The sequence below is a fragment of the Euprymna scolopes genome, chromosome 45, assembly GCF_053919585.1.
Source record: "Euprymna scolopes isolate OS-2025 chromosome 45, ASM5391958v1, whole genome shotgun sequence".
Classification (NCBI taxonomy): Eukaryota; Metazoa; Mollusca; class Cephalopoda; order Sepiida; family Sepiolidae; genus Euprymna; species Euprymna scolopes.
The window spans coordinates 59,041,323-59,112,709 of record NC_136526.1 but is presented as its reverse complement, the minus strand read 5'-3'; the positions used below and the strand labels follow the sequence as shown (position 1 = coordinate 59,112,709).

General features: G+C 35.4%; 1 protein-coding gene and 1 long non-coding RNA gene across 2 annotated transcripts; both read left to right on the top strand.

Moving 5' to 3' along the window:
* Positions 1 to 13,501: 13,501 nt before the first annotated feature.
* LOC145269761 (uncharacterized) lies at positions 13,502 to 31,781 on the top strand. Its single transcript, XM_080125490.1, has 2 exons — positions 13,502 to 13,686; positions 26,635 to 31,781. Exon 2 carries the CDS (start codon positions 27,875 to 27,877, stop codon positions 28,838 to 28,840), a length of 966 nt encoding a protein of 321 aa, XP_079981616.1. The 5' UTR covers positions 13,502 to 13,686; positions 26,635 to 27,874; the 3' UTR covers positions 28,841 to 31,781.
* An 18,331-nt stretch (positions 31,782 to 50,112) lies between these two features.
* LOC145269766 (uncharacterized) lies at positions 50,113 to 68,677 on the top strand. Its single transcript, XR_013865226.1, has 5 exons — positions 50,113 to 50,662; positions 57,073 to 57,187; positions 58,973 to 59,086; positions 59,834 to 59,977; positions 62,455 to 68,677. It is a non-coding gene; the product is annotated as an uncharacterized LOC145269766 (long non-coding RNA).
* The last annotated feature ends 2,710 nt before the right edge of the window (positions 68,678 to 71,387 follow it).

Below are 71,387 nucleotides of genomic sequence, written 5' to 3'. Positions count from 1 at the left end.
TCCATGCACAACACAGCATGACATGGTGGCAAGCGGTATTATCATACAACACACAATCTTATAACGTCACAGACAATTAAAAATAAAAATAAAAGAAAGATAAAACAGCGAGTAAAACAAAACAAAATTATTTTTTTAATCTCTCGCACGTTGAACGAATTTTTTTTTCTAACCTCCCACGCCACACAAATTGTCTGTACCTTTTTTCTTCACACTTTCTTATCGTAATGGCGTTTGTAGACTGGAACTTGGAAAATACCAGCAGAGACCAAATGAAACAACAAACATCTTCATCAACAGATGTCGACTGTTGACAAAGAAATGTGATTTCAGTGCCAACGAATTAAACGAACGCCTCGTCGAGTTACTAATTGCCATCACACCAATACCCAAACTGCAAAAGAAACTGTTAAACAAACCGAAGGAAGCTATTAGATTAGCCCGTTCACACGAGGCTTTAGCGGTTTATGTCAGCCAGCTCCACCAGTTACAGGAATCACCACAGATAGCCGCAATAAGCCGTGGTACACACCAGTGGCAAGGGATTGAGTGAAAATGCGGACAAACCTGCAAAAATTGTGGACGCAGTCACCGTTTTGGCAAAGAACACTGCCCTGCCAAAAATGATATATGCCACACATGTGGCAAAACAAGTCACTGGGCTACAGTTTGCATCTCAGGGAAGCACAAAACCAAGAGACAACAAGGAAGGCCCTGGCATAACAGTCATAACCAACAACGGGAGTTTAGCAAGAAAAGTAACAGTGTCGCGTAACACGATGACTAAGCCATGACTGACATAGGCACGGCAATGGAGAACCTCACCTTTAGTTCCATCACAACTAACAGCGGAAAGTCAGCAAACATGAAAGATCCTCGAAATGAGGCATTTGTTGATCTAAACATCAAGCTAAAGGACCACCCAGGCACTCATACCTTCAACCTGAAAGTAGACACAGGGGCACAAGCAAATACATTGTCTATCCGCATATTCTTCAACATGTACGCTAGCAGTATAGACGAAGCTGGAAACCCATTGCCCGGATCACTCACCTCAACACAATGTCTGTTAACAGCTTACAACAATACCAGGATAAGCTGTTATGGCACCACAACTTTTAGGTGCAAGTATAAAAACTCCCCATGGCTAGATACCCATTTCTATGTGGTTGATGTACCAGGAGCAGCCATATTGGGCATGCCAACATCAGTGGCTCTTCGGGTAGTGACAATGAACTGTGCCATCTCAGCCCAGCACCAACACATCAATAGTGTAGCTGACCTAATGCATCCATACCCTGAGAGATTTGACCGTATTGGTGAATTTCGGAACACTCACAAGCTTGTTGGCAACCCCTATGTACCATGCCACATAGACCCACCGAGAAGGACACCTATAGCCATACGCGGAAAAATCAAATCGGAACTCGACAAGATGGAATCGCAAGGAGTCATATTCGCTGCATCAACGAACCCACAAACTGGGTAAGCTCTCTCACTTATGTCACCAAACGTGACAACACAATTAGGGTTTGCTTAGACTCACGAGCGCTAAACAAAGCCCTCATACGGCCATACCACCAAATTCCAACTGTCGATGAGCTCAACTACCGATTTGCAGGAACAAAATTCTTCTCAAAGTTGGACGCTAAGTCTGGGTACTGGTCTATAAAGATCGACCCTGAAAGTCAGCAACTAAAAATTTTCCAAACACCATTTGGAAGGTATTGTTTTGAATGACTGCCATTCGGTTTGTGTGTCAGTCAGGACATCTACCAACTCGAGATGGACAGAATACTCGAGAAATGCACTCGTGCTTGTGGTATAGCTAACGATATCACATATGGGTCGACAGGGCAGGAACATGACGGAAACCTAAGACGTTTTATGGAGGTCGCTACCGAAGAAGGCCTTACCTTGAACTCGGAGAAGTGCAAGATCAAATGCCGTGAAATATCCTTTTTTGGAAACCTGTACACACACACCAGACTAAAACCAGACCCGGTGAAGGTACGTGACCTACAGAAAATACCTGAACCACATAACAAGACGGAACTACAACAATTGTTGGGTATGATGACATACCTGTCTCGTTTTGTCAAGGACTTCACTTCCAAGACAGCAGTGTTTCGTGACCTATTACGCATGGACTCTGCTTTCCAGTGGGAACCACACCACCAGGAAGCTTTCGAAAAGATAAAAAGTGAAGTATCTGAAACGTCCCTGCTCCACTATTTTGACCCTAAAAACAGATATACATGCACTGTGATGCGAGTTTACATGGAATCGGTGCAGACTGCAGCTCTGCTACAACCAGACGAGGATGGCAATCTATCGCCTGTCACATATGCTAGCAAAAGCCTCACACAGACAGAACAGAGATACGCATGTATCGAACGTGAGCTACTGGCCATCGTATTTGGCACACAGAGGTTCCACACATACCTCTATGGCCACCATTTCTAAGTCATCACTAACCACAAACCCCTCACTATGATCATCGACAAACCACTCACCTCAGCCCCGGCATGTCTGCAAAGAATGCCCAAGGATACAACTTCAGGCTCACATATAATAAGGGATCTGACAACATCTTGGCTTATGGATTATCGTGCCTACCACCACCTTGTAATGCGGACCCTATCGAACTTGATGTCCGGGTTGATACAGTTCGTTTTTCCACTAATTACATCAAACAGCTAAGACAGTGTACGACAGCAGATCCTCTGCTTAACCAGCTGAGAGAGACCATCATCACAGGATGGCCAGAGACAATCAAGCCGCTGCCCACTGACATTAGAGTGTTCTGGGCCTAAGAGATCACCTCTCAATGGATGATGGGCTTATCCTCAAAAGACAACAAATCGTCATCCCCCAGACACTTCAAAAAGACATATTAGAACAACTACAGACTGCTCATTTAGGACAAGAGAAAACAAAACTCCTTGCTAAGGACACTGTTCATTGGGTAAACATAAACAAAGACATTGAACAGTTCAAAAAGTCATGCAGTATCTGTCAACAGCATCAGCCCTCCCAAATGCAAGAGCCGCTAATGCAACATGACATCCCAACAAAACCATGGGATGTAGTTGGCACAGACCTGTTTGATCTCCACTGAAGTCAATGGTTGATCATAGCTGACTATTACTCAAAGTATCCTATAGTCAAACGCCTACCTGATCATTCACCAAGCAGTGTCATAGTGAACATCACACACCAAATCTTCTCAGAGTTTGGCATACCATCAAAGATAGTTATCGATAACGGACCACACTTTTCAAGTCATCTCTACCGCGAATTCGCCAAAGAATTGGGCTTCCATCATGAGACCACGTCATCTCGGAGACCACAAGGGAATAGCTTCATAGAACGTCAAATAAGGACTATCAAGAACATTCTCAAGAAAGCCAAACAGTCGGAAACAACTCCTGAGATCGCACTGCTGCATCCCAATTTCAAGTGTCATACCAAGCCCTGCACAACTACTCATGGGTAGACGAATCCAATCTCCACTGATCACCAAAATCAGAAACGACAACCATGATCAGGATCAGATATACAGCACATTCCAACAACGCCAGCAAAACCAAAAGAGGTATTTTAACCGACATGCACTTAAGGAATATTTACCACCCCTATACCATGGTCAATGAGTAAGGGTACAGAATCCTGTGTCTGGAAGCTGGGACCCAGCGACTGTATTATCCCAGGTAGATGGTCACTGCGGCTATCTCATGGAGAAGGTCAATGGGCATGTGCTGCGAAGAAACCGACAACACATAAGAGGTATTCCAGTGACGCCTACCCCATAAATGTCGCAAGACCTCCCCAAAACAGCTCTACAAAAATGTGCGACGTCTGTGGATCCACTTGTGTGTGCATCCCCAAACATACCAAATGACACTCAAAAACGTACCCGTAGTGGTAGGGTGGTACAACCACCATCAACCTCCCAGCAAGCATCTAATGGGGCAGAATAATCCCCTGCTTCGATCTAGCTGTTCAGACAGTTTACCTTGAACCAGCTTTTCCATTTTCTTTGTTTTGTTTTACATAACTAAGTCATCTTTGTTTTCAGAGAAAGGGAGATGTAATGATAGCGCTGCTCTTTCGTTTCAGTAACCTTTATATAGACTCTTTCGTTCCAGTTTCGTGATCTAACTTTTGTATGCACTCACGCATGCGCATAGCAATTAATCAATAAAGCGGGGCGCCATTATTCAGTTCCCTTCTTGCCAACCAAACACACGTGTTCCAATCTTATTTTTACACATCCATGCACAACACAGCATGAAAGTAGATATGTTGTCCTTCGTTCACCAACTGTTTGGTGTTCATGAAGAAATTGTCTTAGCTTCCTCCAGTGGCAGCTTCTGGGTTTGAGTCTATCCCGATGCCGAGCTTTGTCTAGACTGAAAAAGAAAACATTATACAAAAGCGCGCCAAGTCAATCAATTTAACCAATGACAGCCGACTACTAATGCGTGGGCGGACAAACAAGAAAAGATGGCTTCCGTATATGGAATTTCTCACAAATGCTCTCTTCTTCTGATGTTAAGAATGGCGAACGCCAGTGATACTTATTAAGTAATACATTGGAAAAATGTTTTGATATCCAGAAAACTATTTGTCTGCTCCAAATTTAAATGTGATATTGGTTTTCAGCATATCGCAAAATTCTTAAAGGTCGTCATTTTAAAAGTAAATTTTAAGGTGAAAATAAAGTAAAAATTTACAAAAAAAAAAAAAAAGAAGTTTTCTTCAAAGAAATTCAACGAAAATCGAAGAATGAAAAATTGAATTTCAAGTGAATTTTAACGTTTATTGTTGATGAAATAAGCGTCAAGGGATATAACTTGGATTTAACCATGAATTTATATGAAGCGAAGAACAAACTTTATAAAAAGTGTTTTTTTTTTTTCATATTCGATATGAATATATTTATACTTTTTTTGCATACAGAACGCCCCCCCCTCTCCCGCCTCTTCATTTTGGTCAATCTCACCGTTTAAATAAAAAAAGCCCCACTTGACCGTAATAGTCGTGTATGGGAGAGGAAGAGGAAGAATGTAGAAAAACAAACAAACAAGCAAACAAACAAACAAACAAACAAAAAACAAAAGCATAAAACCCCGAATTTTGAATTGGTTTAACTCTTCAACTTTTTTTGTTTTGAATTGTGATTATCTTTCACATTAGCAGAAGAAAAAAATATTAGAGTATTTTTATGAAAAACTCAAAAATTAAAATAAAGTAAATTTCATAGTTTTCTTTTGGTAGGAACGTCCAAAGAAAAATAGCCGATGCCCAGAATGTGGAAACATTTTGCCCCCCCCCCCACACTTTACTAAAAAAATAACAAAAAATAAGAAAATTAGGTAACATTCTTCAGAGCGTATTGTGGTTCTATGAGAAAATAAAGCTGTGTGCGCATTATAAATGTTTCTTTTCTGTGTCTTATGTTATATATTAGTACATTAGGGTCATTTCGAGTTAAAAGTTTATTTACTGCACCCATCTGAACTAGAGAAAATCATAGATAAAATGTGTATGTCTTGTGTAAATAACTAACGATAATATTTAATAGGGCCGACGTTCAGAAGACGAAACGGGTGATCAAAATGTCACATCGGGTACCAGAAAACGAAAGGAAACCAAATTAACAACTCGGAAATTCTAAAATGAAAAAACTTTAATGGTTAATGTTTTTAAAATAAATAATTTAAGAAAGTTGTTATTTTGGTTGATGTACACGCATTGGTTCCGATATTGTACGCAGTTCGTTTGAGGGAGCATTCATTAATCCGAAAAGGAATGAAGTTTGGCGTGTGTGGCCTTTTTTATTTTATTTATTTATTTATTTATAGATATTACCGAAAATTAATCGATTTTAATGAGATTTTCATTATTTATCAAATAATGATCACGAAATATAATTAACCCATTATTTTTTTTTTTAATTTTATTGGAAATGTATTATTTTGTTCCAAACTGTTTTGTTATGGCTTTACGTAATAAAACAAAAATGAATGAATTTATTTTCGCTGTTTTTATGAAAATGAAGAATAGCAAAATGTTAAAATAATAATAGTGTTATGTCAGGTTTCTATTAATAATAACAGAACAAGGATATGTGACCGTCCAGACCAACATGGCCGACTGACCAAGTCTCGTTTATTCACGTTTACGTCCGAGAGTTTACATGATACACATTGGACAAAGGGGGACAACTCCCACCGATCCAAGGAACATAACATCTCCTTTTTTTTAATAATGTTTAATGTTCTTTTACTATATGGTCTCTCTCTCTCTCTCTCTCTCTCTCTCTCTCTCTCTCTCTCTCTCTCTCTCTCTCTCTCACACACACACACACACACACACACTTGATATATCTATTAAAAAAAGAGTTATTTTATATATATATATATATATATATATATATATATATATATATATACATATATATATATATATATTTGTATATACATATATTATAGGTCTAGTTTAATAGGTGGTCTTGACTGACGCCCAGATCTGGTTGTTGTATACTCTTGAGAGGTGAGAGTGAGGCATGCTGTTTTGACTGTTTCTTCCCTAGGTAGATGACTGTCTTCATGGATCTCCGATGTGTGAGCCTCGACCATTTCTGGTGGTTTGGGTACAATGTGTCGTCGATTGCATCGGATTATTGCCCCTTCTTCTTTGGTTCATAGAATGTAGGAACATGGTGTATTTGCCATTCCAACAATGATGCCTTCCTGGTTTGGGGGGTTGGAGCTTCTGACCAATACCGGTGTGCCATTTTCGAGTGGTTGTAGCTTTTTAGCTTTTTTTGATAGGCGGTGTGCGAGTTACTGTTGAGCCTTCTGGTTCCTTTCCCTCTGTCTAAAATTCTCAAGATCGGGCCAACTGGGGTTTAGTAGATCCGGGTGAGTCGGGACGTTTGTCCTCAGACGTCGGCCCATTAACAGTTCGCTGGGGCTAAACCCACAGTTCATTGGTGTCGCTCTGTGTGCAAGCAAAGAAAGATATGGGTCTTTTGCCTTCTTTAACATTCTCTTCATTGTTTTCACACAGGCTTCTGCAGCTCCGTTGCTTTGGGAATAGTGGGGACTGTTTGTAACGTGCTAGAAACCCCAGTCATTTGCGAACTTGGCAAAGTCCTTCGAAGTGTACTGGCTTCTTGGGTCTGTTCTTAGGATGACAGGTACCCCATGTCTGGCAAAAATAGCTTTAAAACTCTGTATCATTGCGCTGGAAGTCATTGATGTAAGCATGGCGATTTCTGCATATCGAGAGAAGTAGTCGACAAGTATGATATAGCTGCTGCCTTTCAACTCAAACAGATCAGAGGCTACAGTGTGCCATGGTCTTGTTGGAAGCTCAGTTGTCATGAGGGGTTCAGGCGGTTGGTGTCTTAGCTCGGTGCATCTTGGACAGTTTTCTACAGTTCTTTTGATTTGTTCAGATAGTCCTGGCCACCATACGGACTGGCGAGCTCTTTGTCTGCACCTGGTAATTCCCTGATGACGAGAGTGGATTTTGGCAATAATAGTCGGTCTCAGTAGCGATGGGATCATGATCCGTGTTCCATACATCAGTAATCCATTCTCACACGTGATGCTGCCACAGTAGGCCCAATAGGGTTTAATTGATGCTGGAACATGATCCTTTGATGGCCAGCCATTTCTTACATATTGTAATATGCAGTTGCTGATTTCATCAGTTTTAGTGGCTTCCTCCAGCTCTTTCAGACGTTTTTCTGTGGCAGGTAAAGATTCCATCATGGTGTGGACGAACGCTGTTGCTAACTCGAGGTCCTTGTCTTGTTTGGTGGGTCCGTTGTCAGATACCGCTCTTGACAGAACATCAGCTGTGTATAGTTCATTACCAGGGACATAGCAAATTGTGTATGCATACCTCATTAAACGTATTCGAAACCTCTGTATCCTTGCTGGAAGCTCACTGAGGTCCTTAGTACCTAATAGTGGCACCAGTGGTTTGTGATCTGTCTCCACTGTGAAGTGTAGTCCAACAAGATTGTCTGAAAAGCGTTCACAAGCCCATGTTATGGCTAGGGCCTCCTTTTCTATCTGTGCATAACGAGTTTCAGTTTCTGACATGGCTCGTGAAGCGTAGGCGATGGGATGTAATTTTGTGTCATCCTGTCGTTGTAATAATACTGCTCCCAGCCCATTAGATGAAGCGTCGCTAGAAACCACAGTCTCACTTGATTGATTGTACAGGCATAGCACAGGTGCTAAACACAATGCTTTCTTGGTGGAGGACAATGTCTCCTGCTGTGCATTGTCCAAAACAAACGCATATTTATGACTCAATAAATCCCTTAATGTTTAAGTAATGTCTGCTAGGTTTGGAATGGATTTTCCTAATTGATTCACCATCCCTAAGAACCGGCAGGTTTCTGTCATGTTCGTTGGAGTGTGGAATTTCGAGATACCAGTGAGCCTTTCTAGATCAGGTCGCAGGCCGTCAGCACTGAGTATATGTCCAAGAAATTTTACTGACGACTTGGATATTTCGCATTTTCCCGAATTGAGCGTAATACAAGCAGCCTGAATTTTTTTCAGTGTGCTCTTCAGCCGGGCATCATGTTCTTGTTGTTTTTTTTTTCATATACTAAAACATTATCTTGCATGCATATGGCTCCAATTTCGGCCTATAGTACTTGTGACATGCGTCTCTGGTAGATCTCAGTCGCTGATGAAATACCAAACGGGAGGCGGTTGAATTGGTATCGTCCGAATGGAGTTATGAAGGTCGTCAGCGAACAGTGCATAGGGAGGGCAACACGAAGTTGCTGGATGAATGAAGAGGTGTCTGTGGAATATTTAAATCACATCATCAAGCACACCAGATGCTCACCAGGAAAGAAAATCCTCTTAATCCTCGACAACCATGACACACACATTTCTTTGAATGTTGTGAACACAGCAAGATCTCATGGCGTTGTCTTACTGACCATTCCACCACACACTTCCCATCGTCTCCAGCCGCTCGACCGGTCAGTGTATGGACCCTTCAAAACAGTGTACAACAGAGCCATGGATGGGTGGCTACGATCCAATCCAGGGAGAACAGTAACACTATATGAAATCCTAGCTCTAGTGAACCAAGCCCAGATGATTGCCATGACACCATTGAACATTGCTGCTGGATTCCAAGCCTCGGGCATTCATCCATTTAACCGGGACATCTTTAGTGAAATTGACTTTTCCCCTTCTCTTCCAACTGACCGTGAGCAAAATGTGGCTGCAGAAAGCCTTGAGGCAAATTCTACTGTGGAAGATGCAGGACCATCAGGTGAGGTTCCTGGAGCAGTCTTGCCCGTGCACAGTGATGATGTCCGACCACAAAAACAGCAAGAAGATGATCTTATGCAACCATCCGCATCTGGGTCTTGTGTTTCATCTAGCTCACATGATGTCATGCATCGTCCATACATTTCACCATCTGTAATTCAGCCATTTCCGAAAGCAGCACCAAGAAAGGCAAGAAGAGGTGGTCACAGAAAGGGCAGCTCAAAGATTTTGACTGACAGCCCTGAACGACAGAAGCTGATAGCCCTTTCTGAAAATAGAAAGAGGAACCTATTAACAAAAACAAAGCAGTGTTTGTTCAATGCTGGTGGGAAAAAGTCATGTCCCCCGAGATCTAAAACTCCATGTTCAAGTGACACTGATGATTCAGATTTTGAATTTGATGATGTGTCATCAGATAGTGATGGTGATATTGATCTGGATAGCCCAATAATCGAAGGTGACTTTGTGGTTGTCAAATGTGCTGGCAAATCACGAACTGTGAACTATATTGCCCGGGTTGACACTCTCAACGGGGAGGACTTTGAGTTTGAAGGTGTTTTCCTTCAAAAAGTTGCTGGGAAGGTAGGAACGGACAAGCCTGTGTTTGTTCCAAACCCAAAAGACGAAGCGAGTTTCAATGCAGAAGATGTTGTTTACAAGTTGCCACAGCCAAATAGTGTTGGCAGTTCTGTCCGTTGTTCTAGCCAGCTCGTTTTCAGCTGTGACTTGTCACAGTGGCAACTTCATTAACTTACTTTCAGATATATGTTTCAAATTTTGTGCTGGTTCATTCGCTGTAATTAAAATTTCTACTTCATTATTATTATTTGTTTTATAACCACAGCAACAGTTTGGGCTTGTTCTTTCTTTTTTTGCAACACATTTTTGCGTGGCACAACTTACCCCTGCGTGGCACAACTTACCCCAGAGGTTGGATCAACTTGCTCCATGGTCGGGGCAAGTTGAGCCATTTGATATGCATTTTTGTAAAGCACATGGTCGGTTTAGATGTACTAGCAGAAAACTGCAACTTATTTCAAAATGTTCCCAAATAAAAGAATTTTATAATAATACACTTATCTTTGCAAAATAATAAGTCGTTTGGGTTCTGAAGAGCCAAAATGGAAAATTGGCTCAACTTACCCCGACTTCCCCTACTTATATATTTTTGGAATCGCGCTAAAATAATGTTATTATTTCGAAAGCCATTCTTAACATCGGTAGGGTAGGAAATCGTTTACATGTAATTATGGGGACACTTGTGCAGTGTGCAGACGGCGGCTATTGTTAGAGGGTGATAACTCCAATTTCTTCTAGTTCAAATAACGCAGCAAATAAGTAACAAAGAAGATTTTTTTTCCGAACAGAAAAATATTTGAAAACCCAAACATTTATTGTATGAAAATGTATCAATATATAATTGTAAAAATATTTATTTAAAAGTCTGCGTAAGAAAATATAATTTTAATAAAACAATTTGGGGTATTTCACGGGGAACGTGGACCCTACGTAAACCGTGTTTTTATTTAATTTTTTTTTATTTTCTCCACTAAATATTATTGTTTTGTTAAATTATTTGGTAATCGTGAAGAAAGAGAGAGCCTGTTTCCTCAGTTTGACTATAGGTGGCGTTAATGTCTGTCCACCCAGTTACGGAAGCACAAAATGTATGTAATGGCACCGTTGAAATAAAAATAAATGTTTAATTTTAAACGTTTCTTTTTGTTTTTTTGTTTTTTTGCAAATATATTTAAGTTTTTTTTTCAAACATATTTACGTTTTTTTTTTGTTTTTTTTTTTTGTTTTTTTTGCAAACATATTTAAATTTTATTTTTCCAAACATTTACGTTTTGTTGCTGGTTTATTTTCAAACATTTACGTTTTTTGTTTTTTTTACGTTTGTTTGTTTTTTTTTTTTTTGGTTTTTGAAATATTTTTCTTTTAGAAAAGTTTGCACTTGTACTTACAAACAACGAAAACTTTTTGCACTTGCACTTACAAACAACGAAAACTTAGAAAAATCAATTAATTTTTTTTTAAAACAGTAAAAAAATATTATGGAATGTGCATTATTACCTAAAAATATACAAATTTATTTTCTTTTGGAAGGAGGGGGGCTCGTTTTAAAACTATTTTTTTTTTATAGTAGTTTCAAGTAAGATTCAGGTGTTACAATATCCCTTTTCAAATATATATATAAATACTCGTGGAAAAGGTAAAATAAGTCCAGAAAAATTAAGAAAAAAGAGGGGGGGTCCATAAAAGAAAGATAAAAGAAAAAACGTTTACTTTTTTTATTATAAGAACGTAAAAAATACTCGTGGAAAAACGGTTGTACCCATAGATATGTTTAAAAGAAAAATATAGCAAAAACATTTAATTTATGCTTGCAAAAAAAAAAAAAAAAATTAAAATTAAAACAAAAAAAAACGTAAATGTTTTAAAATAAACCAGCAACAAAACGTAAATGTTTGGAAAAATAAAACTTAAATATGTTTGCGAAAACAAAACAAAAAAAAAACGTAAGTATGTTTGAAAAAAAAAAACAAAAAAACTTAAATATGTTTGCAACCCCTCCCCCCTAAAAAAAAACATGTTTAAAATTAAAATATAATAAAACATTTATTTTTATTTCCAGGGGGCCATTATATACATTTTGTGCTTCCGTAACTGGGTGGTAAGACAGTAACGCCCCCTATAGGCAAACAGAGGAAACAGGCTCTCTCTTTCTTCATGATTACCAATTATTTTTTCATACATATTCAAATAATGCTTTTGACCCCCTCCCTTTTTTAGTCTCAAATAGTACCTTCAGAAAGTTTTCATGATTAAATAAACCAAAGAAAACCTTTTGCGAATGTGCTTTGTAGGAGCAATCATTAAATAAAAACACAGTTTATGCAGGATCCAAATCCACGTTTCCCATGAAGTACCAATTTTTCTAAATAAAATATTTGTTTTATTATTTGATAAAACAAAAAGTGGTTTCTTTTTATTTGGTTGTTTCGCAATAACACAAGAAATGTTAAAAACTGAAGTATTTTTTAAATAAATATATGGTTTCGTTTTTCGTGTCTTCCGTTCAGTTTCGTTACAAAATCAACCGTGTCCACTTCTGGTAGCTTGATTTTTTTCCGAGCAGTGATCTTGGACATTACTTAAAAATATGCAATTTATTTTCTTTTGGGGGAGCGGGGATGCTCGTTTTAAAACTATATCTACCTCAGATTTATCTACCTCAGTAATTTCTTTAATTTTCGGACATTTTTTGTTCAAAATTATATACTAAATAATGTCGAGTGCGACATTACTTGTTATTTCGTTTTAACTAAATAAACGCTATAAAATAAGTTTAAACACCAAAAACTTACAAACAACGAAAACTTAGAAAAATCAATTAATTTTTTTTTAAAACAGTAAAAAATATTATGGAATGTGCATTATTACCTAAAAATATACAAATTTATTTTCTTTTGGAAGGAGGGGGGCTCGTTTTAAAACTATATCTACCTCAGTATTTTCTTTAATTTTCTATTTTTGAGCAATTATCGAGACTCCTCAGACGTTATCCTCTTATGTCGGATATTTTTTGTTCATAAGTAACATTCGACATTACTTTTTTTTTTCAAAGCTAGGTAGTAAACAAAAACTTAGAAAAATTAATTTAATTTTTTTAAAACAACAGTAAACAAGTAATTTTTTTTCTTTTTTTTAAATATTATGGGATGTGTATTCTCTTTTAAAGAGAATATTTTCTTCAAGAACCGTCATAAAATGTGTTTTCAATCGATATTTATTCAATAAGGAACCAGTTTTCCTACCTAGCAAAAGGGGACGAGTTCTCCGGGGTCGAGTTTTCTGGGTACGAGTTTTCCGGGGACGAGTTTTCCTAAATTCAAAAAATATATCAGAAACCAGTTTTATTTTAGTTTTCAAAAACATTTTTTTTTTTAATATCTTAGTTTTATTTAATGATTTTCGACAAAAAATTGTACTTTATTTGTTTTTTTTTTCTTTTTTTAAACTTCTGTTAAAATTTTTAAAAAACTTTTGTTAAAAATTATAGAAATAAAATATTATTCTGCTTTTAACATGATAATTTCATAACGAACTGGATTATATGAAAATGTAGTTTGAGGATAAAATTACCTCCCTTGATTGTCGCTCTTGCTTTTGTTTTTTTTTAGTTATTCCGACGACGTGACTTGTTTGAAAAAGCTGGTTAACAAAAAAGATATTATTTTTGTTAACGTTAAATTTAATCAATTTCTTTCTTTAAATCAATTATTTTTTTATCGAAATTTTCTTTCATTCTTTAAATCAAATCATTGAAAAAAAGAAGAAAAAACTGAACAAAAAAGTAAGTAATTTTATGACTTTTTACGATATTATTTGTAATGTAAAAAGAATTGATAAAAAAATCGCATTCTCTTAAATTTGAATATTTTATTTTATAATACAAAAATTATATTGGTACTCATGCATGCAGAGAGTGAGTCACTCATGCTGATCCATTCTTAACATGGGGAGGGGAGGGTGTTTTGTACCTATACTATACTTTAGCCTTATAATTGAATAATAATAAAAAAAACATCATAAAACTTTAATTAAACGTGTAAATACGATTTTTAAAAAAAATAGCGCGGATTCTCTGCATTAGCACCATTATATTATATAAAAAATATGTTTAAATGGAGTTTGGACATTGTTTTACGGAGTTCAAATTAAAACAAAAAAACATTTGAATAAATTCTATAATAGAGATAAACAAAAGCGTCGGTATTCTTTTGTTATGGTTGTCTATGCTGCTACTAAGCCACGCATTTTTTTCTTTGAATGTATGGTGGACCAGTAGTGTAATAAATCCATACTTTATAAAATTCCGGTTTAGAAAGTTGAGCCTTTATTTACTTCTTTTTTTTTTTTTTTTTTTTTTTGGGCTAGTGCACTTACTGATCCGCGCTATTTTTGAAATCGTATTTCCAAGTTTAATTAAAATTTTATGATATGTTTTTTTTTTATTATTATTCAATTGTAAGGTTAAAGTATAGAATAGGTACAAAACACCCTCCCCATGTTAAGAATGGCTCTTTAAATAATAACGTTATTATTTCAGCACGGATTATTAAGTGCACTAGTACCCCTTTTTTTTAAATATATTAATATTTATTTTCAATGACATCTTTAAACTCTAAATAAAAAAATGATTTTTTAAATCAATTTACGACCGGTTTTATATTAATGTTTTTGTCTTTAAATCAATACAGATGTGTATGTGTGGTCATTCACAATCGCTAACATTTTATTTTGTTTTTATTAGCCGCCACTCCACCGCCCCCTAATGTAAACAGAACTTTTGTGAAATATCAAACTGCAGAAGTACCTGTTAGCAACTATACAAGTTCTATAATGAAAAAAGAACGCAAAACAAAAGTGTTTTTGTAAACTTACTGTAGAGTTGAATGTAATAATCAAAGAAGAAAGTGCCCGCGTGTGTGTGTATTGAGCGGTTATACAACTTACCTTCGGATGGGATCTGATAGAAAGAGAAATTAAAGATGGCAGCCATGGAGTTATAAGGTGTAGTCTTGTGGAATCTCACAAGATCTCATCTTCCACTTCACACGTATGCAAATGGAATGGGGTCAGTTTTCTAATAAAATGCCTGTTGGCAGAGGTAGGGGGAGAACACGTGCTGGAAGTTGAGAGAAAAAGTTGGCAGTGACGAATTCTAGCTGAACTTTTGCTTTTTGTATTTATTTTGTTTTGATGTTTATCAGCCCATTTAACTGCAAAAGGTTAGCTACAAACACTGTCAACTATACAAGTTCTATAATGAAAAAAAGAACGAAACTTACTGACAGCATAATTAGCGTCCTAAATTATAAGATGAAAAAAACGGAACTCTTAGTAAAAAAAAAAAAAAAAAAAAACAACGCTGGTTTTCGGGTGTGCTGAAAACGAATATCACTGTTAAATTTGTTTATGATATGAAGAAATTACTAAGTGGCCAGGCAGTGGGTGCTCATTTTACGTTAAATTTATATCGGAAAGTTATCCCCCATTTTTTTTAAAAGTAATTTCTTCATATCATGAAAACTACTTATTTGCCCCAAATTTAAATGTGATATTCGTTTTCTGCACCACCGAAAACTTATAAAAATCGTCATTTTAAAGTTGTCGTAGGAGTTGGAAAGAAACTTGACCTTGACCCAATGAACGTTTTTTTTTAGAAGTTTTATTTAAACAGTTTTTATATGAACTTAATGGACTTTTTTTAGATTTATTAACTGTTTTTCCCCAATAATATGTTTATGCACGTTTACCTTACTTTTATAATAAAAGTTATGTAAATGTCGATATCGAAATTTTGAAATTAAAGTTAGTTTTATTACAAAAAACGAGGTGTTTTTTTAATACATTATAAACTTTATTTGAACTTTTCAACAAAGTTTTATATACATAAAACATAGACTTTATAGATATTTTATAATAAATTTTAAAAAATATATTTAACGAAAAGTTGTTTTTTTTTACATTTCTCATATATTTAATCAAACATCATAAAAAATCGTATCCAATACATGATGTTCCCCAAATAATTGTCTTTGTTAATTTGAACTTTTTAACAAATTTTTGCATAAAAAATAGAATTTCTTGGTCTTTTATAACATAAGATTTTAACATTTCTTTAAAGAAAAAGATTTTGTTTTTTTTCATTGTTCATGCATTTTAATCAAACATCATAAAAAAATTGATTCCAATACATGATATTTCCAAAATAATTGTCTTTGATTCGCCACCGATAGAAGGATTCCTGTAGATGACTGCAGGAGTACCTGAGGGGTCTATCCTTGGACCTTTATTATTCTTGATATTCATAAATGAGCTACCTGATAAAATTGTTTCTGAGATGGGTATATTTGCCTATGACACCACTCTCTATAACAGACATGAGGGGAAAACAAGTGAATACATATCTAAGGACATGCAAAAACACTAGAGGATGACCTCCAATCTGTAGTGGAATGGGGACAAAAATGGATGTTCACATTCAATGCTGCCAAGACTAAGCTTGTTTCCTTCAATTACTATAAGAAACCTTCTCTACCAACAATACCAATGGCCAAGAACACATTACCTAAAGTACATTTTTTAAACTCCTCAGCCTAATGTTTACACGGAACATGAACTGGAATAGATACATTGAGAGCACTGCAAGGAAAGTGGGCTATCTCTACCATGCTAGACCTGAAAGTATCCTGTACCTCTATAAGGCCACCATTCGCCCATGTATGGAGTACTGTTGTAACATTTGGGCTGGTGCATTTGCTGTTTGTCTCTCACTCCGGGACAGGGTTCAAAAGAGAGTTGCTAACCTGATAGGTCCTAAACTGTCATCTAGGCTTCAGCCTCTGTCCCATCGACGAAACGTAGCATCCCTCTGCCTGTTCTACAAATACTTTAATGCTCTGACGAACTAAATGCACTTGTACCTCCTCGACGTGACTACCTCCGACAAACCCGACAAGCAACTAAGTCCCACCCCTTTACAGTAGAGATCCCTAGGTGTAAGAAAGCCTTTTACTCCAATAGTTTCTTCCCCAGAACTGCAAGTCTTTAGAACTCCCTTCCGGGATTCTGCTTTCCCAACTGTACTGATATGCAGAAGGTCAAGTGCAATGTGAACAACCATCTTGCTGCTCATCTCACTTCATAGTGCCCCTGCAAATTATGTCCCCGATAGTAGCCCCCTACTTCAATGTGGCACTGTGCCTTGTTTGGGGTGAAAATTGAATTAAAACAAATGAAAAAAACTCGTCATTCTTTTTTTATTTTAAATAAAAGTAACTTTAATTTTAAAATTTCGATGTTTGGAAAACAGTCCATCATATATATTTCATTAGAAAAGTTCTATTTTTATTTGATAAAATAATAAAACAGTTAATAAATATAAAAAAACAGCTCATTAAGTTCAAATAAAGACCGTTTGAATAAAATTTATATAGAATAAAAAGGTTAATTCTAAACGGTTTTGGTCATCCGTAGCTAAAAATATGTCAGACGTCACTCCCGCCAAATTTCTTGGTAAACAAAGGAAGGCGAATCTTCAAGATTATCAACATTTTCCTTTAAAATGACGACTTTTGTATGTTTTCAAGTATGCTGAAAATGAATATCGGATTTAAATAAAATTTTGTGCGAGCATCCATTCAATTTTTCAGAGCGCAAAAAAATTGTATATGTCTATGTACAAAAACAAAGATGGTGACCAATGAAAGTAATACTGAATATATTGGATAATATTATTGTCCTCAAATTAATAAATGAAAAGTTTTTAAGGATGTGCCTGAGTGGTTCCAATTTGGAGGTTTGATTTACTAGAATGTTGTAGTAGAAACCGAGCACCCTTACAAATATTGAATTGTCATTGGTGGTAGAGAAGGTTTCTTGTAATTATTGAAGGAAACAAGTTTAGTCTTGGCAGCCTTGAATGTGACCATCCATTTTTGTCCCAATTTTACTACAGATTGGAGGTCATCCTCTAGTGTTTCTTCCATTTCTTTAGATATGTGTTCATTTGTTTTCTTGTTGTGTCTGTTATAGAGCGTGGTGTCATCAGCATATATACCCATCTCACAAACAATTTTGTCAGGGAGGTCCTTTATGAATATTAGGAATAATAGAAGTCCAAGGATATACCCTTGAGGCACTCCCGCATTTAAATCATATTGTTTAGATGTACAACCGTCGAGGACAACCTAGATTTTTCTTTTATCTAAGAAGGATTTAATTATGTTAAGTATTCTACCAGTGATACCGTATGATCTGATTTTCCTGAGACCTTCATTCCATACCCTGTCAAAAGCCTTAGATATATCTAGAGCTACCACTCTGTCCTCCCCGTCTTTGTCCAGTGAATGTTATATACATTCAGCGATTATAGGTAGGATGTCTGCTGTGGAACAGGTTTGCCTTAATCCATATAATAGTCAGAAGTTTAGCATCTGTAAGGCGATAGACTAGAGCTTGGTTAATTATGGACTCAAATATTTTGGCGAAAATTGGGAAGTGGCTAATGGGGTGATAATTTACTGGGTCAGTTTTTTCGCCAGAGTTCTTGAAAACTGGTACCACAGAAGCAGTTTTCCAGCAGATAGGAAAGCCAGATTCGTTAAGGTATTTGTTGTAAAGTTTGGAGAGAACTGGATCTACTTCCGCAGAGCACTTTTTTAATAACAGAGCTAGGATGAGATAAGGTCCACATACTTTTGAAGTGTCAAGATTTTTTATGAGAGCATGCATCTGAGAAGGGGTGATTTTCAGATCGTCTAAGGTGGCGTCTGTCTGATTTTTTACTACAATGTTGTAGATATTCCAGAAGTCCCGGATTCCTATTTTCTGTGCTTCAATGCGTTTTTTGGGGGTTTCTGTAAATTCTTAGCTGTCTCTATTTCTTTCTTACAGTTACTTCTGGCTTCTATATACTTCTGTCTGTTTTAACTGGACCTCTGTTGGTTAAATCTGCAGTACACATGCTGCCTTTGCGCAATGGCAGCTGCACAAGTAGAAGTAAACCATTGGGGAGAGTGGGGCCGGCTATAACTTTTCTGTGTGGGAACATGTGCTTCAATTGCCATTTTGAACCATTTAGTGGTCTCATTTGTGCACTGTTCAGCAGGAAGTGAAAAGATATTTCGCCATGGTGTGTCTCTGATGAGATCCCTGATGGCTTCCCAGTCAACTTTTTATAATATCTTGTTGTTTTGAGCAATGCCTCTTCAGTTTTTGCTCTAGAGTTTAGGGCGATTTCAACCAGTATCACTGCATGATCAACGTTCCCAAGTGGGCTGTAGGCATTTGTCACACAATCATCGGGGACTGTGGTAAGAAACCGATCGAGAAGTGATGCATTTTGTTCTTGCTGGTCTGGGAAACGGGTTGAAAGCATAACCATCTTGATAGGGAATGAGATGTAGGGAAGCTATGTGTTGTGCTACCATCTGTGTCAGTGTAAGTAGAACATCAAAGCCAGTTGCTGTGGTGGACATTGAAGTCACCAAATACATGTACTTGTGCGCTAGTGTTGAGGGAAAGTGCTGTATCTATACTGTCAGAGACTTTGTTTATTAGGGTACAGTCCTGGTTCGAGGGAGAGCAGTAGAGAAAATAAAAGTAACTAATGTTATGTTGCGTATTAAGTCTAAAGCACATAAAGCCTTGATTGTCCAATTCTAGTTTTGTTTCTCTAGTCAAGGGGAGGGTGTTTCGAATATAGGTTCTAAGCCCATGCATATGTCTGTCGAGAGTCCTTATGTTAGAGGGAATGGAGAAATGTAGGATAGTCTCCCTTAATGCGAAGATATCCGGGGTGTTTGTAAGGAGAAATGATTCAACATCATTTAAATTAGTTGTAAGCCTACGGATGTTTGTAAATGCAAGCCTCAAGGGAGGAAGCAAGTTGGTTTTGAGTTTTGTCCTGATTTAAGTGTAATTTTAGATTGTACTGTCATTTTTTTTAAAGAGTTTCAGTTTAGGTAAGGGGTGTTGAATAAGTGGCTATGCAGAATACAAGACATGCAACACAAGTAGACCATCAGTTGACCTTCCATCTACTAGGATTTTGGTCTTAGGAAAGTTCACTGAGGATGAGAGCAGGGCCTCTTTCCATGCCCGACATGGCACTAAAAACATCCCAATATTATTCAACTGTTGATGAAGCAGCCACTCTAAGCGCTACCAAAGAGTTAGGGCACCTGCCAGGAACTGTCAAGCCAGTATCCTCAATCCATCAGACGATGGTCAATCCAATCTACTTGCACTGGCATTATAGCATTCAAGCATTCACAAGTGACCAGTTTAGAGGGAGGGGATATATCGGGCGTGGGGAAAACAGCGTTCATTGCCTTAGTCAGGAAACAAGATCGACCACTGAGTGTTTCTGTCGAATCCCTGTGATTCGACCTTTATCCCTAGCTAATAGGCAAAGAAAAAGTATGGAAGCCGGGAGATAATCAGTGCCTATCTACTCCTTAAGCAGTTTAGGTTTGCAGCCCGGTAAGTTGTTTGAGTCACCAGCTCTAGGAAGGTTGTCATCCAAGATTGGATAGGCATCCTTTCCCTTAGAGTTAGCTTCAGAGTTTTCCTTTTAGAGAGATGACCTGGGAAGATCTACGGGTCCATCAGCACCAAGAGGGTTTGCCCTGCACCTGGGTCCCAATCCAGGTAGTTCTGCAACCCCGCGTGGGAAGTTAATGTTACTGGGTTAGTTTGTAAAGGTTATATATTTACTGAAAAATTATCCTCCTCAAAGTGATTAAGGGGCATTGCTATTTCATTGTTACTGGAGGAGGGGTGAGTAAAAGTTGATGTAGTGGAAGCAGCTATATTTGAAACATGTTTGTTGGAAGGAGTTAATATATGGTTTAATATTTTCCCTTTAAATTCATAATTAAATTTTTTTATGTTGGCTTAGGAATAGGATAACACGTTACAGAGTGGCTTGATATTAAGAATTAACAAAAAATTTTGTTGCCCAAGCTCTGGATATTTAAGATGACATGAAGTTTAAGATGTATAATTGGAAGAAAATTATAAGCTATGGCGTATTCAGTTTTTTATATGAAGTACAATACAGTGAAGGTATAATTGGAGCTATTGCATATTCAGTATGTATAATAAAGTAAATAGATATATGGGCAGATTTCCAGTAGATGCGAATATATGAAAGTTGTAGGCTAGTTTACTTGGAATATAGTACGAGTGAACAGCGTTTTGCCCGTACGAAGGAGAGGGTTGACGAATTTCAACTTAGGACAAGAGAAAGTTTGCAAAACAAGAAAAATAAAGACACACTAAATAAATATAAATAAAGCAAGACAAGAGAAAAACAAAACCAAACGAGGCAGCATGTATACATTTTGTTAGGATTGAGATGAATGTTAAAAATTAGCACTTATCGTTTCTTTTAGGCACTATGGTTTCCAGCCCGTTTTGCTTGGTCAAAAGAGAATTTGACCATATTTTTTAGAGGTGGAAAGGTAATTTTTATTAACCGGATATTGTGTGCATATGTATCTATTTATAGAAGAATATTTTTCGTTATGCTGTTACTTTTTACTTTGGGGAGGAGGTAGACAAAGTCCTATATTCTTCTAATGTAGGAAAAAATAAATCCAGGTTTGTAATAAATTCTGGAATTTACTTTACCTAGGCTTTTTTTGATAGTTGGAATATAGTAAGAGTGAACAGTGTTTTGCCTGTACGAGGGGGCTTCATCACTAGTGGAAAGGTACTAGTGTACAGAAGTCTCTACAAGCCGAGATGCCATTTTTCAACTTGCCTCAGATTTCCAACGTCCCTCTGGATAATTTAGTAAATTACCTCCTGTCATTTGCATTACCTTCTGTTTTGGTGAATTGCCTGCTAGCAGTGGTCGAACTTACTTGTCTGCGAATGTCTTGTATTCCTTGGGTTCTGACGGTTAAGATTATCATTTGAAATTGACTACCCTACTTGGAGAATGTGAGAGGAAGTTTAAGGATGTGGTACTCGACGTGGCTTTGGGGTCTGGCCTTACTAGGCATGTTCTGGTGCTGGTTGTAGAATCATTGGATCTATCTCTACATTTGAAACATTGGCACCTGCCTTTGGAAAAGTTCAAATGGATCAGATATAGTCTGACTGGATGATTTGAGTCGGGCACAGATTTGGTGTCTATAGAGGGAATTATGGGACTTGATCTAGTACAAAATTTTGGTCCCTTAGCGTTGGTGCATTTTTTGTGGGGTTGAGATTTCTCTGTCTCTGCTGGTCTCATCACCTTTGGTGAGGTTGACTCTTTTTTTTCAACAGACACTGCCTCTGTTCCAGAGCATTCTCCTTTTTTTACTTCAGTAATAGAGAAAACTCCCCACGTGAAATCAGCTCATGTTTGCTTTGTTCTGGAAGCTAATTCTACTTATGTAGACCTCTCAGTGAATGTCTTCCCTTTCAGCAATTTCGAGAGAGGATTAGAAAAGATGTTCAGCATTGAATCATTAGTCATTCAGAGAAGATGTTTTAAGTTATGAACAGGATCAGAACCAGTGGTTTCAAAAATCTATAATAAATTCAAGAATGGAAAATATGTTCAGTTGTCGTTACATGCAGATAAACTTGCTCAAGAAGCTTCAAATCATGTAATTGCCTTCCACATTTTGAGTTGAGTAGTCAAGAGCTTAGAGAAACAAGGTTTGTATGAGAAGTAAATGAATGTGCTTCTTCAGCAGAAGAATGATTGAGGAAATGTTGCTCCTCAAAAGTTTTGTATGAGAAGTATATGAATGTGTTCCTTCAGCAGAAGAATGATTGAGGAAATGTTGCTCCTTAAAAGTTTTGGGATTATATCTGGATACAGTATAGACCCATTTTTAAGGCAGATCCAGCAGCAACTACTAAGATCAGTCCAATATTTAATTGTAACATGAAGACTGGTTGCTTGGCTTCATTAAACGGGGTTGTTTACTCTTGGGTGAACATGACAGGGACATATTGGATTTACTGATGCCATTCAGAGCCAACAAAGTTTGCAGATATCAGGAAAGCATTCTTGATGGTTCACATTGCCCTGGAAAAGGACAAGAACAGATTTCGCTTTTTTGTTAAGGATGGTGATCGCTTTAGATGTTCTTGCTATTAAACTGATTTTTAGGTTCACCTCCCACCCCTTTATATTGACGAGTATCCTGAGGCTTCTTTATACTGTACTCTTGATGCAACCCCTGCAAGTTTATTTGCATGCTAGGACAACTGACCATGATATTTTCTATCCTTGAAGGTTTGGGATTTTTTTAACTGCTGGAAAAAAAGTCTACTTAATTGAAATGAATGCAATAGACAAGAAATGACCTCGAGTTCATTTGAATTTCTCCAACGATAAATACTAAATTTAAAAATAAATCCAATGAGTTGGCAACTTGCACCAGAACATGCATTGTAAGATTACCAGAGGAGAAGGAGCAGACAATCTGCTGCCAGGAATTAGCAAATGATTGATTGCTTCATTGGTGTCTCGCAAAAAGACAAAGACAGAATTCTAGTTCCACATAATTGAATCAACTCTCCCTTCAAATATCTTAAAACTTACAAAAATTTTGGCTATCAATTGAGCCGCTGCCGAATCATCCTCAGAGAAGTCACAATCAAGTGAGCTGGCCAATTCCTCCAAGATAGAATCAGTCCTGCTGATGAAACCCCAAATATCCGCATAAGAAGCATCCCTTTTTGGTGATAATTCAATGATATCTCGACATATCTTGCCACTGATATCATTAGAATCTCAATCTCATTGCTTTTACACTGAGACTTTGCCAATTCCTCCAAGATATAATCAGTCCTGCTGATGAAACCCCGAAGATCCGCATAAGAAGCATCCATTTTTCAGTGAGAATTTTATATCTTGAAATCTCAATCTCTTAGTTTTACACTGAGAGTGCCTGTTGATAATTCACACTAACACAACTCAAATGATTAATCAAAAGCAGAGGTCAACAATACAGGAACTTAACATGGGTCCTGTGATCTAAACCTGAGGAAGTCTTACTGCAAATTATAGAAACTCAAAAACTGAAAACGACGAAGGAACTCTATTCATAGTAGGTCAAGACATATAGGGAACAGAAGGTTACCTCAAATACTCATTGAAATCTGACAGTTCCGATATAATTGAAAATTTTGAGTTTATATAAATGTCATTTCCGATATAATTGAAAATGTTGAGTTTATATAAATGTCATTTCCGGTATAATTGAAAATGTTGAGTTTATATAAATGTTATTTCTAATATAATGGAAAATAGTCAAACACCTTAACAGAAATAACCTTCTTAGTGACACACAATATGGTTTCCGTTCTGCAAGATCTACCGTGGATGTGCTAATGGCTATATCTCATAGGATTAGTGAATCTCTTGACAAAGGCTTCCTTTCTAGGGCAATATCAAAGGCCTTCGACAAGGTATGGCATAAGGGCCTACTTCACAAGATTTCCAGCTACGGTATAACTGGAAATGTTTTCTCAATCATTAAATCATTTCTCTCCGATACGTTCATAAGAGTAGTGATCGATGGAAAAAAAATCAGAAGCCTGCAGTAGTAATGCTGGAGTCCCTCAAGGGTCAATCCTGGGACAAACGCTCTTCTAGATATACACTAATGATCTCCATAAACACACACTTAAATAATTCGTTGACATCTATGCTGATGACACGACCATCTATGGCAACACACCAAAGGCTGTAAATGACAAAGTTCTCTCTGATTCTCTCTCCTCTGATCTCGAGCGCATGGTTCAGTGGGGGAAGACGTGGCTGGTTACCTTCAATGCATCTAAAACCAAGCTCCTATCTTTACATCATCAACGCTCTGATCCCCATCTGGCAATTGAAATGGATGGCTCTTGTCTCGGAGAAGCCCCATGTTTTGACAAGCTTCTGGGTGTGTCCTTTACTCCTGATCTGAAATGGAACATGTACATCAATCTGTTGCCAAGGTCGCTGGAAAAATGGTGGGATCCTCCTACCGCTCCAGATGATATATCACAACTGATGCAATTCTCTATCTATATAAAAGCCAAGTACGCCCAAGGATGGAATACTGCTGCCATATCTGGGCAGGAGCTGCTAAAAACAGCCTATCCTGCCTTGACAGAGTACAAAATAGACTTTGTGGCTTAGTGGTGGATGACCTTTTCTCTTCCCTGCAACCTCTATCCTACAGAAGAGAGATTGCGAGCCTGTCTTTGTTTTATCGTTACTTCCTTGACAGGTGCTCATCTGAACTCCAATCTCTGGTCACCCTCGTCAATTTTTCATGAAAAACACCTGTCTAGCTGAATCCACTGTCAAAAATTTCCCCCGCTATTTATCTGTGCCTAAATCAAAACATAGATTCCATGAACAAAGCTTCTTTCTTAGAACTGCACGCCTGTGGAACTCTGTTCCCTCTGCCTACTTCCCACCTGACTACAACCTGGATTTTTTCAAGTCCCACTTAAACAAATTCCTGATGAACCACCCCCTTAAGTAAACACTTCATTAAATCTCCACACTAACGTACTGTACTTGCATATAAATGTCATTTCCGATATAATTAAAATTGTTGAGTTCATATGTCATTTCTAATATAATTGAACATGTTGAGTTTATATAAATGTCATTTCTGATATAATTGAAAATGTTGAGTTTATATAAGTGTCATTTCCGATATAATTGAAAATGTTGAGTTTATGTAAATGTCATTTCTGATATAATTTATAATGTTGAGTTTATATAAATGTCATTTCAAATATAATTGAGAATGTTGAGCTTATATAAATATAATTTCCGATAGAATTAAAAATGTTGAGTTGATATAAATGTCATTTCAAATATAATTAAAAATGTTGAGCTTATATAAGTGTCATTTCCGATATAATTGAAAATGTTGAGTTTATATAAATGTCATTTCAGATATAATTGAAAATGTTGAGTTTATATAAATGTCATTTCAGATATAATTGAAAATGTTGAGTTTATATAAATGTCATTTTCAATATAATTAAAAATGTGGAGTTTATATAAATGTCATTTCCGATATAATTAAAAATGTTGAGTTCATATAAATGTCATTTCTGATATAATTAAAAATGTTGAGTTTATACAAATTTCAGTTCCGATATGATTGAAAATTTTTATTTAAAAAAAGAAAAAGTAAAATATGCCGTATATATGTAAAAAAAGATATAACAAAATACAATAAAAAATTTTTAGAAATGAATGTATGTGGAATATCTTTGTTTTGAGATCTTGGACGCTCTTATGGAAAAGAAAGGAAAAATCAGATAAACTCACCATCATAGTTAAGCATTCAGTATGTAAGTAGGATTTGACAGAAAAGGTTGTTATTAAGTAAAGGGTGACGTTTTGTGATGTCTTTGTCGAATTTGAAGAATCCCAGCGAGGAAATCGCAGTGAATCAGTATGAAAAAAAGGTATACTTTGATAATTAGAAGCCGACCACAAAGATGTAAGTAAATGAGTTTTGATGTATGTCCCGAAAGAAATAGTATGAAAATGAACCAAAGCACTAATTAGTAGAACAAACATGTGAAAGGAAGGATCTGGACACAAATGATGAAGAGTCGTCCGGTTGGTAAACAGGTAAAATGGGACCTCAGTTTCTAGAATAAGGCTAGCTGAATTAAACAGCTATTTATTATTTGTTTGTGGCTTGATTGATTACATATTTTTTACGTAAAATTTGTATAATTTTATTGTTTTTCTTAACAGGTAAGAGTTACAGTGGACAATAAACTCATATAATAAACGTGAACGGCAATTTTATTCTTCTGAACTCAGATTATCACTGATTTCCTTTTAAAGAATAAAGATGAATCAATTTGCAGAAATAAAACAGAAACTAGAGAACGTATGTTGATGAACACACAGTAGAAAAAATAACTTGTCAGAAAATGTGTTGCATTTTGATATAAAAACATGTTTGGAGACATTGAAAATAAATGTTATTCTTGAATACATCTTAGCTTAAAATTTTCAGTAAGAAGTTTAGAAATAAACACTACTGCAAAAGCTTATCTTTTGCAAATATTTTTAAATGACATTTTGCTATAAAAATATAATATTGGAGGAGCATCTTCCAGCAATTTGAAATCATAACAGACTAGAAAAATAAAGATTTGTGAAGTGTGTGGGAAAACATGTTCTACCAGTTAAAGTTTAAAGACTAACACGCTGACACATAACACATGTGAAGTGTGTGGTATGGCATCTTCAAAATATTCTGAAACTAAGGAGCACCTGTAAACTCTGCCAAAAGAGCAAGTTTGTTTGTAAAGAGGGTGGCAAAGCATTTGCAAACAATCGTGATGTACCATCAAACATGCGAACAAACTGGAGAGAAAAATTGAATACCTACTGGAGAGAAATTGAATGTCTACTGGAGAGAATTGAATGCCTACTAGACACTGTCCTCGAGTGTCTAAGTCTCTCTGTACAGGGGGTTGTCAGAACAACTGGGCATGAGGATACTTTTTCCATAGAAGTAAACCATGACGAAATATTCAACATCACATAGTATTTGCTGCCCAAACAAGATCTCTCTATAGCTAACCCACATTAGCTTTTATGAAGAATGGTGCACCTTCTCCAAGTGATGTTACCTCAAGTAATAGCACGCAGCTGGATACTCCACCAGACTAGATAAATACTTGTCCTGGAATCCAGTATGACCAAGAGACTAAAATGAAACATATACTACAACCTATGAATATTGTTAATTGGGGAGAGGAAAATTATGTTCTCAATCTCTTTACTAATTCCGTGTTTGAGAGATAAAGAATTTAAATTAAACATTTTAATATCTATGAATATCATATAAACTTTAAGTGTTAGCCCCAGGTTGTGGGCCCCTAGATATCTGAGAACTTCGACTTAAATAAAATAAACCAAAAAAAAAAGAAAAAACCTTTTTGTTGTAAAGTGTCTGGTAAAAACTTTGCCCATAAAAATAATGCACCAAGACATGCAAACACACACTGGAGAGAAACCTTTTTCTTGGAAAGTGTGTGATAAAGAATTTTCATGTCAAAATCATGTAACGAAACACATGCAAACACACACTGGAGAGAAACCTTTTTCTTGTAAAGTGTGTGGTAAAGAATTTGCCAGTCAAAGTCATGTAACGAGACACATGCGAACACACACTGGAGAGAAACCTTTTTCTTGTAAGGTATGCGGCAAAGCATTTACGCATACAAATCATGTAACAGAACACATGCGAACACACACTGGAGAAAAACCTTTTTCTTGTAAAGTGTGTGGTAAAGCATTTGCACAACAAAATGATGTAACGAGACACATGCGAACACACACTGGAGAGAAACCTTTTTATTGTGAAATTTGTGGTAAAGCATTTGCACAACAAAATAATTTAACAGGACACATGCGAACACACACTGGAGAGAAACCTTTTACTTGTAAAGTGTGTGGTAAAGCATTTGCACATCAAAATCATGTAACAGGACACATGCGAACACACACTGGAGAGAAACCTTTTTCTTGTGAAGTGTGTGGTAAAGCATTTGCACAACAAAATGATGTAAGGAGACACATGAAAACACACACTGGAGAGAAACCTTTTACTTGTAAAGTGTGCGGTAAAGCATTTTCACATCAGAATCATGTAACAGGACACATGCGAACACACACTGGAGAGAAACCTTTTTCTTGTGAAGTGTGCGGTAAAGCATTTGCACAACAAAATGATGTAATGAGACACATGCGAACACACACTGGAAAGAAACCTTTTTCTTGTAAAGTGTGTGGTAAAGCATTTGCACAACAAACAAATGCAACAGTGCACATGCGAACACACACTGGAGAGAAACCTTTTTCTTGTGAAGTTTGTGGTAAAGCATTTAAACATCAAACGAATGTGACGAGACACATGCAAACACACGGAAGAGAGAGAATTTGAATGCTTAAGGTGAGAACTTTAATGGTTAATTGGGGAGGAAAGCTTTGTTTTCAATTTCTTTACTAACTGTTTCAGAGAAAAAAATTTAATGGAAAATTCGAATATTGAAGTGTCTCATATGGAGTTCAAATGTTAACTCCAACTAACGCATAAATAACAAGAAAGGAATACTACAACATATTTAAATTGTCAACTGGGGAGACAGAAAATTATTTTCCTTACTTTTAATAAGTTTGTAATATATGGCAAAGTATTTGTCCAATAATCCAATGCTAAATTACATATGAAGACACAAGAATTATTATGAAATGTGTGGTAAAACAATTACATTTAAATAAATATTGATGCAACATAGGAAAACATATTGGAGAACGCAGTCTGCATAGAAATTGATTGCCCACTTAACAATCTACTAACAAAATTTGTAATATATGTAACAAAACAATTGTAGTCAAATCAAATGCTTAACTACACATGAGAACACTCTAACAAGAGTTGTTATTCATATGAATTGTGTGGTAAAACAATTACATTTAAATATATATTGATACAAAAATATGAAAACATTGCAGAGCATACTCTTCAAAGAACTTGAATGGTAACTTGACACTGTCCTCAAGAGTCTAAGTTTGTGAGAAGATATCTTCCATCTTTTCTGAGGCTAATTTAGCAGAAAGGCCTGTTAGAATTACGTTCGTATTCTTATCATATATGTGGCAAAGCATTTGCAGTCAAATCCAATGCTACACATGAAGACATTCGAATCTTAATTAAAAATATGAGAACAGCTAACCCTAACGTTAACATGCTGATTTAGCAGAAAAGACTGTTTTTCTTTGTGCCTTTACTAAAGCGTGGTTCCAGTTGGCAAATATACCCATCTTGGACACAATGTTATTAGGAAGTCGTTATTGAAGATAAGAAATAATAATGACAAAAGGATTAACCCCTGAGGCAGTCCTACATTAATATTACACTGTTTTGATGTACGTCTATTAAGATCAACCTGGATGGCCCTCTTGTCTAAGAAGGATCTAATTATATTTAATATCCGTCCAGTTATACCATGTGATTTACTTTTTATTAGAAGACCTTATGACAGGCTTTGTCAAAGTGATTGGATTTATCAACGGCTACCACCCTGGGTCGCCCACCTTATCATTTAACTACATTGACGACAACATAAACTAAAAGACTTATAAAACGAGATAATGCGTTATTTTCGAAAAACCATAAATAAATGCATTTCATTTAAACTGAAAAGTCGAATTTTTGGGGTGTGATTTTCTCAGAGACAACGTGTAGTTCTGAGTGTTAAAAATCTAACAAGACTATTTAATAAAAATAACGATTAGGTTTCAAATCTTCTGTGATTCTATGTGTTTCCTGGTTATTTCAACATGCTTCCTCTTGACTGGTTATTTCACTCTTACAAGGACTTCTAGCATCTATAATTTACTGTTTGTAATTGTCTTATGACTAGGGCTGTGACAACAGCATATTCTTTTTATTATTTTGACTCCTGAGTGTATATCCGTTAATATCTTATATATTTTTATTTAGACGGATGTGGTTCTCGGTTGATTAATTGTATATAACTTTGTCGGCTATATACCCGAGAGTCTAAAGAATGAAAAGAATATTAAATTCTTTAAAGAAATGAAGTAATAAACGAAAAGAAACAAAAACATGTTCATGTGAGTTTTGTGTGTTTTTTTTAAAGTTACTTTCTTGTAATTAAAAAAATACTCGAGCTGAGATCGAAACCAAAACGTAAATACAGTGAGTCAAGTACGATAACCATGAGTCCAGCTAAATGTGTTTTAAAACCTACATATACTTCACATTAAGACGCTTTCATGTTTCTCAACCGTGCATGCACACTCATAAAACAGTTGACAAACACAAAACATCCGATGACTCCCACGTCCCAATTTGCTAATTTTTTTTATCTTTTTACAGTCCTTTTCTCTGGAAGAAAATCGATTAAAAATGTTCCCATATCTGAATATCCTATATACAAAATTTCAAGTATGTAAATAAAAAATTTATTGAGTATATAGATTCACTTTTATAGATATTTGTTTATTGTTGTGTAGAAATGTATGCAAATACGCTTCACATAAAGTTTTATATTTTACACGTCAGATCATCATTTTGGGGTTTCTGGTCCGCACTGAAGACTTAATCGATTACCATTTGCCTTCTTTGATATTTTGATGGATCGTATTTTGTTGACTTTATAAAAATTATACTGCATTTGTTTAATCTTTATTTTTTATTTTACGAGCAGTTCAACCCGGCTTAGCTTGGGGCCTATGTACTGTTCATAACTTCATGTGCATATGTATATATTAAAAAGTGTGTATATGTACAGTAATGCCTTTGTATATAATAAACTTTCTTAACTACTATAGAGAAAAGTTAGTAGAGACTGCAGAGGTAAATATTTTTAAACTTTGACCCCAATTTTGACCCTTCGACATTTATTGTTTTGGGCTAAAATCAAATTAAAATGTTTGAGCCATGTCCAGCTGACTTACATGTAAAATTTCAAGTGTTTAGGTCCAAAATTGGCGAAGGAGTTTGGTAGAGTTTGCAAAGGTCAACTATTTTAACCTTGACCTCTTGGCAGCGGAAGGTTCGCCCAAAAACTGATTAAAAAGCTTGCTGTATGCGTGAGCACCCTTTATGTAAAATTACAAATGTTTAGACTAAAAATTGATTAATAGTTTGCAAGAGACCGAAAATGAAAAATCTTCTGAACTTGATACTTTGGCAGCTAAATTTTTGGCCAAAAACCAGTTACAAAACTTTCCCTATGCCTGAATACACTTTATGTAAAATTTCAAATATTAAGACCAAAAATTAGCTGAGTAATTTGGAAGAGACAACAGAGGTCATTTTTTTTTAACTTTGACTCCTTAGCACTTATTGTTTTGGGCTCTTTTTTTTTTTTTTTTTTTTTTTTTTACAAAGGCATCACCACATTATCAAGGCCCAGAGGCCACTCAAGGATAAGGGTTAAAGAGTGTACAGTAGAAGTTGGTCAATATAGTAATCATTAGTAATGAAAATTTGGTAAATTTAATAACTTATATGGAACGGCTCATCAAGAACTTATTTACTTTAGACTTGAACAAAACCATATTGTAGTCAGCCGGAAAGCAGGAAAACGGAAGACAATTCCACAGGCGTGCAGTTCTAAGAAAGAAGCTTTGTTCATGGAATCTACGTTTAGGTTTAGGCACAGATAAAGAGTGGGGGAAATTATTGATAGTGTTTACAGCTAGACGAGTGTTTCTTGTGAAAGTTTGGCGAGGGGGGACCATAGATTGAAGCTCAGTTGAACACTTTCCATGAAAATAACGATACATCAGAGACAAACTCGCAACATCTCTTCTGTGAGATAGAGGTTGCAAGGAGGAGAAAAGGACATCTCCTACCAGGCTACGAAGTCTATTTTGAACTCTATCAAGGCAGGACAAGTTCTTTCTAGCAGCTCCTGCCCAGATGTGGCAACAGTATTCCATCCTTGGACGTACCTGGCTCTTATATAGATAGAGAATAGCATCAGCAGTGAGATATCTACTGGATCGATAGAAAGATCCCACCATTTTTCCAGCGGCCTTGGCAACAGATTTGATATACGTGTTCCATTTAAGATCAGGAGTAATGGTCAAGCCCAGAAGCTTGTCAAAACTTGAGGCCTCCTGAAGACGAGAGCCATTCATTTCAATTGATGACAAATGTGGATTAGAATGTTGATGATGTAAAGAGAGAAGCTTGGTTTTAGATGCATTAAAAGTAACCAGCCACTCCTTTCCCCATTGTACTACGTGCTCAAGATCAGAGGAGAGAGAATTGGAGAGAACTTGCTCGTTTACTGTCTTAGATGTGGTACCATAAATGGTAGTGTCGTCAGCATAAATGTCTACAAATGATGTAAGGATATGATTTGGAAGATCATTAATGTAGATCAGGAAAAGAGTTGGGCCCAGGATGGATCCCTGAGGGACACCGGCATTAATATTGTGAGCTTCTGATTTTTGCCCCTCAACTACTACTCTTATGAATCTATCAGAAAGAAATGATTTAATAATTTAATAATTGAGAAGACTTTTCCAGCTATACCATAGCTAGCGATCTTATGAAGTAAACCTTTATGCCATACCCTATCAAAGGCTTTAGATATGTCAAGAGCAATTGCCCTAGAAAGATTGCCACCGTCGAGAGATTTGCTAATCCTATGCGATATAACTGTAAGGACATCTGCTGTAGATCTAGCAGAACGGAAACCATATTGAGTGTCACTAAGAAGGTTATTTTTGTTGAGATGTTTGATTACTTCTGTATTTAATACAGATTCTAGCAACTTACTCATGACGCACAGGAGACTTATTGGCCTGTACTGAGAGGGGGATGAGCGATCACCTGAATTCTTAAATACAGGGCATACTGATGAGATTTTCCAGGGAGATGGGAAACTATTCTCCTTAAGACAACGTTTAAACAGTTTTGTAAGTATGGGCGCTAGTTCAGGTTGAAGTTTTTTGAGTACTATAATTGGAATACCATCAGGGCCAGTTGCTTTACTGGAATCAAGGTTTTTGATTAGCTTGGCAACATCACGTACAGATATACGTATATCACATAGCGTGTTTTCTGATACAAGAGGAAATATTGGGGGTTGGCGGTCTTGGTCGCAAAAGGTAGAATTAGCTGCAAAGTTCTTGACAAAGAGTTTGGCTTTGTCTGATGCTGACGAGATTACCTCAGATCCATTGATAATAGTTGGGATGGAGCACACGCTTCTGTTCAGGATTCTGTTTGCTATTTGCCAAAACTGGTGGGAACCAAGCCGCTGCTCAGCTACTTTGGACTTAACAGATTGAGCATACAACTCTCTTGCGTTCCTTATTACTTTCTTACAATGGTTGCTGGCAGTCCTGAAAACGGCTTTAGTTTCCATACATCTATTACGTTTGAAGCAGTGGAAAAAGTGATTTCTGTGCGCAATGGCAGCAGCACATTCTGGAGAGAACCATGGCTGGCTGTTAGGTTTTTGCTGAAATTTTTTAGAGGGTATGAAATGGTCAATACCTACAATTAACCATTCAGTTAGGTCTAATACTATAGAGGACACATCCTTTTTAAACATGGAATGCAGAGGTAGATCAGATATAAATGTACGGAAGCTATCCCAGTCAGCCTTAGTGTATCGATATACTGTACGATGAAGAGGTACGTCTGGGGACTTATTACATTTCATTTTTATCTTAATTGATACAACAGAGTGGTCGGAAGATCCAAGAGGCGACAGAACAGAAACTGAACATAGTTCAGGGCAAGTTGTGAGAAAAAGGTCTAGTAGGCTCGCATACTGGCCGTCATTATCGGGCACACGGGTAGGTTCCTGAACAATCTGAGTGAGGTCATAGGCAATGGAGAAATCATGACAGAACCTCCCCTCATCATCGGTCTTGTTTGAGTGGGTCAACCATTCGACGTTGTGAACATTGAAGTCTCCACATACGTGAATGTTAGCTGAAGGATAAGTAGAAAGGACTTGGTCAATTTTCTCAGATATGCTTTGAAAGATAGTAACTCCGCTGTTGTGGGGGCGATAGAGAGTAAATATAAATGCAGTAGTGTGAGCTAAAGCAACCCGGAAGCACATATAAGGTAAGTTAGGATCTTCCCTGGAGATGTCCCTCCCACATGGAAAGCTATCTTTAATATAGGCACATATTCCATGCCCATGGCGATCTTGGGGGTCAGATTTAGAAGTTAAGTTAGAGTATCCTGTAATTGCAAACTCATCAAGGGAAATAGCCTGTCCAATGCCAGTTTCACTTAAAAATAAAAGGTCTGGTTTAGTCTCCTGTAATTGGGTTTCAACCTCTGGAAGGTTAGAACGTAGACCCCTGATGTTGGAGAAGGAGACATGGTAGTAGGGGTCTACGTTGGAAGTTGGAGAACCGGGTTTAATCGTGTATTTTTTCTTGAAACTTGTCATGATGAAATTTTGGAATTTGTGGACTAGGTCGACAGATTTACTTAGAGCAGGACAGAGAGGGGAAACTAAGAGAGAAAAAGAAACGAAGAATTTTTTTTTTTTTGTACCACATGATAAGGTAAAGCCGTAACAATTACCCACTAGTATGGCATCGAGAGGCCCCACCAGAAGCTACTGCATGGTCCAGATTCCATTCACCAAATGGCAATACAGCAGCCCCAGTACTTTGCACCTGCTGATAGGACAGCCTCCTTAGTGGTTAATCCAAGGTTCGGGTCCCTGACTATCAGGCGGATAACGTCAGCCCAGACAAAACGTTTACCTCCAGCACCCTTACTAGTGACATGGCTACAAGGATAGACATAGAAACAGAAAATTTCCACCAACTCTGCCAACTGTTCGCGCAAAAATACTGCCAACCTAGAAAGCTCAAATTAAATTATAAAGTTTGATCCATGTCCAAAGAACCTATATCTAAAATTTCAAGTGTTTAGACCCGAAATTGGCGGAGGAGTTTGGTAGAGTTTTTAAAAGTCAAATCGTTGAACTTTGATCCCTTGACAGTTCAATTTATGGCCAAAAACCGATCAAAATATTTTTCCATATCTCAATACTCCTTATGTTAAATTTCGAGTCTGTAGACCGGAAAATGATACAGTTATTGTATAGGGAAATGGACACACACAGACATACACAGAGACATTTTCATTTATATATATATATATATAGATTATTCTATATTATTTTGTTTATATATTCCTTCCCCACATTTTTTCTAAATATTTGTATATTTCTTCTATCTTTTTTCTTTGTTTTTGATTGAAAATCAATAATATATACGTATTGTATATTTTTTTTATTTTATGACAGTTTTTATCTATATATAACCGTGCTCTTATATTATGATTAAAAGAATTAAGCTTTGTAATACCATGGCTCAAATAATTTTTTTTATTTAATAACACATATTCAAACGTTATTTATATACATATATACACGCATATTTACTGAACCGTAAATTTTGCCTTTTTAATGCATTTTTATTTATATTTATTTGTTAGTTTTCTCCTTACACATAAGAACAATTACTTACATTACTACTCGAACCAAAATGATAGATAAAAACTGGCATGTTCATTGGCTTTTTCTTACATGCCTTTAGAATATGTAGTTTCCAATACCTTGATGATGGAATTCAACATATCACAAACTAAAAACATTACTTATTTTATTTCTCATGTGAAGAATAAACCCACAAAAATATATTCTTACATAAGCAAACAGAAACATGAAACAACAGACACATTCCTGTAACACACTCTCTCGTGAAGTTACGTAAGGACCCCTGATCTTCGAAAACTTCAGCTCATGTTATCTGGTTCTTCTAGAGGCCGTCTCATTGAATCTGATATTATGAAAACGTGTTAAGTTTTGAGACATTGTCTTAAACAAAGATGGCGGCGTAGTTCAGATCAGTAACCAAGGTGGCGACCAAGAATCAAATGTGGTCCGTGGCGTAGCAAACGGCGAACTGATTAAATCCAAAATTCGACAATTTTTATAATAATTTTGCGACGTTTTCATTGGTTGTTTAGCACAGCCGTTGGTTATAAAAATGATTGGCGAATCCATTCATCTCATACCCCAATTACTGGACAGCATTTAAATATATACCCCCATCACAAGTCAAAAACATTTTACACGCACCCTTTTTTGATATAATGGAAAAATCCTTTCGGATTCAATTTTGGTTTCACTTGAGAAAAGGAAAGAAAAATAAATAAAAATAAATGAAAAAAGAAAAATCAACCAATAAAATAATTGTTTTTTTTTGTATTTTTTTTCTGGTTTTATGGGAATTTGTCTTTATTCTCATCGGTCAAAAAGAATTAATATATTGGTATAATGTGTGCAAAAAGAAGCCATTTTTTGGGGATACATATAAAAATAAACACTTTTTAAATATATATAAACATACAAATAGAATACTTTTCAAATACATATAAACATATGCACAAAAATTCACAAATATACATTTTTGTTTTGTTATAACAAATGTTGGCCCCCAAAAAAAAGAGATACAAAAAGAACTATTTTACAAATAGGAAGTTTACAAAAGGGTTTTAGCAAGTGGCTTTTTTTGTAACAAAAACTGGAAACAATGTGTTAGGTATCAATTGGTTAATTTGGTTAGTAAGGTAGAAATCGTCGCAGTTTAACGTCATGCCCGGGACAATTTACATTTTTTGTGTGTGATTTCAACTGTTCATGCTTCTCCGTTTAGGTTTCCGAAAAGAGATTTATTCATAATTAGATTCCAAAACTTCGGTTATAAAATGTCTTAATTTTATTCTTTTTATAGGTTTAGTGACAATGTCAGCTATATTATTCTCAGACGTCACATAAGTAAGAGTAATAGATTTTTTTCTTTTTTCATCCCTTATAAAATGATATCTGATATCAATATGCTTCGACCTTTGATGAATCATAGAATTATTTGCTAATAGATACTGCTCTGATTATCACAATGAATTACTATAGTTTTTTATTTAGATCTGGTTTTAAGTAGATTTTAGAAGGGTGTTCAGAAAAATTGCCTCCTGCGCAGAATGAGTAAGAGCCACATATTCTGCTTCACAAGTAAAAAGTGCAACAATTTGTTGCTTTTTAGTTTTCCAAGAGATCATAGGTCCAGTCTTTGACAGTCTAAACCAATACCCCGCTATACTCTTTCTATCCTTAGAGTTAGCCCAATCCGAATCCGAAAAGCCTTCTAAATTTAGAGGATATGTGGATTTCTTAAATCTTAAAGATTGTTCCTTGGTTCCTTTTAGGTAACGAAGGATTTGTTTTGCATGATTAAGGTCTTTAATTGTCGGTTTCGATAAGTTTTGAGACAGCTTTGTTACAGTGTAACATATGTCAGGCCTTGTTGCGGTCATCAAGTAGATGAGGCTTCTTACCATTTCCCTGTATATTCGGTTATCTATGCATTTTGTTTCTGTCCCTATATTTTTATTTATTTCCATTTCGACGGGAGTTGAAAGCGGCTTACAATCTTGCAACTTCCGAACTCGAGCAGAATTTTTTAAATGTATCGTGATTGGTTCATAGTCATAGTTTCATTTTCCCTTGTGCACACCCATCACAATTTGGGAGATTGTCTGAAGGTATTATTTTCATGGCTTCAACTACATTTGGTAATTTTTTAATATCAGCTGTATTGCAGTGTCCTAGAATTTTATGTTAGGTTTCCAAGTCGTGACAGGCAGTGTTTGAGGGAACCATACTTTTTAAATAATATAGTCGGCCATTTTCTTTAATGGCAAATACAGTTCCATTAGGGTATGTCAATTTTGATGTATTTTGGCCAAATTGTATATTTGCGCCTTGTTTAATTGCAGCCTGCACGGAAAATATGTCTTGCTTAAATGTAGGTATGAATAGAGCATTTTTTAGAATACAGTTACAGATTTCGCCTTTATTATTTTTTTTAGGTATATTTAAGCATCGCCTCTTTTCAAGACTATCATTTATTTGACTACCGTCGGCAAGCCCGACAAAATGATTTTGAGGATAAAGTTTGAATCCAAATTAATAAAATCAGATTCCTTGGTGATAACGCGCGCTGTAGTACCACAGTCTACAGGAGATTTTTACCGTTTGTGGTATTGTCGAAGTTACATGTAAATAGAAATGTATGTTCTTTCTCAAAGTTCTCAACGTTTTTTACAGAATCCATTTTAGAGCGTTTATATCGACATTGGAAACTTTTGTGGTTGGGTCGTCCACAATTATAGCAGATAATTTTATTCTTTTTCTCTGGAAAATTACTTTTGGAGAATACGTTGCAGTGAGTTGTGTAATTTGGTGGTGTCTGCTTTCGAGAAGCATTTTTGAACTTCATAATATTGCTGGAGTTATTATTGTCCACGAGCATACAATTAGTCTCTTTGTAACTGCGCAATGCCACTTTAAATTTGCTGAAATTTATGGAGTTGTCTTTCTGAGTTATAACAATTGTAAATGGTTTAAAATCGGCTGAACGTCCCTTGAGGGTCAATGATATCAACACCTGAGAGTTTTAAGGCATTGGCGGTTATTTCTGCCCTTATAACGTAGGCGGTAATCGTTTTATCCTCGTTACGTTTCAAAGAGGTTAATTCTTTATATAGGGATATTATTTTTGGTTTCCCTTTTGATAAATAATGTTCTCGTAATATGTCCAATGCTTTTCTCCCATCATCCAATGCATCTCTTATAATCAGAGACAGACTTCTGTCGTCTAAACATTGAATCAGTTCTGCAAAAACAGTCGCGTTTTTTTTTTCGAGAAATTCGGGGTCGTTTGGATTCTCTGTTGTAGATTGTATGACTTTGTGTAGTTTTCGAATCCTTAGATATCCCAGAAATTTTACCTGCCATAATTCGAATTTAGATTCCGATCCGTCAAAGAAAAGACGGTGGCTGGGCGCATAACCTGTTAAGTTTTGAGACATTATGTTGAACAAAGATGGCAGCATAGTTCAGATCAGTAACCAAGATGACGACCAAGAATAAAATGCGGTCCGTGGCGGAGCAAATGGCGAACTGATTGAATCCAAAATTCGACAATTTTTATAATAATTTTGCGACGTTTTCATTGGTTGTTTAGCACAGCCGTTGGTTATAAAAATGATTGGCGAATCCATTCATCTCATACCCCCATCACTGCGCCTGATGGGGAAGGTCTCCTAGCAGGAGTGCGGCGCCGAGTACTTTACTTGATGCATCGACTTGGATAACAGTTTGCTTGGAAGGGTCGAAGTATGATAGCAAGATGTCTTTGCAAATTAGATCCTTGATTTGCTGGAGGGATCTCTGGTGACTTTCTGTCCACTGGTATTCCACTTCTTTCTTTAGAAGATCTCTTAAAGGTGCTGTGAGATCGGACAGGTGTGGAGTGAAAGGTGCCATGTATGTGATGATTCCCAACACCCTCTGCAGGTCGGTAGTGTTTGCTGGACTAGGTAACATTTTTATTTTTGTTACCTTGCTGGGATCAGGATGCATACTATTCTGATCATAGATTGCGCCAAAAAACAAATTTGTTTCTTATTGATCGCACACTTTTCGCGGTTGAAGCACAGTCATTCCTTTTGAGCAATTCTCATTAGATTGTGGAGGTTGCTATCATGCTCCTCTTCGGTTTTTCCAAAGACAATGATATCGTCAACTAGCCATAAGGTGCAAGAGCACTTCTCCAGAATCATGTCCATCCTCTGGGCAAACACATCCTAAGACACACCAGACCAAAAGGCATCCGCTGGAAACAGAATCTTCCAAAAGGGGAGTTGAAGGTAGTCAACAGTTGTGAGGCTGCGTCTAGTTTGATGGACCAATATCCATTCTTGGCATCCAACTTGGAAAATATTTGGCACCAGAGAGTTTATGTGCAAGTTCTTCCATTGTTGGGGTCTTGTAATGACATCTCATGATGGCCTTGTTTAAATCTTTTGGATCTAAACACAGACGGAGCTTTCCATTGCCTTTCCGCACATAAACCAAGCTGCTGACCCATGGTGTAGGCTCGGTTACTTTCCGTATGATGCCTTGTTTTGTCATATTTTCCAATTCAGTCTGGATTTCCTCCCTCATATGTATAGGGCATTTTCTTTGTGCATGTATGACAGGGGTGTTGTCTGGTTTCAGGGCAATGTGATATTCACCCTCAAAATTGCCGATATTGTCAAAACGGTTTGGGTACATATTTACCAGATCCTATGTTGAACGTACTGAGACTGGTGTTTCCTGGATCGCACAGTGTAACGTTACTAGTCTCAGTTCTCTGGTTGAAGGTAGTCCTATGATGATAGACCCTTCTGTTGTCACTACAAAGAATTTGATGGTCTTCCATATTCCTTTGTGTGAACAAACTATTTAAACAGGTCCATGTTGAGTAATATGAGAACCATTATAGGCTGTTAGAACAGTTGGTTCATCCTTTGTTGCACCGGGGAGTAGCTGTGCTGCTGCACATATTAGGTGTGGGAACATCTTCTGGAAGGTACGTAATGGAAGTATGTTGCCTTCGGCTCCTGTGTCAACCTTAGCTTTCAGAAAATGAGTGCCTGGGAGGTTGGGAAGCTTGATTACAAGGTCTGTGAAAACCTCTCTCTGACTGTCGCCTTGTTTGTGAATAGAGTCGAAAGACATTTGTTCAAACTTGTTATAAATCTGTTATATCGCAAGATCCCCACACAGTTACATAAACGAAGCACGGAACGAGGAGGAATGATGGAACAACAATGTTGTTTGTCGGCAAAATGTTCAGAGCCGTATTAAATACACATCGAGGTGTCAAAACACATCCACTCTCACATCAACAGCATAACCCGCAAATCATCCGGGCAGGAAACACATTAACGGCGTCAACTAAATTAGGAGTGGAAATATTAATAATACACCTCACAACCCCTCTCACATGTACTTCAAACATAAATATTTAGGCCACGGAGTGCGGTCGCGACGTGATTCCTACATAAACTGATTCGCAATGTTTACAGCTTTGATAGGATATATACAATTTAATATACCCCCAAATAAGCGAATCCCCGATATTTGGTTAATTACAAAAAACTAACACAAATAAAAAATACGACGGCCATTTTGACTCCGGAGCCGCTATGCTTCTTACTACGCCGCACTTGCTGTAAAAATAAATATGCTGACCGTCAGAGAAAAAAGGCTGTTACCAGCAGATTGCCGACCAGAGCAGATAGATCGCCTCGCTAACAGTATCAGCGGCAGCGGCAGCCACGCCAGTTCCCCTCAGCTCTTTCCAGCAGCAGCAGAAGCCACAGCCGTTCCCCTCAATTCTTTCCAGCAGTAGCAGCGGCAGCTCCCCTCTCGGCGACAGCAGTTGATTCAAAAGTGCCTAGTCACCTATCACTGTTTGTTCCCTTGAGGAATACCACCAGCGAACCCCAACTTGTCCCAGCGACTCCTTAGTGGCAACAGCGGTGGCGATAATCCTGTTTCAGTCCCGGTCGTCATCCCTCGACCGTACCAGCATCTTCGTTTGTTCTCTTTGCTTCCATATGCTCGTGTTATTCTATAACAAATCCCTTTATTGTCCCTCTGAGGTATTTACCGAGTGCATACGGTTGCCGTGTTTCCAGTGTTTGTACTGGTCCCTTTGTGCTTCTCCATGTCCTGGTTTATTACCTCCATCTTTCCATGTTGTGCGTGTCGGAAAACGTCCTGCTGCGTTTTTATTTTTGCTTGCACAGACCTTAGCCCAATGATTTTGTTGTCCACACACGGAACATGTGGTACCCCATGCTTGACATTTTTGCCTCGGGTGGGAGCCTCCGGATCTGTTACACTGTTTGTACTTGATTGCATCTATTTCATGCTTATTCTGCTCTAGTTCAGCCAACTGTCTCATGTGGGTTATGGAAACTTCATGTGTCCTACCACAGTTTATAGCTTCCGGCAGTGTCAGTTGTTCGTCTTTCGCTAGAAGCTGCTTTTGGAGTTCTGGGTGCTTTGTTCCTGATATAACCTGCTCGATAGGGCATTCCTCCATTTCCTGAATATCCCGGAACTTGCATTTCAATGCCTGCGATTTACACCAGGCCAGAAAGTCATCGAAATTCTCTGATTCCTTTTGATTATACTGACGCAGGTAAAAACGAGTGATTCGGAAGTTTAATTGCGGCTGCAGTCTTTCCTCGAATTTTCCCAAATTATGTCTGGATTATTCCTGTCGGCCTCGTTTTCGAATGACCAAGTGTTATATTTTTAAGGCCTTCTTCTCCGGACAGTAGCAGGATGTGGTCGACCTGTTTTTCCAACAAAATATTTTTAACTGAGAAGTAAAGATTACAACGTTGCTTAAATAATCGAAATGCTTCGGTTAGGTCTGAGGACGACCAATTCATCAACGTTTCGTTTGTAGCCATTGTATTTATTTATTTCGTTTAGTTCCAGAAGATATAAATTCAGTCTTCCGTTTATTTATTTATTTATTTTTTAATAAACTGACAGAACAAATGTGCATGTATATGTTTTTTTCCGTGGAAAAATTAAACGTCTGAGAACTTATACATATACTTCGTAATATATATATATATATATATATATATATATATATATATATATATATATATATATATATATTTTATGACAGTAATGTATATGTATATATATATATATATATATATATATATATATATATATATATAGTAATTTATAAAATATATATGGCGATTAAGCTACACTGAATATTCGGCGTTTCATCCACTATAGGATTCGTCAAGCTTATGCGCGAATTCTGTGGTTGTTTCTCATTTTTATATAATGGCATGGATATAGGGGGTTGGAGAGGCGTCGCCAAAACTCGTCTTTTTGGGAAACGATTGGGGTAAAAAATGAGAAAATAATGTCATGCAACAACACAAAGAGAAATAAAAGATAATTAATTGAGACCCTGTAAACTGTTTGAATTACAAATGTTTATTTAAAAAAAGGTGGCTGTTTGCTTTGAATTCCCAAAAGCTTGTAAAATAAAATTTACTAAGTAACAAATAAAAAAAAGGGAGAAAAAAATCAAAGACAAAAAAGCATTCAATATGAAAAGGAAAAAAAGCAACTGGGCAAAAATTCACTATAAAATGGTCTCTCAAAAGGGAGACTTTTCAAAATATAGAAAATGTTCTTAAAAAGTTTTGGCAAATAGCAAACAGAATTCTGAACAGAAGTGTGCGTTCCATTCCAACTATCATCAATGGACCTGAGGTAATCTCGTCAGCATCAGACAAAGCCAAACTCTTTGTCAAGAACTTTGCAGCTAATTCTACCTTTTGCGATCAAGGCCGCCAACCCCCAATATTTCCTCCTGTATCTGAAAACACACTATGTGATATACGTATATCTGTACGTGATGTTGCCAAGCTAATCAAAAACCTTGATTCCAGTAAAGCAACTGGCCCGAACGGTATTCCAATTATGGTACTCAAAAAACTTCAACCTGAACTAGCGCCCATACTTACAAAACTATTTAAGCGTTGCCTTAAGGAGAAGTGCTTTCCAACACCCTGGAAGACCTCATCAGTATGCGCTGTATTTAAGAATTCAGGTGATAAGTCATCTCCCTCTCAGTACAGACCAATAAGTCTCCTGTGTGCCATGAGTAAGTTGCTGGAATCCATATTAAATAGAGAAGTAGTCAACCACCTCAGCAAAAAATAACCTTCTTAGTGACACACAATATGGTTTCCGTTCTGCAAGATCTACAGCAGATGTGCTAACGGTTATATCTCATAGGATTAGCGAATCTCTTGACAAAGGCTTCCTTTCTAGGGCAATTGCTCTTGACATATCTAAGGCCTTTGATAGGGGATGGCATAAAGGTTTACTTCATAAGATCTCTAGCTATGGTATAGCTGGAAATGTCTTCTCAATTATTAAATCATTTCTTTCTGATAGGTTCATAAGAGTAGTAGTTGAGGGGCAAAAATCAGAAGCCCACAGTATTAATGCCGGTGTCCCTCAGGGGTCCATCCTGGGCCCAACTCTTTTCCTGATCTACATTAATGATCTTCCTAAACACATCCTTACATCATTTGTAGACATTTATGCTGACGACACTACCATTTATGGTAGCACATCTAAGACAGTAAACGACCAAGTTCTCTCTAATTCTCTCTCCTCTGGTCTTGAGCATGTAATCCAATGGGAAAAGGAGTGGCTGGTTACTTTTGATGCATCTAAAACCAAGCTTCTCTCTTTACATCATCAACATTCTGATCCACATCTGGCATCAATTGAAATGAATGGCTCTCGTCTTCAGGAGGCCTCAAGTTTTGACAAGCTTCTGGGCTTGACCTTTACTCCTGATCTTAAATGGAACACGTACATCAAATCTGTTGCCAAGGCCGCTGGAAAAATGGTGGGATCTTTCTATCGATCCAGTAGATATCTCACTGCTGATGCAATTCTCTATCTATATAAGAGCCAGGTACGTCCAAAGATGGAATACTGTTGCCACATCCGGGCAGGAGCTGCTAGAAAGGACTTGTCCTGCCTTGATAGAGTTCAAAATAGACTTCGTAGCCTCGTAGGAGATGTCCTTTTCTCTTCCTTGCAACCTCTATATCACAGAAGAGATGTTGCGAGTTTGTCTCTGATGTATCGTTATTTTCATGGAAAGTGTTCGACTGAGCTTCAATCTATGGTCCCCCCTCGCAAAACTTTCACAAGAAACACTCGTCTAGCTGTAAACACTATCAATAATTCCCCCCACTCTTTATCTGTGCCTAAACCTAAACGTAGATTCCATGAACAAAGCTTTTTTATTAGAACTGCACGCCTGTGGAATTGTCTTCCGTTTTCCTGCTTTCCGGCTGACTACAATATGGTTGTCTTCAAGTCTAACGTAAATAAGTTCTTGGTGAGCCGTTCCATATAAGTTATCAAATATAACAAATTTTCATTACTAATGATTACTATATTGTCCAATTTCTACTGTACACTCTTTAACCCTTATCCTTGAGTGGCCTCTCGGCCTTGATAATGAGTTGATACCTATGAAAAAAAAAGAAAAAGTCCAATGTGAACAAGTTCTAATTGAATCGTCCCCCTAAGTAATGCAAGTTACAAAATTCCCACTGTTTACTATGCTAAAATCACAATGACTAATGTATACCTATTAACCCTTACCCTCGAGTGGCCTCTGGGCCTTGATAAGTGGTGACACCCTTGTAAAAAAAAAATCAAAGGCTTACTTGAAGTCTGAATGAAAAAGAGAATAAATATTTCAAAAAAGGGAGTCCTTTAAGACGTGGTTTTTCACAAATAAAATGAAGCTGCAAAGGTTTTTAAAATGTCTCTCTCGCCCGAAATAGGGTTCCAAACAAATGGTCCACTCTCTTTTTCATAAAGGGTTGTCAGTGTCTCTCTCTCTCCTTATTCCTCCTTTCTTTGGAGTAAGCAGTTTTACTCAAAAAATCCGACACAGTTCTTATAGTTGGGCTCTCTACCCAACGTTTAAATAAAATGAAATTTATCGAGGGCACGTCGAATGTTCTTCTTTGAAAGGGAGGTGCTTTTACAAAACACTTCAATACATTCCTTTAAAAAAAGCACTATACTGTCAGAAAAGGATAAAAAATATACAAAATACGTTGCCGAAAAACGGTCAGCAACGGAGTCTAAAGGATGCTTCTTCCAAGATGGCCAACCTCAAAACTGATTTTTTTTAAAAGGGCACATAAAACGGGGCACTGTGGCGTTGCCAGAAGTTCCACAAGGATGGTGATTGGCCAATCGCCAAGGGCAAAAAAGGAGGAAGAACAGACAGGTCGTTTCAAATTGGGAGAGAGAGAGAGAAAGAGAGAGAGGTAAAAAGGGAGATGTAAAGAGGGAGATGGGGCGAGAGAGAAGTGCACACACTCACAGGCCTGCTAAACGGCCGACTACTAAATCCGTGTACCAGGCAAAAAGGGAAAGGGAGTCACAAAACCAGCGAGTCAGTCGCTCAAGGTAGCCCATCTCCCAGCCACTTGCACTGTGTGATGGCGACAAGAAACTTTAAAGTAAAATTTCGCAAAATATTCGTCTTCAGCATATCCGAAAACTTATACAGATCATCATTTAAATAAAAATGTAAAGGTGGAAACTAGGTAAAAATTTCCAAATAAATAATTAAAATAATAAATAAATAAAATAAATAAATAAAATAAATAAATTAATTAAATAAATAAATAAAATAAATAATTAAATAAATAAATTAAATTAATAAATAAATAAAAGAAATAATTTAAATAAATAAAATATATAATTAAATAAATAAATAAATAAATAAAATAAATAATTTAAATAAATAAATAAAATAAATAAATAAAATATATAATTTAAATAAATAAATAAAATAATAAATGAATAAAATAGATAAATAAAATAAATAATTAAATAAAGAAATTAAATAAATAAATTAAATAAAATAAAAAATAAATAAATAAAACAATAAATAAAATAAATTATAAAATAAATAAATAATTTAAATAAATAAATAAATAACATAACATAAATAAATAAAATATTTGTATAATTTTGTTAAGTTTTATGATTTACAGCGTTTGATGATTAATAATATTGCAAACATTTTTATATTAAATATGAAATACAGCTTCATTAAATATGTACAATGTTAATTTGGTTAATTACTGTTGTAACGATGTTATCATTTCGTTTCATGACAATCCTTGTTTTGTAACAACAACGCATGCGCACTGGAAATAAAGTCCTCCATGTTTTATATTTTAAACTAACAACACGCGTCTTTTCGTTTCTCTCTATTAACAAACCACACAACATGAGCTAACACAGCTTGACATGGTGGCAGCGGCGAGATAAAGGGAAAAATAAAATAAAACAACGATAAAAGTAAGACATTATATTTTTTTTTTCTCTTTTCTTTTCGAACCAAAACTTCGAAAACACACACACACACTCGTTGAAGCTCGCAACAGCAGAACAGCACTACTACTACTATGGCTAATATATCGATACCAGTTCCCATTCTCGACTGGGACTCGCCTAACACTGCAGACTCATTCAAGATATTCCAACAACGTTTGGAACTTTATTTCACAGCGAAGGGAACTAAAGAAGAAGAGAAAGTGCCTATCATTCTACTCGCAACTGGCGAGGAAGGAATTCGTACATACAACAGTTGGTCTATGTCAAACAAAGACCGGAGAGACGCCAACAAAATTTTCAACGCATTTTTAGAGCAGTTGGAACTGGCAACCAACCACCGTATATGTAGGCTCGAACTCAGTAGATACCAACAAAAACCTACCGAGATGACCGACATATTTCTAAACAGATGTTGCTTACAGGCGAAGAAATGCGATTTCACAGCCCATGAAATGAACGAACGTTTAGTAAAATACTGATAGCCAACACGCCCATACCGGACTTACAAAAAGAACTGTTGAACAAGCTGAAGGGCTACACAATAGAAGAGGCTGTGAAATTAGCACGCACATATGAGGCTTCAGCCGTGTATATAAACAAAATACACCAACTACATGGCCTGTCACAGATAGACACCATAAATCGCGGTGGTCGCGAATGCCAGGAAGGCAACAGAAATACCAGCAACTTGTGTAAAAATTGTGGACGGGGCCACCGTTTTGGCAAGGAGCATTGCCCTGCCAAGAACGACATATGCAGCTCCTGCGGGAAAATGGGCCATTTGGCCAAATTGTGCTTCTCAGCGAGACTCAGACCCAGGAAACAAGAAAAACCCTGGCACAAAAGCCGCAGCCAGCCAAGGCACAGACAACATGGAACAGGCCGAAAAGTCGACAGCGTTGCTGAACATGACGACAGAGCCACAACAAAACTACATGCGGCGATGGAGCACCTCACATTCAGCACTGTTAACAATGAACATCCACTGCACAAACAAAAAACAACACAAAATAAAGCGTTTGTCAATATCAACATTATATTGACAGACCACCCATGTACGCACAGCCTCAAACTGAAGGTAGACACGGGTGCACAGGCAAACACACTACCTTTACGCATATTCCGCAGTATGTGCCCCTCCGCCATAAACGAAGACGGAAACCCAATACCTGGATCACTAAACCCAACGAAATGCGTACTGACAGCATACAACAACACTGAAATAAAATGCCATGGCACCACAAACATCAGGTGCAACTTCATGGCTCAACACTCAATTTTATGTGGTCAACACTCCAGGACCAGCTATACTGGGCCTGCCAACATCTGTAGCCTTCAACGTTGTGACAAGGAACTGTGCCATATCCGTTCAGCAACAACCTATCAACAGCATAGATGATCTGATGCGGTTATACCCCGACAGATTCGACCGCATTGGCGAGTTCAAGAAAACACACAAGCTCACTGTCAACCCTAACACTCCATGCCACATAGAGCGCCAGATAAGGACCATCAAGACTATCCTCAAAAAGGCCAATCAATCTAGGACAACACCCGAAATTGCATTATTGCACTGGCGCTGCACACCTATCTCAAATGCCATACCCAGCCCCGCATAGCTACTCATGGGTAGATGAATCCAATCCCCAATTGCAACAAAAATAGAAAACAACCACCAAGGTCAGGATCAAATATATGATGCTTTTAAACAAAGGCAACACAAGCAACAGAAATATTTTGACCAGCATGCGCTCAAGGAAGACCTACCACTTTTATATCCTGGCCAGAGGGTAAGAGCACAAAACCCTACACACGGAAACTGGGACTTAGCAACCGTAGCTTCTCAAGCAGATGGTCCCCGATCATATCTCCTACAAACTGCAAACGGATATATGCTACGGAGAAACCGGCAGCATATTAGGAGTGCTCCAATAAGGCCAACACCACCACAAACGCCAAAGCATGTAACATTTGCAGAACCACCTGCATGTACAACTCAGTCTCCACAAAGAGACTCCCAACAATACACTCGCAGTGGCAGGATGGTACGACCACCATCAAAAATGAACTTGTGAACATTTTCTAGAGAAGTATAGCAAGCAATTCATGGGGCAGAATAATCCCTTGCTTCGCTGTAGCTATTCAGGCAGTCTACCCTGAATTAGCCCTTACCTTTTATCATATATTGAATATGCTCAATATCATAATCTTCATATTGGTAAAGGGGGGATGTAACGATGTTATCGTTTCGTTTCGTTACAATCCTAGTTTTTTAACAACGTTATCATTTCGTTTCATGACAATCCTTATTTTGTAACAACCACGCATGCGCACTGAAAATAAAGTTCTCCATGTTTTATATTTAAAACTAACAACACGCGTCTTTTCGTTTCTCTCTATTAACCAACCACACAACACGAGCTAACACAGCTTATGGTAACAAAAGACAAACTCAATATCGTATTGATCTACAATGTCTATCTACGCATTGTTTCTTTAATATTTTCACACACAAAAGAAATCATAGTTGCAAAAATTATTTCTACTATTTTTTTTTTTTAAATTACAGGTTTGGCATACTTTTTATATGTAAGAGGTTAATATTTTCCTTGCTTGCATGAATGTGAAAGTTTCGGCGTAACATAATTTTTATATAATCTTGAAAAAATAATTAATTGAAAAAGAGGAACATAGAAAAATTATTAAATTTTAAAAAAATCGAAAAATGGTACAAACGTTCAGGATACGAATGTACGGCTGCACGTCTGGGTCAATAAAGAAAAACAGCACTCTCTACCTCTCTACCTTTAAACTACTTTACGTCATTTTCAAACAGCCTTTCCCTTTCGATTGTCTGAAATTTTGGCTTCCATGTAATCTATGTTTACAAAAAATCCGTTTATTGCGATTTAGTGAAGGGCAAAATCTTGGGGGGGGGGCTAATTAAGCTATTTTGGGGAAAATTACTTTAATTTTTAATATTTCAAATGCTATCTTTATTCGGCCATTTTTGCCCGTACATAACTATCATCGTCTATTTCCTATGGCGTGATAATGGCAGGTAATATGCGTGATCACCAATAATTTTTAATAATAAAAAATATTTTGTAATTTAACACAAAACAAAAATAAATAAATAAATACTACTACTACTAATAATAATAATAAAATGAAAATGAAATCATAGTAAAATGAAAAAAAAATTTTTTTCAATTTCTGCGAACTTGCTTTTCCGGTCGCCATCTTAAAATGTTGACTTCCACCCGTCAAACTCGTCTCGTTTAAATTAACTCATCTTATAATCGTTTCTTTGTTAAAAACAGATTGCCAAACAAAAAGTAAGTATTTATTAATTTAATTGCTTTTGAAGCTCTTTTTTATTACATTATGATTCCCTTTGTTTTACTACAGGGGCGCGTCGAAACCATTATGATTGCCTTTGTTTTAATAGAGAAATGAGTCAACATTCCATGACTGCATAGAAACGAAGAATGGTACTATAGAAATCACTTGAATCGCGTTTTTATTGTTTACTTTTGTTTTTAAAGTTTGTTTTGTTGTTGTTTTTTTCCAGTGCTTTGAAAATTGTTTTTATATTGAAAACATCGCAATTACCTAACATATTATTACGTATGGAGTAATTTTTTAAGGAAAATTTGGAAAATGGTTGGAGTATAATACTGATACTGACAAATAATAATAATAATAATAATAATAATAATATTAATAATAATAATAATAACAATTATAATAATAATAAGAATGATAATAACAATAATAATAATAATGATAATAACAACAACAATAATAATAATAATAATAATAATAATAATAATAGGAAGTGCCTACTGCCTCTCCCTACACTTAAAAATTCACCAAAATTCAGAAACACAATTTTAATGAAGTTTTCTGCATTTATTAACAATCACAGAATATAATAAACATTTTTTTCATCTTAGTGGAAATGTGTTATTTTATGTAAACAAAATAATTTTCTAACTTCTATTTTAAGTATTAAAAACGCATTTTTTTAATAAAGATAAAACATCGTAGATGTTAGTAATTTATTTTTTTTTTAAATATTTTTCAGTTATTTTACAAAAGACTCTAAAGTCCTGTTAATATGGAAGAGAACTTGTGGAATTTTCTATGCATTTGTGTTGATAACTCACTGCTACTTCCTGTACAGTTAGCAAATAACTTTAAGATACTATCCCTCCCATCTCGCTGTGAGTAAAGGATGAATTATCATGATCATTTTTGTGTGCACCAGAGAACTTGTGCAATTTTCTATGCATTTGTGTTAACAAGTTTTTTGGTACTCTTGTTCTGCAACGTGAAGGTTGTCTTAATGATGGAGTAATGTCTATGTGTGTTTATCATCCTGTGTTGCTCTCTACTTCCTCTGTGGTATCATCAATTTTCATTTCTTCTTCATCAGGCTCGCCAGTCAACCTGACATAAACATACATTTGACATTTAAATGTAAATATGTCACTTAAGAAAACAATGACAAATAGTTTGACTCAAATATATTTAATCTGTTCTTGGCATTTTCACATCTAGAATCGCCAATTAAATGTAAATGTATTGCTTTAAAAATAAAATACAAATATATGGAATAAACAAAAGGTATCGGCACCATAAAACCAAGCCAGCCTGCCACTGTTTTGCCCATGAGCACCTTGGTGTTATGAACCGTTGTTTTCAAAATTTTTAAAATACAACAAATATACAGAATAAACAAGGTTAGATAACAGGAAAGATTTTCCACCTTGCAGTTCATTCGCATGACCACACTATATTACAAAATTGGATGAATAATTGCAGTGTTAGAAAGAGAACTTTGATGAACTGCTTTATCACCTTGTTCCTGTGGCGAATGTGGTTTTGGCTTAAGCTGAGGAATATGAATGTAACACTGCACTGAATAGATGAAGAAATGTCTAGCATCACTTGCAAAACAAACACTTGTTAAACTGTTTCTAATATTGTGACTTTATTCCCTTGCCATCACATTATCCTCTACATAATTCATTCACTTTTTTACTCTTATTCACTTCAAACAAAACATATTGCCACTTGAATGTAGGGGGTTACTATATAAGATTATATCTATAAGGATACTGTATTTAAATATCTGTACGTTCGTAACAATTACGCAGGAAAGAGGGAGCGAATTCCAAAGCCTAGCAGTTTGAGGTAATAAAGCAACCACTGTAAAAATAAAGAAAGCGAGAGAGTTGTATGCTCAGTCTGTCAAGTCCAACGTAGCTAAGTAGCGGCTTGGTTCCCACCAGTTTTGCAAATAATTAACAAGATTCTGAATAGAAGCTGTGCTTCATCCCAACCATCATCAATAGACATGTGGTACTCTCGTCATCAACATACAAAGCCAAGCTCTTTGCCAAGAACTTTGCAGGTAATTCTGTTATGCAATCAGCACTACTATATTTCCTCCTGTGTCTGAAAACACGCTATGCAATATATAAATATCCGTGCATAATGTTGCCAAGCTAATAAAGAACCGTTATTCTAGTAAAGCAACTGGCCCTGATGGCATTACAGTTATTGAGCTGAAAAAGCTTCAACCAGAACTAACTCCTATACTTACAAAGCTGGTTAAGCGTTGTCTTAAGGAAAATATTTTCCAACACCCTGGAATACCTCATCAGTATGTCCCCTATTTAAATTGGTTATCTCCCTTTCAATACAGCCCAATCAGTCTTCTGTGCAACAAGTTGCTGGAATCTGCATTTAATAGGGAAGTAATCAACCACCTCAGCAAAAATAACTCAGTGATATGCAATAGGGTTTATATTTTGCTAGATCTACAGCAGATGTACTAACAGTTATCTCTTCTAGGACAATTGTACTTAACATATCAAAGACCTTTGATAGGGTATGGCATACAGGGCTAAACCACAAAATCTCCTGCTACAGTATAGCTGGAAATGTCTTTTCTGTTATTAAAATATTTCTTTCTTATAATTTCATAAGGGTAGTGGTTAATGGGCAGAATGTAAGAAGCTCACAGTATTAATGCTGGAGTCCCTCAGGGGTCCATTCTAAGCCCAACTGTCATTTTTTGTTTTTTTTTTACATGGAGGTCACTACTTTTCAAGGCCACTCAAGGATAAGGGTTTTTGCATGTACAGTAATCAATGGGATAGTATTTTAGTAATCGTTAGTATTCGAGATTTGATAAAGTGTCTTACTGAAGGGGGCGATTCATCAGAAATTTGTTTATGTTGGACTTGAAGACATCCAAGTTGTAGTCAAGTGGGAAACGGAAGAGAGTTCCACTGGCTCTTCTAAGCAAGAAGCTTTGGTCATGGAATCTGATTAAAGCACAGATAAAGAGTGGAGAAACTTACTGACAGTGGTTTCAGCTACACGGGTGTTTTTCGTGAAAGATTGGCGAGAGGGGACCAGAGATTGTAGCTCGGACGAGCATTTGCCATGGAAATAATGATAAAAGAAAGACAGGCATGCAACGTCTCTCCTGTGGGAGAGAGGTTGCAGGGAAGAGAATAGGACATCCCCCACTAAGCCATGAAGTCTACTTTGTACTCTGTAAAGGCAGGATAAGCTGTTTTTAGCAGCTCCTGTCCAGATGTGGAAGCAGTACTCAATTCTTGGAGGTACTTGGCTTTTATACAAATAGAGAATATCATCAGTAGTGAGATATCTTCTGGAGCAGTAGAAGGATCCTACCATTTTCCCAGCAACAGATTTGATGTACATGTTTCATTTCAGATCAGGAGTAAAGATCAAACCCAGAAGCTTGTCAAAACATGGAGCCTCCCCAAGACGAGAGCCATCCATTTCAATTGATGCCAGATGTGGATCAGAACGTTGATTGTGTAAAGATAGGAGCTTGGTTTTAGATTCATTAAAAGAAACCAGCCCCCTCTTCCCTCATTGTACCACACACTCAAGATCAGAGGAGAGAGAATCAGAAAGAACTTTGTCATTTACGGCCTTTGATGTGTGCCATAGATGGCCGTGTCATCAGCATAGATGTCAACGAATGATTTAAGTATATGTTTTGAGAGATCATTGATGTAGATCAGGAAGAGAGTTGGACTCAGCATAGACCCCTGAGGGACTCCAACATTAATACTGTGGGCCTCTGATTTTTGCCCATCAACCACTACTCTTATGAGCCTATCAGAGAGAAATGATTTAATGATTGAGAGTAAATATAAAGAGAACTTGTGCAAAGTTTTGGCAAATAGTTTGGCCTTGTCTGATGCTGACAAGATGACCTCAGGTCCATTGATGATGGTTGGGATAGAACACACTTCTGTTCAGGATCCTGTTTGTTATTTGCCAAAACTGGTGGGAACCAAACCCCTACTCAGCTACTTTGGATTTAATGGACTGACCATATAGCTCGCTTGCAGTTTTTATATACGCTTTTACAGTGGTTGCTGGAAGTCCAGAAAGCAGCTTTAGTCTCGGCACATCTATTATGTTCGTAGTTATGAAAAAAGTGATTTCTGTGCACAATTGCAGCAGCACATTCTGGGGAGAACCATGGCTGGCTGTTTGTTTTTTTTTGGGGAATTTTTTGGATAGTATGAATCGGTCTATGCCTACAATTAATCATTCGGTCATGTCTGATAATATAGAGGACACATTTTTTTAAACATGTAATGCAGAGATAGATCAGATATGAATGTACGGACACTATCCCAGTCAGCCATAGAGTATCGATATACAGTAAGGTGGAGATGTACGTCTAAGACTTATTTCATTTAATTTTTATCTTATATGATACAACCGGGTGGTTGGATGATCCCAGGGGAGATAGAACGGAACATGAACATAGCTCAGGGGAAGTTGTGGAAAAAGGGCTAGAAGGCTTGCATACTGACAGGTAGTGTCGAGCACCCAGGTGGATTCGTGAATAATCTGAGTGAGGTCATAAGCAACGGCAAAACCATGATAGAACCTCCCCTCATCATCTGTCTTATTTGAGTGGGTCATTCATTCCACATTATGGAGATTGAAATCACCACAAATCTGAATGTTAGCTAAAGGATGGGCAGACTGAATGTGGTCAATTTTCTCAGATATACTCTTAAAGATAGTAACTCCACTGTTGTGGGGGCGACAGAGGGCAAATATAAATGCAGTGGTGTAAGCAAGTGCAGAACAGAAGCACATATAAGGTAAATTAGGGTCCTGTCTGGAGGTATCCCTACCACACGGGGAGCCATCTTTTATGTAGGCGCATATTCCATGCCCATGGCGGTCTTGGGAGTCAGATTTAGATGTTAAGTTAGAGTATCCTTTAATTATGAACTCATCTAGGGAAGTGGTCGGCCATATACTCGTTTCACTTAGAAAGAATATGTCCAGTTTTGTCTCCTGTAATTGGGTGTCAACCTCTGGAAGGTTGAAACGTAGACCCCTAATGTCTGAGAAGGAGAAATTGTAGTAGGCCTCTACATTTGAGGATGAGGTTCTAGGTTTATTCATGTTTTTTTTAGCTATTTCATGTTGAGGTCTGGGGATTTGTGGAACAGGTCGAGAGATCTACGTCAGTGATCTCCCAAATCACATCCTAAGTTTATTCATAGATATGCTGACAACACTACCATCTATGGCAATATATCAAAGGCTGTATACGAATAAGTCTTCTCTGATTTTCTCTCTTCTGATCTTGTGCACGTGGTCAAGGGGAAAGAAAGAAGCTTAGTCTTATCAGCAGTAAATGTTACCATCTATTTATGCCTCATTCAACCAGAGACTGATAGTAATTTTCTAAGGTTTTGTACATTGTGTGCATATATAAATTAGATTTCGTCTCAAGATGTAAAAAGTGTGGTGTCCATAGCAAACATATCTCGGACACAATTTTATCACTTTCTTAATAAATATCAGGAATAATAAAAGTCTAAGGGTCGAAGTCTAAAGCAAATGTGCATTTATATAATGTTGTGTTGTACAAAAGAAAACCTGAATATTTTTGTTTAAGAAGAATCTGATTATATTAATCATACAGTAACACTGTATGATTTTATTTTCATAAGAAAAAACTTCATCCCAAACTCAATCAAATGTTGTAAATATTCCAAGGCCTACTGCCCTACTTTTTTCAAGGTATGGAATATGTGTTCAGAGATGATTATTAGAATACCTGCAGTTGCATTACTTTACCTAACTCTACACTGTTTGTCAAAAGATATTTAGCATTTATTAACCACTATTAACCTGTTCCTTTTATTGTGATTCTCTTGCTACATGCCTAAGGATTATTCATTCACTTGAAAACTACAGTAAACCTGTTTCTGCTATTATGACTTTAAGTCGATCCTTTCAATGCGGACTCTACCCACTCTCATCTGACCAATGTCATGCATTCGATATCGAATATTTAAGTTTTTGCCTATATTCAATAACAGAATGTCTATATTCAATAAAAGAATGTCTACTTTTACTGACATTCCATATTCCACAGCCTCGTCTAGTTATTCAAATATATCCATATCCTTTACAGATCACAAAAATATATTATCAGATTCAGTATTGTCGAAGCCGTCAATTTCGGAAGATGTTATAAAGAATCATTGACTCAAGAACATGCTTTGCTTGGCCTGTACTCTAGCAGGTATTATTTTAACTAACATTAGCATAAAGAACATTACAAACGATTAAGTAACAAAAACATCAATAAAAAATTAAAATGTTTTTTTATTCTATTAAACGAAAATTATTTTATTGATTTTTTTTTCAGACCAATTCCAGAAAATCTGAACTGCCTTATGTCTATTGTCGGTATTCACAAGCATAGCTTCATGGCCTTTAAAGAAAACATATTGCTTAAGATTCAAATATTTTTTAAATAACAGGTAATTATTTTTATTTGTAAAAATCTTTAATTTTCTTTATTTTTTATGATTATTTTAATTGTGTGAATTTTGTTTTATTTAAATTGTAAATTTTGTAAGTTCAATATATTTTTTTGCTCAATATAGTGCCGGAAACCGTCCAATTTCACTGTTTGATTTTTCCAAGTCCAACCTATTTTCTTTCTCAGTATCATGTAGGAAACCGTCCAATCTCACAGTTTTATTTGTCTAAGTCCAACATATTTTCTTGCTCAATATGGTATAGGATTACTAAGAATCATATTAGTATTGCAACATGTTCTACTTGGCAGAGAAATATGGCTGCAATTCTTCCACTTTTCATTCCAATAACTATCACTAATGAATGTTGTAAATATGACTTTTGTTTAAATGCAAAGCTCCATTATTTCTCTGGGTCCTGGATATGACCTTAAACTATATCCAATTGTGAGGCCCCAGCTTGCGGGCTTTGGGGAGTGTGGAGCCACCCTTTAATTACCATTGCTCCCAGGTCCACTGTGACCCGGTGTAGTAGTACCTGTTAGGGTCCCAACTATGGGTTAAATAGAAACCGACTTGAAAACAACAAATATATTCTATTAAAAAAATTTTCTTCAAAATCTTTGGATTCAGCATTAAATAACCCGAAAAGGGTTGATATGCGGTAAAACAAAAACAACCAAACAACAAACCAACCAACCATTATTTCTCACTTTACCACTTGCAAACAATGAACATATGTATGGAGACCAACAGTCAATTTTTTTCATCAAACAAAACTTATGCAGAAGCTTAACTTTCTTGATCAATTAAATAATGGATTGATATTCGTCCACATTACTAAATTATTGTATAAATTTTAAATTACAATTTGTTTTTATAGAAGCAATACATCCTATATTTATTAAAGATACTATAACCATAATAGATGACCGTAAGGACCCTATGCCAATAGGCGTTATCTCTTACACTTGGTTGCAGCAAGCACTGTATAAACTTCCAGCATTAAATTTATCCGTTCATAATTCCAAAAAATCAAGGCACAGTTATTGTAGATGTTTTTATTTTTCAATTACAATTGCACAAAAACGAATTTTCATAAAAATCGAATTTTCTCAAATAAATAATATATAATATTATATGATAATCATCTTGTATTTGTATACAAATAAAACTAATTTTAATAAAGTAATCAAGTCATAAAAATACAAATATTATAACTTATGTTTCTTTAATATTTTATTAAAGGATGCAAAAATATTTCCTATCAAAAATGACGGTTCATTATATTTTTAACCTTCAACTTAATGTTATTTTTAATGTTGGTAAATATATGAACTAATGAAATATATTAAGACATATAAAGGTTTTAAAAAACAAAGCAAAAGAATTACCAGAGTTCTTACATGCATATAAGATATTTATATTTTTTTATGTGACAAAGATGAATGATTTTTATTCCGCAGTCTCGTCTAGTTGTTCAAATATATGCATATCCTTTACAGATCACAAAAATATATTATCAGATTCAGTATTGGCAAAGCCGTCAATTTCGGAAGATGTTATAAAGAATCATTAACTCAAGAACGTTGTTTGATTGGCCTATACTCTAACAGGTATTAATCGAACTCTTACATTAATATAAAAAAACATTACAAACGATTAAGTAACAAAAACATCAATAAAAAATTTAAATGTTTTGAATAAATTTATAATAATGAGAATTTGCAATTTTTCATGTCTTTTTATTGTATTAAACGAAAATTATTTTATTGATTTTTTTAGACCAATTCCAGAAAATCTGAACCGCCTATGTCTATTGTCGGTATTCACAAGCATAACTTCATGTCCTTTAAAGAAAACATATTGCTTAAGATTCAAATATTTTTTAAATAACAGGTAATTGTTTTTATTTGTAAAATTTTTTAATTTTCCTTGTTTTTTTATGATTATTTTAATTGTGTGAATTTTGTTTTATTTAAATTGTAAATTTTGTAAGTTCAATATATTTTCTTGCTGAATATAGTGTCAGAAACCGTCCAATCTCACAGTTTGATTTTTTCAAGTCCAACTTATTTTCTTTCTCAGTATCATGTAGGAAACCGTCCAATCTCACAGTTTAATTTTTCTAAATATATGAACTAACGAAATATATTAAGACATATTTGTAAAAGTTTTAAAAAGCAAAGGAAAAGAATTACCAGATTTATTACATGCATATTAGATATTTATATTTTTTAATGTGACAAAGATTAATGGTTTTTATTTGGTTATGTTTTATGGCATCTAAGTATTTTGCAAAGAATATTTATATTATTTTGTGAAATTGGTATTTGCAGGAAGCACTGTATAAACTTGCAGCATTCAATTTATGTGTTGATAATTCCAAAAATTTAAGGCACAGGTATTGCAAAGGATTTATTTTCAATTGCAATTACACAAAAACGTATTTTCATAAAAAATCGAATTTTCTCAAATAAATAATATATAATATTATATGATAATCCACTTGTATTTGTGTATAAATAAAACTAATTTTAATAAAGTAATCAAGTCAAAAAAATACAAATATTATAACTTATGTTTCTGTTTGCAAAGAACATGACAAAATTATATTATTTTGTGAAATTGGTCTTTCTTTTGTAGAATATCCAGCCATCAATACAATGGCAATTGCCCCAAGTTAAAAGTTGTTAAACAAGAGAAATCATATCCTTCTGAACTATACAAGTTTTTCTTTTATGAAATAAGAATGTTATGAAAATACATGGAAAAATTCCTGACAGATGAGTATGTATTTCTTCTATTCTCAGTCTTATTAAATATGGAAATAGTTGAAATAATGATTTATATTTAACCAAATTGTGAGAATCTACACACGTTATCACGTTATGTTAATATGTAAGGTTTAAATATCATCTTATAAAAGGCATAAACATTCACTGGATCTATCATGTATGTTGAGTATTCATCAATCAATTCACATCCAATATTGATTTCATGTGGACTCTTTCGGTTTTGATAATGAGCTGGCATTATATATCATTATTTACATCGAAAACACATGGTTTCATTAAAAAATTAAATGTACAAATATTTTTTAATCTGTAAAATATCTATTCGATATTCAATATTCATCAATCTGTATTTATTTGAAATCTAACATTGTAAAACATTTGCATGTGAAATGTATTTTATGATCATATAAAAACAAACATTTTACTGATAACTATGTATTTCTCCTACTTGGAACCCTCGTTGGAATTATTGTCTCAAATACATATGACTAATGTACATTTGGGTGCATATGACTAATACACTCATGAGCTTTTAAGAAATGCAGTATTTCAGGCATTAAAATTATTGAAAAGAAACATACTGCTTATAAGGATAGATTATATGAGGCCCTCGATTTTATCTGCAAAGTGGTCGATTTTGGAGAATTATTGATTACAAAACATAGAAAATTATATACAAGTTTTAGATATCTCTACACATTCCGTTATTTATGTAAAGAGTAAATATGATCTTATAAGATAAACAGTCACTGATTTAGCAGAGTTTTTCTGTTTTGATTGATCTCTTTTCTCCTACTTGTAGACTTAATGTTTTAAGAGATTTTTGTTTTCCTTTCTTTAGAAAAAATAGAGAAAACTGAATGGATGTTTAACGTTGATGTCTAGAAGATCATATTTTTAAATGCATTGTTAAGTTAATGCATGTAAAAAATTGTTAATTTTATGATGTATTTTTCTTAGAAAATGTACAACCGGTTCCAGCACAAAAATTAGGGGTGCATCTTTAGAAAATACAGATGGGTTCTGCGATGTTCTGTAGCTTTAATTAAAGCAGGCTGCAAATAACGGTTTTGAACCAAATAGTAAATCTCAACACAAGTTAAAAATGCAGATGTTGGGAAGATACGAGAAGTCTTCATGTACGTAGAAAATCAGAACAAATCACTCAGAGTAATGAGAAAGAAAAACTAAAATATGCTGTATATACGTAAATAAAGAAAAGATATAACAAGATACCATATAACATTTTAGAGATGAATGTATATCAAATGCCTCTGTTTTGAGATCTTGGATGCTCTTATGAAAAAGAAAGGAAAACTCACATAAACTCACCGTCATAGGTAAGGATTCAGTGCGTAAGTAGGATTAGACAGAAAATGTTGTTATTAAGTAAAGGGTGATGTTTTCTGATGTCTTTGTCGAGTTTGAAGAGTCCAAGCGAGGAAATCCCAGTGAATCAGTGTGATAAAAAGGTATACTTTGATAATTAGAAGCCGACCACAAAGACATAAGTAAATGAGTTTTGATGTATGTCCCGAAAGAAATAGTATGAAAATGAGACAAAGCACTAATTAGTAGAACAACCATGTGAAAGAAAGGATCTGGACACAATGGATGAAGAGTCGTCTGGTTGGTAAAGAGGTAAAATGGGACCTCAGTTTCTAGAATAAGGCTGGCTGAATTAAACAGCTATTCATTATTTGTTTGTTGCTTGATTGATTGCATATTTTTTATGTAAAATTTGTATCATTTTATTTTTTTCTTCACATGTAAAAAATTGTTAAATAGTAAATCTCAACACAAGTTAAAAATGCTGACGTTGGGAAGATACGAGAAGTCTTCAGGTACATAGGAGGTCAGTACAAGGGCAAATCACTCGAGGTAATAAGAGGGAAAAACTAAAATATGCCGTATATACGTAAAAAAGATATAACAAAATACCATATAATTTTTTTAGAGATGAATGTGTGTGGAATATCTTGGTTTTGAGATATTGGATGCTCTTATGAAAAAGAAAGGAAAACTCACATAAACTAACCGTCATAGGTAAGGATTCAGTGTGTAAGTAGGATTTGACAGAAAATGTTGTTATTAAGTAAAGGGTGATGTTTTCTGATGTATTTGTCGAGTTTGAAGAGTCCACGCGAGGAAATCCCAGTGAATCAGTGTGATAAAAAGGTATACTTTGATAATTAGAAGCCGACCACAAAGATTGAAGTAAATGAGTTTTTATGTATGTCCCAAAAGAAATTAAATAGTTAGAAAATGAGACAAAAGCTCTAATTAGTAGAACAACCATGTAAAAGAAAGGATCAGGACACAATGGTCAGAGCATTTGATAAAGAGGTAAAGTAGGACCTTAGTTTGTAGCATATGGGTGGCTGGATTAAACAGCTATTATTAGTTTTTGGCTTGATTTATTGTATATTTTTTATGTAAAATTTGTATAATTTTATTTTTTCTTCACAGGTAAGAGTTACAGTGGACAGAAACCTCATATAATAAACATGAACGGCAGTTTTATTCTTCTGAACTCAGATTATCACTGATTTCCCATTAAAGAACAGATGAATCAATTTGCAGAAATAAAAACGAAACTGAAGAACATATGTTGATGAACACACAGTGGAAAAAATAACTTGTCAGAAAATGTGTTGCATTTTGATATAAAAACATGTTTGGAGACATTGAAAACATGTTATTCTTGAATAAATCTTAGCTTAAAATTTTCAATACGAAGTTTAGTAATAAACATTATTGCAAAAGCTTATCAAATGTTTGCAAATGACATTTTGCTATAAAAATATAATATTGGAGGAGCATCTTTTAGCAATTTGAAATCATAACAGACTAGAAAAAATAAAGATTTGTGAATTGTGTTGTAAAACATGTTCAACCAGTTCAAGTTTAAAGACTAACACGCTGACAGATAACACATGTGAAGTGTGTGGTATGGCATCTTCAAATGATTCTGAAACTAAGGAGCACCTGTAAACTCTGCCAAAAGAGGAAGTTTGTTTGTAAAGAGGGTGGCAAAGCATTTGCAAACAATCGTGATGTACCATCAAACATGCGAAAAAACTGGAGAGAAAAATTGAATACCTACTGGAGAGAAATTGAATGCCTACTAGACACTGACCTCGAGTGTCTAAGAGAGAAAACTTCTTAGGAAGTGTAAGATAAAATATTTGTACCCAATCAATAAAATCACTCATTAGAACACACAGGCAATGGTAAACATGCGGACACACACTGGAGAGAAACCTTTTTCTTGCGAAGTGTGTGGTAAAGCATTTGCCCGTAAAAATCATGTAATGGAACACATGCGGACACATACTGGGGAGAAACCTTTTTCTTGTGAAATTTGTGGTAAAGCATTTGCACAACAAACGAATATAACGAAACACATGCGAACACACACTGGAGAGAAACCTTTTTGTTGTGAAGTGTGTGGTAAAACATTTGCACAGAAAAATCAAGCAATGCTACACATGCGAAAACACACTGGAAAGAAACCGTTTTCTTGTAAAGTGTGTCGGAAAGCATTAGCATATCAACATCAGTTAACAGAACACATGCGAACACACACTGGAGAAAAACCTTGTTCTTGTAAAGTGTGTGGTAAAGCATTTGCACATCAAAATACTTTAACAGGACACATGCGAACACACACTGGAGAGAAACCTTTTTCTTGTGAAATGTGTGGTAAAGCATTTGCATATCAAAGTCAAATAAAGCTACACATACGAACACACACTGGAGAGAAACGTTTCTCTTGTGTGATTTGTGGTAAATCATTTGCACATCAAAATAGTGTAACGAGACACATGCAAACACACACTGGAGAGAAACCTTTTTCTTGTAACGTGTGTGGTAAAGCATTTGCACATCAAAATTATATAAGAAGACATGCGAAAACACACTGGAGAGAAACTTTATTCATGTGAAGTTTGTGGTAAAACATTTGAACATCAAACGAATGTAATGAGACATATGCAAACACACACAGGTTGTGGGCCCCTTGATTTCCGAGAACTTTAACTAAAGTAAAATAAAACCAAAAAAGAGCATACAACCGGGCAGATATATAAAAGAGAGACCATCAAACCAGATATTGTATTTTTTTACTAAGTGTGTGAGAGAAAGAAATTTAATGGAACATTCGATTATCTGAGTATCTCATACAGAGTTCAAGTGTTAGCCCCAGGTAGTAAGACGCATAGATCACAAGAAAGGAATACTACAACATATTTAAATGTTCAATAGATTTTTATGAGGAATGATGCACAGTAAACCAGAACAATTATTGTCATTTAATGCGTTAAGACCCATAGACCACAAGAAATGAACACTGCAACATATTTAAATTTTCAACTGGGAGAGAGGAAATTGTTTTCCTAACTTTTAATAAGTTTGTAATATATGGCAAAGTATTTGTAGGATAATCCAATGCTAAACTACATATAAAGACACAAGAATTGTTATGACGTGTGTGGTTAAACAATTACATTTAAATATATATTGATGCAACATAGGAAAACATAAAAATGGATTGTCCACTTTACAATCTGCTAACAAAATTTGTAATATGTCACAAAACCATTGCAGTCAAATCCAATGCTTAACTACACATGATAGCACACTCTAACAAGAGTTGTTATTCATATGTAGTGTGTGGTTAAACAATTGCATTTAAATATCTATTGATGCAAAAATATGAAAACATTGCAGAACACACTCTTCATAGAATTTGAATGATGACACTGTCCTCAAGAGTCTAAGTTTGTGAGATGTCTTCCATCTTTTCCGAGGATAATTTACTAGAAAGGCCTGTTAGAATTACGTCCGTATTCTTGTGATATATGTCGCAAAGCATTTGCAGTCAAATCCAATGCTACACATGAAGACATTCGAATCTTAATTAAAAATATTAGATCAGCTAACCCTACCACTAACATGCTGCCGGCAATCTTTTAAACTACTTACATACTTAGTATGAGGCAATATAGAGAAAGTAGTAAACTGCTTGGAAGTCCTATTCCGTCTTGGACGTAAGGAGTTACAATTTGGGATTTTTATGTGACATGAGAAAGATCTTGATTTACGTTACATTTACACTTGGTATGTCAGTAAAGTTTGAGAAGCAGTAGCAGGAAGGGAATTCCTAAGTCTAGCTGTCTGAGAGAGGAAACTTATTGTAGAAAACTTTTAGCATTAAGCGACTTCTATAGTTAATGAGGTTTACTTTAGTTGTTAAGAGGGTTTGTTAGGGGTATGTACGTTGAGGTGGCACAAGTACAAAGAATTCATCAATGCATAAATTTGTAAAACATGCACAGGTTGGAGCTTTTTTGACTTTGATAGTGTCAAATAAAGAGAGACTAACAGTAAATGCACCAACCCAGATGTGGTAACAATGTTCCATGCTTGTACGACTTTTGGCTTTGTAAAGGGACAGGATACTCTCAGGTAATCTTCTAGCACAATAGAGAGAACCCATATTCTTTGACGGCAGCCTTTGCAATGTCCTGTATGTATTTGTTCCAGTTTTTATTTCCTGTGAATGATAAGCCGAAAATTTTGAAAAAAGAACTCTAAGATAGGATGTAATTAGTCATGGATATCGGTGGTTGTATTCTTCTTGTTATTGTTAAAGGAAATAAACTTAATCTTAGTACTATTAAATGTGACTGTCCATTTTCGGACTTACTCCACTACAGTTTAGATGTAGTTTTCTAAGGATTCTTTCATTATCTAAGATTTGTGCATATCTGTTTTTTTTCTTTGTGCCTTTAATAGATCGTGATTACTATTGGTAAATATTCCCATAAAACGGCGAAATAACAGGTTGGAGCTTAGTTGACAGTGCCGGACATTTTAGCTTTGAGACTCTTCTTTGATCTTTTAAATAAAGATAAATGGTAAATGCACCAACTCAGATGTGGTAACAATGTTCCATGCTTGTACGACTGTTGGTTCTGTAAAGGGACAAGATACTCTCTGGTGGAGGTAATCCTCTAGCACAATAGAGGGAATCCACCTTCTTTTACAGCAGCCTTTGCAATGTTCTTAATGTATTTGTTCTAGCTTATATTTCCTGTGAATGACAGGCCGAAGATTTTGAAGAAAGAACTCTAAGATAGGATGTTATTAGTCATAGATATCGGTTGTTGTGAAGGCTTCCTGCAATTGTAAATGAGATGAGCTTAATTTTAGTAGAATTAAATGTGACTGTCCATTTACGGCCCCAGTCCACTGCAGTCTAGAGGTAGTTTTCTAAGGATTCTTCCATTATCTAAGATTTGTGTATATCCGTTTTTCTGTTGTGCCTGTAATACAGTATCGTCTCATTGACAAACATTCCCATCTTGGACACAATGTTATTAGAGAAGTCATGATTGAATATAAGGAATAATAATAACAAAAGGATCGACCCCAATTCTGTTTGGATGTACGTCTATTAAGAGCAACCTGGATGGTCCTCTTGTCTTACATCTTGACAAACATTCCCATCTTGGACACAATATATTTCAAATAAAGAGAGACTAACGGTAAATACACCAACCCAGATGTGGAAACAATGTTCAATGCTTGGGCGACTGTTTGCTTTGTAAAGGAACAGGATACTCTCAGGTGTAGGTAATCTTTTAGCACAATAGAGAGAACCCATTTTCTTTGACGGCAGCCTTTGCAATGTCCTTAATGTATTCCAATTTTTATTTCCTGTGAATGACAAACCGAAGATTTTGAAGAAAGAACTCTAAGCTGGGGTGTTAGTCATCATGGATATTGGTGGTTGTAAGTCTTCTTGAAATTTTTAAAGGAAATCAGTTAATTTTAGTAGTTACTCCCCATTTATGGCCTCACTATAGATTAGATGTAGTTTTCTAAGGATTCTTCCATTATCTAAGGTTTGTGTATATTCGTTTTCCCTTTGTGCCTATAATAGATCGTGGTCCCAATTGGTAAATATTCCCATCTTGGACACAATGTTATTAGGTAAGTCGTTAATGAATATAAGGAATAATAGTGACAGAATGACTGACCCATGAGGCAGTCCGACATTAATATTATACTGTTTGGATATACGTCTATTAAGAGCAACCTGGATGGTCCTCTTGTCTAAGAAGGATCTAATTATATTTAATATCCGTCCAGTTATACCATGTGATTTACTTTTCATTGGAAGACTTTATGCCAGACTTTGTCAAAGGCATTGGATTTATCAACAGCTACAACCCTGGGTTACCCACTTTATCATTTAACTACATTGAAGACGACATAAACTAAAAGACTTATAAAACGAGATAATGCGTTATTTTCGAAAAAAAACATAAATAAATGCATTTCATTTCAACTGAAAAAGTCGACTTTTTTGTTTTCATGTGATTGTCTTAGACACAACGTGTGGTTCTGAATGTTAAAATCTAACAGCACCATTTCATAAAAATAACTATTATGTTACAGATCTGTTATTCTGTGTTTCCTGGTTTTTTCAACATGCTTTCTCTTGACTTGTTATTTCACTCTTACAAGGATTTCTAGCAATTAGGAATAGGTCTAGAATTGAAGTTGGTAGTGTTCGCGATCTGGCAAGAGAGTGTGGAACATGCCTCTGAAAGGGAATGATCTATAGAGAAGCTATAAGTACAGGGTCGATCTGTGTAACTTGAGGTACTAAGCCAATTTTTATGGTGGGCATTGAAGTCATCAAACGGCATTTGGGTATTAGTATCTATGCTATCAACGACATGATGGATTAGTCATCACTTGAGAGAGAACGATAAATAAAATATAACTCCAGCAGTGTTGAAAGACTAGGCAAAAGCACACGAAGGCCTGACTATCCAATTCAAAACGTTGCACTCTCCCATATTAATTTTAAAGCATACAAACCCATTTTCGAAAAGTAATGATGCTAGAAAATAGACACATATTTTTCAATTTAGCTATTATACTATCAGGCTGACTGGCATAGCCCGCTCGTATTATACTTAACTAGCGGGGGTACCCGGCGTTGCCCGAGTGTTTGTTTCTGGGACGGGGGGAGTTTTAAAAAATGTTATGGTAGGTAAGTAGGAAGGTTCAAACCCAGAGTCATGAGTAAAAGTAGGAAAATAAAGTGTGAAAAAAAACCCATCTGCAACGTTAACAGTTCGGCCACCAAGAAAAGTCCATTCCAGTTGTTTAGGAAAAAAAAAAACGACTACGGTAGGTCGGTGCGAACGTGAAAATATAATGTGAATTGTCCAGCACGCTAACCACTATGCCACAGAGCACTGCAGCTTAGTTTAGTGATTTTAAATAACTTCACATGAAAGAAGCCAAACCGGTGTTCTCTTCTCAACTGTTCCTTTTGAACGATCCCCAAACGGTGTTAAGTGGTGTCAGGGGGAGGAGGAATTTATTAGAAAGAAAATATTTTACCACTTCCATTGATCTTAACCGATTTTGGCCGTGACTTCTCAGCAGAAAAAGTATAGAAATCTAAGATTATCGAGGAATTTGAGAAATAATAAGCCTATAACACACCTCAGATATTGTTCTGCCGTTTGTGCATATTATATTTGCATGAAATATCTTGATTTTTAATCATATTAAAGTCAAAATCCGACGGGAAAAATGAGTTCATTTTATTTATATAGAGATAATATTATGTTTAGTTTATGCAAATTAAGCATTTATTATTATTAAAGCCAATCATGTACTGATTATTATATTGCACCCAATATAGTAAAAAACGTAAAAAAAAATGAGACATGTGCATGTGAATATTATGTTTTTTCTAAACAGTTCACTTCTTGTAAATAAAATACTCGAGCTAAGATTGAAACTAAATCCTAAAGAGAGTGAGTCACGAATGACAACTATTAGGCCAGCTTGCTAGGTCTGTGAGAATTGTTTTAAATCTATATATTCTTAACAGAAGGAAGCTGTCATGTGAACAATTTGTGCATGCAAAGTCGTGAAACAGTTTAACAACATAAAAATCCGACTGCTCCAATTCCTGACTTTTCAATTTTAATCCGTTCTTATTCCGATCTTTCTGAATGAATACCGGTAAAACTTTTCCACCTGTCTGAATACACTATATAATAATTTCCAAATATTCAGATAAAAAAGTACATTGGTTGAGAGTTGTTCTCACACATACACATTCTCATTTTTAGAGATATACTAGCAGGCTAATTCGTTGAGCATATATGGTTCACTTTTATGGATATATAGATAAATATATATTTCATTATATATATATATATATATGTATATACATGTATATGGATATATGTATACATATGTGTATAGATATATGTGTATATATGTATATATATATGTATGTATATATGTGTATATAAATATGTGTATATATGTGTATATATGTATATATATGTGTGTATGTATATGTATATATGTATATATATGTGTGTATATATATGTATATGTGTATATATGTATATATATGTATATATATGTGTGTATATATGTATATATACATGTATATATGTGTATATATACATGTATACATATTTATATATATGTCTATATATATGTATATATGTATGTATATGCATATATATATATTATATGTGTATATATATGTTTGTGTATATATATTATATGTATATATATTATATGTATATATATTATTTGTATATATATATTATATGTATATATGTATATGCATATGTATATCTATATATATTTGTATATATATGTATGTATATATATGTATATGTATATATATGTATGTATATGTATATAGGTATATATACATATATGCATGTATATGTATGTATATGTATATAGGTATATATACATATATGCATGTATATGTATATATATGTATGTATATGTATATATGTATGCATATATATATATGTATATATATATGTATATGTATATACATATATGTATATATATATGTATAATATATATATATATATGTATAATATATATATATGTATAATATATATATGTATAATATATATATATGTATAATATATGTATATATATGTATAAATATATGTATATATGTGTATAAATATATGTATATATATATTTATATGTATATGTATATGTATATATGTATATAGTTATGTATATATGTATGTATATGTATGTATGTATAAGTATATGTATATATGTGTATAAATATATGTATTTATATTTATATGTATATGTATATATATGTATATAGTTATATATATGTATGTATATGTATGTATGTATATATATATATGTATATGTATGTATAAATGTATATATATGTATATATATGTATATATAGGTATGCATATATATGTATATGTATATATGTACATATATGTATGTATGTATATATATGTATATATATGTATTTATGTATATATATGTATATATATGTATGTATATGTATATATGTATGTATATGTATGTATATATATGTATGTATATATATGTATATATATATATATATATATATGTGTATATATATATATATATGTGCGTATAAGGAATGAAAAAATACCAGCGGTGGTTGACGTTTTGTTTAAAGAAAAATTGAAAAAACCGAATGAAATTATTAAAAAATCAACGTTTCGTCCTTATTTCATATATTTGTCCTTCCCGACATGGGTAGAATTCAAAAACTGTCTTTTTTCGCACGATCCATGACTTTTTCTTTTCTTACATTTTTATTTCAATTATCCTGAAGATGTCCTCTGAAATAAGGACGAAACGTTGATTTTTTAATAATTTCATTCGGTTTTTTCTATTTTTCTTTAAACATATATATATATGTATGTATATAAATGTATATATGTATATATACGTATATATATGTATATATATATATGTATATATATGTATATATATGCATATATAAACATGTATGTATGTATATATATATATATGTATGTATATATCTATATGTATATATGGCCACTGTGATGCAACAGATGTAAAAGTTGCTTTCTTTTTGTGCAGTGTAGTTAGACGCATTCGTTTTGCTGATAGGATCTTTGTTCTTGGAGATTTTAAGGCTAGCGTGGGAAAAGATTTTGAAACCTCGGACGTGGGCAAGTGTAATAGCAATGGTCTGATGTTGCAGTTTTGTTCAGAGATGGGTTTTAAATCGGTAACACCGTGTTCCAGCAGAAGGACAAATGCAAGACGAACTGGATGCATCCTTGTTCCAAAAAATGGCACTTGATAGACTATGTGCTAGTCAGAAAATGTGAGATGAGGGATATCTGCAGCTTTCGTGTCATGCGCGGTGCAGAGTGCTGGACCGACCATTGGTTGGTCCGTGCAAAGATTACGTGTGTTGTGAAGCCCAAGATGAGGGGAGCTTGTGTGGCTATCCCAAAGCGACTTAATGTTGCCTGTCCAAAGGACAATATTGTGAGAGAGAAACTAGTTAA

Coding starts and splice junctions, on each gene's coding strand:
- LOC145269761 (XM_080125490.1), top strand. CDS start 27,875: ATGCACCAAGACATGCAAACACACACTGGAGAGAAACCTTTTTCTTGG.